This window comes from Melitaea cinxia, chromosome 13 (genome assembly GCF_905220565.1).
Source record: "Melitaea cinxia chromosome 13, ilMelCinx1.1, whole genome shotgun sequence".
Lineage (NCBI taxonomy): Eukaryota > Metazoa > Arthropoda > Insecta > Lepidoptera > Nymphalidae > Melitaea > Melitaea cinxia.
In genome coordinates this window covers 13,049,998-13,122,086 of record NC_059406.1, presented here as the reverse complement: position 1 = coordinate 13,122,086, position 72,089 = coordinate 13,049,998, and the positions used below count along the sequence as shown (strand labels likewise).

The 72,089-nt window shown below is 32.7% G+C and overlaps 3 protein-coding genes and 2 long non-coding RNA genes across 5 annotated transcripts; 3 read left to right on the top strand and 2 right to left on the bottom strand.

Moving 5' to 3' along the window:
• The first annotated feature begins 24,955 nt into the window (after positions 1–24,955).
• On the top strand, positions 24,956–26,285 carry LOC123659309. The gene is made up of 2 exons (XR_006744003.1): positions 24,956–25,808; positions 26,124–26,285. It is a non-coding gene; the product is annotated as an uncharacterized LOC123659309 (long non-coding RNA).
• A 6,948-nt stretch (positions 26,286–33,233) lies between these two features.
• On the bottom strand, positions 33,234–34,937 carry LOC123658801. Its single transcript, XM_045594103.1, has 2 exons — positions 34,648–34,937; positions 33,234–33,410 (listed from the first exon to the last, which is right to left on the bottom strand). Exons 1-2 carry the CDS (start codon positions 34,846–34,848, stop codon positions 33,270–33,272), a joined length of 342 nt encoding a protein of 113 aa, XP_045450059.1. The 5' UTR covers positions 34,849–34,937; the 3' UTR covers positions 33,234–33,269.
• On the top strand, positions 33,404–37,848 carry LOC123658802. The gene is made up of 2 exons (XR_006743936.1): positions 33,404–33,489; positions 37,401–37,848. It is a non-coding gene; the product is annotated as an uncharacterized LOC123658802 (long non-coding RNA).
• A 4,568-nt stretch (positions 37,849–42,416) lies between these two features.
• Positions 42,417–44,574, bottom strand: LOC123659177 (probable E3 ubiquitin ligase complex SCF subunit sconB). The gene is made up of 3 exons (XM_045594432.1): positions 44,471–44,574; positions 43,459–43,673; positions 42,417–42,603 (listed from the first exon to the last, which is right to left on the bottom strand). Exons 1-3 carry the CDS (start codon positions 44,572–44,574, stop codon positions 42,518–42,520), a joined length of 405 nt encoding a protein of 134 aa, XP_045450388.1. The 3' UTR covers positions 42,417–42,517.
• Positions 44,575–53,519: 8,945 nt separating this feature from the next.
• Positions 53,520–64,399, top strand: LOC123658918. Its single transcript, XM_045594209.1, has 12 exons — positions 53,520–53,613; positions 54,186–54,224; positions 54,445–54,572; positions 54,651–54,684; positions 55,072–57,193; positions 57,589–57,742; positions 58,405–58,495; positions 59,405–59,566; positions 60,363–60,562; positions 62,123–62,280; positions 63,191–63,410; positions 63,898–64,399. The coding sequence occupies exons 1-12, from the start codon at positions 53,520–53,522 to the stop codon at positions 64,228–64,230; spliced, it is 3,735 nt and encodes a 1,244-aa protein (XP_045450165.1). The 3' UTR covers positions 64,231–64,399.
• The last annotated feature ends 7,690 nt before the right edge of the window (positions 64,400–72,089 follow it).

The following is a 72,089-nucleotide window of genomic DNA, read 5'->3' as shown; positions in this document are numbered from 1 at the left end:
ATTCACAATTTAAAAAAATAAATTATAATTATAATTACAACTATGACTGAAACAAACAAATTCATTTATTATTCGTAAGCGTATATTCGTATTTCAAACGATAGAAGCGCAGTTACAAAAAGAAATACCTACTTTTAAACGGAAAAAGTCTAAATTCGTTGTTCAATCAGGATTTTCACTTGATGAGAGTACTCTGGAGACCACCAGGCCTTACTACTCAAACAACAACGAACCGAGAGATGGGTGTTAATCGACAAAATTAGGATTAATCAACTTCAAGAGTTTATGCTTCGTAAACAGTATTTTATTACTAAACTAATATGTACAAGAAAATATAAAATGTCCATATGTAGGACACCCATAAAGTGAAAATATATGTGTCAAAGCATTTACATTATAAATTATGTTTATAATAGGTAAACATCGCCAATTTAATTATGTAAAAGAATATGAAAAATAAATTTTATTATTTTCGTTTTGGTATCAAATAAACTACTTTTATTATTAATAGACAAAAAAATCGAAACCGAAACGGTACCACAAAAGTTTCTTTAAAAAAAAAAAAAAATATATATATATATATATATATATATATATATATATATATATATATATAATACAAAATACAATATATAAAAACTAAAATAGTAGATTTTCTGATCCAACGAAACCTTTTAAAGATATCTTGAATAAACAGCTTATATCACTATAATTCACGATTTTCTGCTCACGCAAAACCCATCTCATCAGACACCTCGATTTATCTAGATCTTTTGACCCAGCAAATTGTACCTTAGTCTAGCTCAAGTTTGAAGGCTTATCAGAACTATTACAAGTCTAGACAGCAGGCCTTTGATGTTATCAGACGCTTGGAGAACTTTAATCGTTAGTCAATAAATTGTTTCTTTAACGTAATAAGTGTATAATGAATTTAAAAACTTCGAACGATGAAAATTTAATCTGATAATTTTATTTAAATATTTAAATTTAATTATCTAAAAAGAAAACTCAAATAATTAATAATAATAATTATGAATATGTTATAATACTCGTTGGTAGGTTTTTTGCTTTACGAACTATAAAATGATATACCTACCTACATATGATAATTATCATATAGTGGGATATTACAGGCTGAAGCGTATACGTACATAATTATGTTTATTTTGATATAAATTCATATGTATCTTCAGTTGTGCAGCGTATTATAAATATTAAAATCTTAGTACTGCTGGTATTTAACTACGTAGCCTTCCACTTTATTAATTTGACACAGTCCAACTTTTTAATGACTACGATATTTCAAGATCACACTGCAGGGCGTAGGCCTCTTTTTCGATGGAGGAGAATAATCGGAACTTAATCCACCACCCTGCTGCATTGCGGGTTGACGGATATATCGACATTTATGTATATTTAAATAGGTTTGTTTTTACTTATGATAATTAATATTTTCTAATTAATCTATATACACTAGAAATGTAGAAAAGTTTGAAACTTATTATTCAAGTGTTTGTTTATTTTCAGACATTTTTTCTCAAAATATGAAAAATATAAAATAATGTTCGTTTTTTGCGGAACCCTACGGGAAAAAAATTATTACAGCCATGCAGTTGTTTTACACCGTAACAGCTTTCATTATGGCCGGGTATTATTGCTGACGGAGCAATAAAAATTGTTTATCGGACCAATATCGGTTTATTTGGGAAAAAAACATTACGTTCACTTATTTATCGTTGTGTTGTTATTGTAAAGATTTGTGTTGATTTAGTTCCACTTATATGTTTATGTGTTCTGGTACGTCTCGAGTGGTAAAAACAACCTTTGTTTTGACGATCTTGATTTATTTGTACTCATAAATGTATGTTCATAAACAAAAAACGCCTGGATTAAATTTCCTATAGTTATTCTTAGCGATTTTTTTAATTATTATTATTAATTCTAGTTTAAATTCTCACAATGTGCAATGGCATGGGGCTATGCTTGGAGTATCTCTCAAAGACAGGATCAGAAATGAGACTGTCGGCGAGAGAACGAAAATAACTGACACAGCCCACAGAATTAGCAATTTGAAGTGACAGCGTGCTGGTCACCTGCGTCGCGAGATCGATGGCCGCTGGAGCGGACTTGTCCTGGAGTAGAGACAGCATGTTTGCAAAAACAGTGCGGGACACTATCCGACCCGCTGGATCGACCGAACTTCCAGCAGTGGACTGCGATAGGCTGAAGAGAGATTCTTAGCGATTAATATAATAAAATTCTTTCTTTTAAGTAATTATACATGGTATCATCATTACAGCCTATACAGTCCACTGCTGGACATAGGCCTCCATAAGTTTACGCCAAAAATAACGTGAACTCATGTGTTTTGCCCATAGTCACCACGCTGGGCAGGCGGGTTGGTGACCGCAGTATTGGCTTTGTCGCACCGAAGACGCTGCTGCCCGTCTTCAGCCTGTGTATTTCAAAGCCAGCAGTTGGATAGTTATCCCGCCATCGGTCGGCTCTTAATTTCCAAGATAGTTGTGGAACCTTGTTATCCCTTAGTCGCCTCTTACGACACCCACGGGAAGAGAGGGGGTGGCTAAATTCTTTAGTGCCATAGCCACACAGCACATGGTATAACTTATATTATTGTTACGGTTTATTAATGTTAATAAAATTCAAATATAAGTAACTAGCGGCCTCTGTCTGTCCATATTTTTTTACACGATAAGTAATCACAAACATATCACATACTAAAACCTTCTCCAAAACACGCTGCATCTTATGGTATAAGTATTATTCCAATCGGTTCAGTAGTTTTCGCAGTATAACCGAAAACCAGCTCTCCATTTATTAGTAATAAATAAATATCTATTTTTTAACATTCACACACTCGGTCGTCTGCACCCATGGTAAGCAACTTAATGCCTGTATTACAGGTAACTATTTTCTTTTTATAAATATACATAAAAATAAGACACATAAACATGTATAAATAAATACAAATATTACACCCAGACTCAGGCGGGAATCGAACCCGCAACCTGCGGAACAGAAAGCAAGGTTACTACAAACTGAACCAACGGGCTATCCAAAAAGTATAAGTATAGATTTTGAGCTGAGTCGATACTTTACATAAGAATAAAATCATGTTTATATACAACCAATCAACTATACCATCTATAAGTATAATTTAAAAGTCTGACCACGATTCTATGAAAAGTTAAATACAAACAAAATAATAGCATTAAATTGAAAACTATTTTTTCTACTTGTGGATTTAAAATGACAACTTACACTCATTACCAGTTACATATTACATTTATTCAATACATACTTTCACAAAATTTTACGTAGATAAAATACGTATCTAAATATCCCTTTAGTATTTCAGACCTGGCATAAGAGATTTTAATATTTGACAACTGTAAACATTCATATACCGTGAGAACGATTTCATTAAATATTACCAGCACAATATGTGGAGCTACGAAGACGTCTCTACAGAAGTTGAAATGTTAGGAAGTACCCGAGACATGAAAATGGGGATATTCTATATTACGTTTATTCATATTACTAAATGATATATTATATCTAATTATATAATATTCTGCTCAAAATCTGAAGCAGACTGACTGGGAACGTACCTTACAGTATTCTGCAAGTAATTTTATTCTTACATACTTAGAAAAGTTTATTTTATTATTTTTAACGCAATTAAAATGAAAGCTTGATAAAAAAAAAAAGAAACAATTTATTCTCGTGTTCTTAATCATTCTAATATTATATAAAAATATTTTTTTCTAAATCTTTGTATATCCTTGTTACCTGAGTATTTGTAAGAGGAATTAATTCCGTAGCGATTTGTTAACGTCAAATACGTATGTAAACGATTTTACGTATGTGTGATTGTGAATTTAATAAGATCGCAAACTTATATTATGTAAGGTTTGGTGATGAGAGAGTTATGAAAAGTGTGATGGGGCGAGGCGAACGGTGAGTTGAGAGGGAGATATACATAAGCTAGTGAAGTGAAATAAAGAGAGTTACGTTTCGTAAGTTTTAGTTCAGTGTGGTCTAAAGCACGCTCGTTTTTTTTTCTTTGTTATATTTGTTTATACATCCCTAGCTTTATAAAAAAGTATTGTTTGGAGTATTTAACCTGTAACGTCCCACTGCTGGCCTAAGGTCTCTTTCACCATATAGATGAAGAGTCGGAACTTAATCCATGTCGAGCAACTACTGTAGGTTAATTTCCGTACCACGAGTAACGATAACTATCTATAGTAACAACCGACAGTTTTAAATGCTCTCCGAGCCGCGACGGGGAGACCCACACTATTCACTACATATAAACGTATAATAAATCGAAAAGTGGTGTTATATCTCTAACTGGATTACTATTGATTAAAAAAGTATGTAGGTGCGTATGTGTAAACTTTATTTGTTGCTTTTTTTATAATTTTCAGTAGCATGCGACAATTTGAACTTTCTACATTTAAAAAAACCTTCAAGAATAAATCACTGCACCAGCAGGTGATAAATAAGACTTTTCATTAAAAAAATACTAAACGATAAATGAAAAGCTAGGAAATTTAAATGAAAAAATAATGAAATTCATCATCCGGATAAGCCGCGAAAGAAAATTTTCTGTTTAGTCATTTTCTTATCACCCCGATTCCTAAATCACTGTGGCATTTTCACAAAGTACCAGAGATCGTTAATCCTTTAAAAACCTCATCAAGTATTACATTTACAGCGCTATTCTTTAGTATTAAAGTACCGTTTACACGATATCGTGGAAACAATAATATAAAGACGAAAATAACACACTGTTTAGTTTAATATCAAACTATTACTGAGTGCAACTAATCTGTATCTTAGTAATAACAGACGATTGAGTATTGTTATTCTTATAAGGCTATCTACAAATGAAAAATTAAGGTCTAATTGCTCTCAAATTTACAATAATCTAAATATACGAGTGAAGAAAATAAAATTGAGCATTTTAGGATTAAAAATAAAAATTCCGCTTTAATATTTATAAGCTATATATATAATTAAGGTCATTTAATTCCTATGTAGGTCAAAGTTTAATGACTAGTCTAATCCTATTAAGCACAACTAAGTAGCACCATCACGGGTTGAGACAAATTATGACTATACAATAAGTGGCGGTTTTCAAAACAGCACCTGTTCAAACGATTCTTCTCGTCAGAGTCCACATTTCAAATGTGTGGTAGCTTCAAGCTAACTAAAATTAACTTATTAAACAAAATATGCTCTATTCAATTACGACTGCAATATTTTTTAAAACCTTCAAGGAAAAGGAAAATTTAGGTTTTTAAGAAATCGTTCAGTCGCAATGTAAACGATCTCCGTGTACCAACAACCGGAAAGTGTAGTCTCCGACGCCATAACAGTTTTAATTAGGTTAAAAATTACGAAACTCTTCCGTATCTTGCCAGTCCATTACGCTTTTACTGTTATGTTCATCTCCGCGTGCGGTCTGCTTTATTATAATTATGCTATTAGCGTTAGTACGCTAATATGCAAATTTCCAGTAATATAGTCCTGAAGGTTATTGACTTAGTCTCATAGTTATATGACATTCGATCTGCACTTTGGAACTAATTCAATAATTAATAAAATTTATTACAACTAACTGCTGCTACTATTAAACGGATGATCATCCCTTTAGTAGTAGTGGAATTTTTAAATTTTTTAAGGTAAATAGTTGACGCATATACGCGTGACATATGTTCAGGACTAAGATTGTAGAAAAGAAAAAATTTAAATATTCACAAAAAAAAAATACTATCGCACGAATTTCGCCACATTCGCAGTAACTTTATATAAGTGGGAGATTCGAACTAGAGGCGAACTCACCTATCAGCTTAATGGATGAAAATTATTTTATATTTATTTTAGTATTTTAAAAAAGTAATCGCGAAAGGTTTGTCTGAAAATTTCCTGGCCAAGCTATATTTAATTCAAAATTGAAAAATGTATTATCACATTCTAAATAACGCTTTATAGAATTTTTTTAAAACATCCAAAATTAAGTATCATAATTCTTTCCATTTAAACCATCAAGGAAATTATTCCAAATACATAAAATCAGGATTGTCAAAGCCGTATTCGATCATCGGAAATTGGACAAAACTCCCCGGGGAGTTAAAGAAACAATCGACTCAGATAATCCACGAATCAGGAATCAAGTGACGTTCCGATGCGTTTTCCAATCTAATCCAATGACCAAATAACGTCAGTCGAATTGTTTTTAACGAAAAAAAAAATATTTTGCTGGAAAATTGTGCTACTGTTTTCAGATATCACATAAAACTCTTGATGAAAGAGTATATAATAATTACAATGTAACTTTCTCTTACATACTCTTTTACACACATGGACAAAATCTCAAAAATCTCATAAAAAGATGGACAAATGCAGACGAAATTGTTAACTGAGGTAGGGCACAGCAGGAATTTCCTGCTCAAAATATGGAGTAGCCCGACTGGGGTAGTACCTCGACCTTCCAGTAGACCACAGCTAAATAATACAGTTTTCAAGCAGTATTGTGTTCCTGTTGGTGAGTAAGGTGACCAAAGCTCCTGGGGGGAATTGGGGATTGGGTCGGCAACGTGCTTTCGATGCTTCTGGTATTGTAGGCGTCTATAAGCTACGATAATCTCTTACCATCGGGTGAGCCGTACGCTTGTTTGCCGACCTAGTGATATATAAAAAAAAAATGCTGGCGGTCGCGGATTCGATTCCCGCTCACGACAGACATTTGTATCGACCATATAGGTGTTAGTCGTGGACTTGGCGTTATGTTTGTGTATTGTGTGTTTCTGGACCCCCAACACAGGAGAAAACCCTAGTGGGGATCCGTTGAGTGTGAAGCGTTTATTAAGCGTTTATTTATAGATCTCATAGCCTCTCACAACTCGGTATGAGAATATTGTCTACATTAGTTCATGTTTGTAAAAGGTTTATGAGATTTTTTTCGTAGATGAATGCCTGTGTTCCAGGTACTGATGACTGATAAATACTATTAGGTGTATACTTTTTAATACACAATTCTCGGGCAACAACCCTAATACTTTGTAACTTAATAATATAATTGTAATTTCTTTGTCTTAACTACCGTTTTAATAAACATTTCAAGATTTAATTGTCATTTGGTCGAGACAAAAATCAAATCAAAATCGAAATCAGTCGATCTATTTTTTTTTTCATAATGAATTTATTCTAATAAATTTTAAAAGCACGTTGTAATTATACAAAGAATATAAACATTATTTCATTAATTAATTATTGCTATTATGAAGTTACCGTCTATTCAGAACGTGGATTCTTCTGAGAACAAAGAAAAAACAAATGTTATAATAATAGTCCTTAAATGGTTTACTCCAAATAAATTCTTGGCGTAGATTACATCTATAAATAATGTGGAAAAATTTTAGAGTTATCTTCAGCAGACGTTTCCACTCGTCCGACTTAGGTCTACTGCAACAAGTTTTAGTTAGGGATAAATGAGTTCATGGAATATCTTATTAAAAATGAAACAAGTTATAATAAGTTTTAAAGCTTTTACAGTCACATTCTTACGTAATTTGCGTTTGAAATACTAACCTTTACTACTAGCCCATTTGTCGCACTGTGCAGTAACTCTGCTTTCTTGTCCGGAGGTTGTGGTTTCAATTCCCGCTCCAAGTCTCGGTGTAATGTATGTCTTTATTTATATTTATATGTATGTATTATTTCTTAATACTTATCGAAAAACAAATGTCAGGAACCCAGTGGTCACAGCAACTGGCTGATACGCTAGCGGGAATGAATTCGATTCTCGCATGGGACTACTATTTTAGCTAAATAGATTTTGTTGGCAAACCAAGCGTTGGAAAATATTCTTGCTTTTATTATTGACCCGTATTAAATCTTGAATACGTCTTCTAACAGACAGGTCGACAGTTTCGGGATTATCACTTCTCTTGTAGATTTCCTTACTGTAGGTATATGTACATACTATGTCTAATATAGTCTAAGAATAAAATTAAATATTAACAAAATAGTTGCCATAATTACAAAAATCAATATTTTTTTTAATTTTTAATAATTTTCGATACCACACAAATAGTCTTTTTAGAATATCTTCCTTCACTGTTTTTATTCTGAAGTGTATGTGTATTCTGAAGCGTATGTCATAAAATCAATGTATTATGCTACCATCCAACCTTATCTATAATATATTTTAGCCTATTTAGTACAGGCTTTTGGGAAAGATGTTTCCATTTTGCACTAGGTCTTGTTTTCTTTTTTAATTTGTGCTATTTTCACAATTTGAAATTGAAGATTACAATTATTACGATATGAAATGATCTCAATAAATCTAATCCACGTATGCAATGTCAACAATCTTAGGTAACCACTTTCCTGCGAACCGTCAAAGAATCTTAGGTAATTTCATTTTTAATTTTACTACAGGTACTATTTAAATAATCATTTATATTTAACTAAATCCTTTATCTTAATCGGCTTATCATTAACACCACGCATTGTTTATATGATGTACATTAAAATTTGATGTCAACTTATTTATCTACAAGAGAAATTATTTCTAAGATACGAATCAATATACTTCCCCAATATTTATAGTGTAGCGTGTTTAAATAAAAATACATTATTTTAAATGTATTTTGTTTATAAAATCACCTAAGTCGCGAGACGCAGTGACTGCTTAAACAATTGTGTAAAATCAGTTGTAACGTTCCTTGTCACGTCTCCAGTGCCAAGAACATTTGACTCCGAGGCCCAGGAGAAAATTAAGTTAAAAAGTCACGAGAATTTGGCACGTGTTTAAGTGATAGCGATCTGTGCGCCCTAATGGTCTTTTAGTGGTGTTTCGGTTCGCGAACATTTTTACGTCTCAATAAAAGGTGACTGCTTATGATCCGACAAACGCACGATGAGGTAATGAGAAAATTGTCTGACTGGTAATATATTTGTCGAAAAATTAATAACATATAAAACCTTTTGTAAATAATTACATTTTTTTTTTTTTTTTTTTTATAGAAGAGGGGGCAAACGGACAGTTGTCTCACCTGATGGTAAGTGAAAAACAACATCCACAGACACCCGCTACATAAAATATTAGCAGGCGCGTTGCCGGCCTTTCAAAAAGGAATATGCTCTTCTTTTGAAGGTCCCTAGGTCGTATTGTTTCGGGAATACCGTAGGTGGCAGCTGGTTCCACAGAGGGGTCGTGCGTGGCAGAAAATGGCGCAAGAATCGAGCTGTCGTAGACTTCCAGACATCGAGGTGATGTGGGTGAAATTTTGAATTTCGACGCGATGTCCGGTGGTGGAATTCTGCTGCAGGCATAAGTCCGAACAATTCCTCAGAACACTCCCCGTGGTAAATACGGTAGAAGATGCAGAGTGACCCGACATCTCTACGCAGTGCCAAAGAATCGAGCCGATCGGAGAGAATCTTGTCGCCAACGATTCGAGCCGCTCGGCGTTGAACACGGTCAAATGGAAGAAGCTGGTACTGGGGCGCTCCAGCCCATAGGTGAGAGCAGTATTCCATGTGGGGCCGGATCTGTGCCTTATATAATTGTAGGCGGTGGCAAGGCATGAAATACTGCTTCGCCCTACTGAGCACATTAAGTTTCTTCGAGGCTAGTTTAGCCTTTCCTTCCAGATGACCACGAAATTGCACATTGCTCGATATGTCGACGCCAAGTATCCCAATACTGGCCGAGGCTGTTAAGGGAGTGCCTTCAAATTTAAGAGGAACGACGAAGGGTGATTTTTTTGCGGTAAACGCGCAAACTTGTGTCTTGTGTTGGGTTAAACTGGACTAGATTATGTCGTCCCCATTGCGAGACTTTGGCTAAAAGAGACTCGATTTCAGACACAAGTTTGTTCCGACACTCAATGACTCGTTCCCGAGAAATATTAGGACGGCCTGTGTATAAGGCGTCCCCGGTGCTGTCGTCCGCATAACAATGAATGCCACTTGTTTGTAACAGGTCATTGATGTGCAGAAGGAACAAGGTAGGTGATAGTACACAGCCTTGGGGAACGCCAGCATTGACAGACTTGAGGTCCGAGCATGCACCATCAACAACGACCTTGATGTTCCTGTCTGCCAAAAAACTGGTGATCCATTTACATAATTTCTCGGGAAGCCCATAGGATGGTAGCTTTGTTAGAAGTGCCCTATGCCACACCCGATCAAAGGCCTTCGCTATGTCCAAACTGACCGCCAGTGCTTCTCCCTTGCTCTCGACTGCCTCCGCCCATCGCTGAGTTAAGAATATTAGAAGATCACCAGCCGAGCGACTCCGTTGAAAGCCATATTGGCGATCGCTAATCAGCTGGTGATCCTCCAAATACCGCCGGAGCTGGCAGTTGATTATGGATTCCATAATCTTTGAAAACAAGGAAGTTATAGCAATTGGTCTATAATTGGACGGATCTGAGCGGTCCCCTTTCTTAGGGATCGGGTGCACCAAGGCCATCTTCCACGAACGTGGGACAACGCCTAACGAATAAGAGTGCCGGAAAAGACGCGTAAGGACGGGTGCCAACTCAGGAGCACAAGTTCGTAGCACTAACGGAGGGATGCCATCGGCCCCACTCGACTTATTGACGTCCAACGAAAAAAGGGCTTTGCGTACGGAGCTCTGTTGGAAAACTATTTCCGGCATTATAGTATCACACCGAGGGATCGTCGGTGGTATTTTTCCCCTATCATCCAAAGTCGAGTTGGAAGCAAAAAGAGAGCCTAAAAGATCGGCTTTTTCCTTCGCGGTGTGGGCCAACGAGCCGTCCCTCATGTGCAATGATGGTAGGGATGGCTTACAAAAATTCCCTTGGACAGCTTTGGCGAGTGACCAGAATGCACGAGTTCCCGAAGGAAGTCGAACCAATCTCTCCCCAATTCTGCCCACGTACTCCGCTACATTGTAACAAAATTAAGTAGTGTAAGATTGTACAATTTCTGGCGTATTAATCAGGTACTTTTAAGGATTTTTCTCAGACTTAGATTTGTGTTTTGTGTACTAACTATCCAGCCATCCTTTTCCTGACATTTTATTTTGATTTCAGCTAGGTGGATAATACAGCTGATTCATCCTTTAAGATTCTTACGCCGTTTCTTAACATTGGTTGTCAACCCATAATGCATCTTCAACATTTTTTTCAACATTTTGCGATGTACTTAATTAATACTCTTCTGAATACAGATCTGACATTCCTGGGAACTAAAATACGCGATGGAGTGTAACACTAGTACCAGTGTGACGGAGTTACCTTTCTTTTCAACTGCAGCCATTTTATACAGGGTGGGGATGACAATACGACAATAACTTTGACATCGTATATGTAATGATATTCCAAGCCCACATACAAAAAATCAATAAAATACATCCAGTAGTTTAGTCAAAAAATATGATTTTTCATTTTTTAAAATTACTACGTGTTGTATAACATTAATAAACGGTCACCCGCAGGTTAACGACCCTTTGAGCGCGATCGGTACAAACATAATATTACGCGTACGCGTTATTTAAAAACGTGCAAAATTATTATTTATTTTGGTAGGTCAGTGTTGTGTTAAGACATATTAAAAACATTTGTTAAATAGTTTTAATATTCAGTATGATTCTAATAATTTTCTTTTTATAATTTTTGTTATTTAAAAATTTATTGTTTCTTTTAATGCTTAAATTTTAAATTCTGAAAATCTAAATTCTGAATCTAACATAGTTTTTGCAAGTAGGTAATATCACGGGGAGCACACATGGCATATCAACAATATTTAATAAATTTAAGTATTTCATTGACTATAATATTTATTTCAAGATCAAAATATTCGCGAAACTTTTGCTCGAGCAGTTCAACAAATGCGATAAAGACAACAAATAACAATAACAACAATTATTAATAATAAAATACCACGTTATTACATTAAAATATTAAATCTTGCAACAGCTGAAAAAAACAATCAACGTGGCACGTGTGTTGCAATGACCCTGAGAACGTCTAACGGTGTAAAGGACAACTTGGCTGTGCCAGGGCTGCTAGAAAAATTTGTCACACTCATACAAAATTTTCTGTGGTCATATTTTTTAACAAAAGAATTTGTTGGCTTAAAATTCGTATCATTTTCGTTTCTTCTTATTAATTGCTAGGCTAATAATGTGCCCTTAAGGGTATCATTGGATAAACTGCTTCTAAGTTTTGTTCTGATTAAATTAACTTCGCTGAATTCTCGTTCACATTACAGATTGCACTGTAATGGGGAAAACATAACAAATTTAAAGCAAATGATGCAAAATGTATTTTTTTTTCAAATCGCAATTATTACCACAAGATAAATTATAAGTTTCATTAGAAAGAAAACAAATACAGCCTTTATATGATTTTTCAAAGAGTCCTCATTCATATAAAAGTGGTAGGTTCATTCAAGTAAGGGAAATTAACGAAATTCAAGCTTGCCGGTGAATGATGTTTCTTTAATTATGAAATGCTTCCAGGTAATAGGAATATAAAAATCGTACATTTTGCGTATGATTTTAGTCTAGCGATCGTAAATGAGTAAAAATTAAAAAAAAAATCGTATCAATTAAAATCGTACATCTGTCAGCCCTGGTGCGTAGGCTACCGTAAACAAAACATGTTTTAACCTGTTTTTGGTTTTTCCCTGAGTTGCCGCGTACGCGACAAGCGGCCAGTGGTCTCTGTGCCGTTTATTTAGGTACTCATGTTTCTTGATGTCATACGCGTTGATTTGTCAATTTTCTACATATTATGCGCACGAGTTTTGTTCGTTTTAATTAATTATTGGATTATCTCGAAAGACTTGGAGTGATTGTGCGATATTTTAACGCTTTATTTTTATAGTGACAAGAACATTAACGTAGAATAAATGCCTAGTTTAATAGTTATTAGGTGAATTGTGCGAAATTAGGCGCTAGTGTTAAGAGCCATTTCACAAAAATCGGTAACAATCCGCGAAATTGTAATATTTTGACGTCGTTAATCTCAGTGTTGGATGCAATAATGTAATTTATATTCTTGAAATATAATAGAGCAACCTTTGTTGTAGTTCATAGTCAGATCAAAATTTTGATTTATATTATGTGTATAAAATTATTAACCTTTTCATCAGCCTCCTCCCTGGGTAAACGGTCGCAATGTATACTTTGAAGTCCTACTTTTCAATAACCTCTACGTTGAAACCATTTTAAAAAAATATCATAATATGTGGAATATAATTTTGTTGTCCACTATCATAGATTTTTATTCCATTTGTATCTCTATTAAACGATAAAAAAATTTAAAGTTACGAATATTTTCCAAATAAGTACAATTTTAAAAGCGATATTTCTCTTAGAAAACTAAGAAATTTTAACGAACTATCTTCATCAAAGTAAACTTACATCATTAAGGAATACAAAAAAAATAATTAAAAGATGTAATTATTTTTAATACATTTTATATTAAATAATAAAAAGATAGTATATATTGCCACGCATCAAGCCCGGTAAATCAGTCGAGCGCTAGCGCTCTTAGAGGTAAGGTCCACGCCAAATTCTGCGCAGCCGTCTCTTTCGCTCACACGCGCCAAGCGCCTGTTGTTATAGCGGATAAAACGCATTTGATACTTTCATAATAAAATATAAATAAAATAAACATATTACGAAAATGACTGTAAAATAATATAATGATAATTTATGTAAACAAATGTATAATTTAATTTTCTTTTTTCACACTATCAATACAAATAGGCATTTCAATCTGTTTGTCTTGTTATTTGTTAATTAATATGTTTGTCGGTGTCGATGTCATTAAATGCTTTTTTATTCATATCGTAAATATTAGATTCATTCGTAAACTGAAAAAACTAAATCAATTTAAAAAAATTGTTTCATAAAATTGATTTTTTTAATTTTATTTTAAATTTATTGACTGTTGTTATATAACATACTTGAAATTTGTAACAAATTAATTATGTAAAAAACATTTTATACCATAGTTATAATTTTTATTATACATCAGAAAATGATCACGATGGTCTTTTGGTTGTCACACTATACGTACTAGCACAAAGATCGCGCGGCTCGTACGACTCGCGCGATGCGACCAAATTTACCTAAACTTGCAGAGCGTAAAATTGTGAAATGGCTCTTAATAGTAAGAATAGTTTTTATTTTATTTACAATGCCACGTTATAATTACACAGCTTCGGAGTACATGATTTTTGTTTACAGAGAATGCCACGGCAAGGCTAATTTAGCAATACAGAAGTACCGGGAGAGATATGGGAACATCCGTATTTGTCCAACCGATGGCCGCACTATTTCAAATGCTTTTCAGAGGATACGGGAAGATCAATGCTTAATCCCCCATTTTCTGTGAAGTTTTGTAACAAACGACTTGTACTCAACAGACGTAAATACAGTTGATGAGTTAAAACATAGAATTATTAGACCTTTTAATAAATTATAAAATATGGCCACTAATGGCGACATCATGTCAAAATTAATGAATTAAATTATAAGAAGATAATTATTTTAGATAGAATTTAAAAATTTAGTAACCTACTATGACCGACCAAACAAACCAACGTACCTAGTTGATAGTTCGTAGTAGTTCGTTGTGTCACCGCGCGTCATAACAGGTCAGTGAACCTATAGTCACACATGTTGTAGTATAATTTTATTATATTTTTCTTATTTAGTTTGTTTGAAAAAATCATTTTTTTTGATTTTGACGTTAGAACTTTTTTGATGGTTTTGAAATACTCCTATAAACTAGTATTACCTGTGTTATCAATTTTTGTCGTATTGTCATCCCCACTCTGTATATATCTTGTAAAATGAATTTGACGAGTTGTTGGTTTTATGCCTTGTGCAGATTTTCTAATAAAGTTGTTTCTAAAAGGCCTTCTACACGGTCGGGATCGACCGCCCAACATCGTGTTCTTGGTCGGGTTGATATAAAAATGGACAGTGTGGAAAACGGTTGACCCGACCAATATTTGGTTGATGTCAACGGCCTTGGTCGCGAGCGCATCTCTCGCGACAGGCTACGTTCGTGGTCGGTCCCGACCGTGTGGAACGCTGTCGGCCGACGCGAGCGCTTCAGTTTGCGCTTGTCAGTCGTCACGGGTAGCTAGTTTAAGTGTATTAACTATGGTCACGGGCGCATGTCATCACGTATTGCAATGGATTCGCAAAACGAACGCCACGAACGAGAGGTTCTGACCGAATTTATATCTTTATATATTGATTTGCCATGTCTTTGGGACATTGGATCCGATTTATACAAAGAAAAGAACCAAAAAACTTCACTTCACTTTATCATAAAAAAGTTATTGCCAAACCCACCTTCTGTTGCTTTATAATTGTGTTTGCTCGCAAACGAAAAAAAAAACGACTTCAATTACATCGACGAGTAATACAACGTAGATCGACGAAAAAATAGTCAAGTAACTACGCGTTATCAATGATTACTCATAAAGTAGTTATCAGATCTCGATAAAATTTATATGTGACCCCATGATAAATATCAGCTTTCGATTAAATTAAAAATTATCAAAATCGGTACACCCAGTAAAAAGTTATTGCAAATTTTCGAGAGTTTCCCTCGATTTCTCTAGGATTCCATCATCAGATCCTGGTTTCCTTACCATGGTACCAAACTAGGAATATCCCCTTTCCAACAAAAAAAGAATTATAAAAATCGGTACATCCAGTAGAAAGTTATATGGTATAATAATACAACGTAGGTCGACGAAAAAAGCGTCAAGTAAAAACGAATTATTAGATATAACTCGAAAAGTAGTTGTTAGATCTCAAATAAATTTAAATGGGACCAAATGACACAAACCACCTTTCGATCAAAAGAAAATTTGTCGAAATTGCTCCACCCAGTCAAAAGTTCTGAAGTAACATACATAAAAAAAATACAGTCGAATTGAGAACCTCCTCCTTTTTTGGAAGTCGGTTAAAAATGCAAGGAGCCATCGCTTCAAATACCAGAGAAGAACTAACAAGTTGAGTCAACCACCGACCGTGTAGAATGAATACAAAAATTGGTTGACCCGACCAAGGACACGACGGTCGGCGGTCGATCCCGACCGTGTAGAACGCCTTAAGACTTGATAAATCGTAGATTTTAATGCCTCTTTGTTTACCGTTTTTCGTTCTCCCATCCTAGTTCATTTTTATATATTCTTCTGAAATATTGGTATATTTATTGAAGAAAAGAAATATTTTTATTTTTTAGAATGGAAATTTTATTATTTATCAATATATTTCAGGCTACAGGTTTCGTTTTAGCTATTAACTGTCTTCGTGTTAATTGAAACAGTTATTTCAACTATTACTTTCTAAGCCATTACGTTTAATATAAACACTTGTACCAACTTATATAGGACTTACCGCGCTTGTCATTTTGAATATCCCGACATTTTAATGACATTGCAGCCGCCATGTTCACAAAGCGTGGTACGTTTGCTGTATCTTGAATGGCTCCTTTAAAACTGCAATTGCTGCCAACATTTAGAGAGGGGTAATTAATTTCATATATTTTAAAGAAGCTTTTAAGAAAATGTTTTTTGAAATTCTAGTGAAAGACTCTAGGGATTCCCGTTTATGATCACTAAAATTTTACCAGGGTAGCTATGAAACTAAATTTACTATCACAGGGACGTAAGATCTTGTAAACTGCAGAGCGGAATGAATATCTAAAAATTTATTTTAATTAGGGCGGCAAGATATTACTTCGACAAATCAATGATGTATCTATACAAATAAATAAAATTGTAGTGTCTGTTTGTAACATTAAAATAACCACTTTTTACTAAATGCATATGGATGTACACATGGAACATGTAACAAAATTACATTTTTTACAATTTTTTTTTTCTGTCTGTCTGTTTGTTCCGGCTAATCTCTAAAAAGGCTGGGCCAATTTTGACGGGACTTTCACTGGCAGATAGCTGATGTAATAAGGAGTAACTAAGGCTACTTTTATTTTAGAAATTTATTAATTTTATAGCTCTGTGAACTGAAAAACTTTTTTGTTCAATTCCACGTGAACGAAGTTGCGGACTCAGCTATTTTAGAATAAAACATAAGAATACGTTTTACTAATTATACATTGTTATAGCAGAAACTAATTAACTGTGATTGTTGATATACAATTAATTCACTATAAGGAGGTAGTCTTAAGTTAATTTAGTTTAAAACGGCAATTACACAATACGAAACGCAATCAAAAATTATCATTGTACAGATAGTTCGCAATGAGCTTTGAAAGTCTTAATATGATAATTATCATTTAGAAAAGAAATTTTACCATATTATATGTATTTAAAATTAGCTCACGACAGTCAGTCAGTTCAGCCAATTGCAGTCCACTACTGGACATAAGGAGGCCTATGATTTTGCAAAGTCTTTTAATTAATACTAGCGACTCGCCCCGGCTTCACACGGGTGCAATGCTGATACTAAATATACAGAATGCCTTTATTTATAGTGTGAAGCTAGCTTATAGGATGGTTATTAACATAATAATAACATCATGCAAATATGCGTCGTTAGATTACACGTTGTTACAGAATACGTTGAAGAAATAAAGGTTCCCTGCTCGTTCCCCGTAGGTGATAGTGTGATAATATGTAGCCTATATGTTGGCCCGACTTCTTAATAATATTCGTGCCAAATTTGAACTAAATCCATGCAGTACTTTTTAAGTTTATCCCGGACATACATACAGACAAACAGACAAACAGACAAAAATTCTAAAAACTATATACTTGGCTTCGGTATCGATTGTAGATCAAACCCCAAGTATTTTTTAAAAAAAATATTCACTGTACAGTTTTGACTTTCCTACCATTTTATTATATGTATAGATAGATAGTTTAGAAGCCGGAGGCGCGGATGTTATTAACCATTGGGTTGGTAAAAATACTGGCATAGATACGTATCCACACTAATATAATATTGGTAGATATCTATTTTTAACAAAGACGATGCTTTCTCAATACAATCCTAATATTCCATTATCCTCTCCAACTAAGCATAAAACTTGTACGAGTGGTTATTAAATTACCTCGAAATGTCAGAAGCAAAATTGTGAGTACGTATTGTGAGTTCGTTGAACAATGTACAGGTTGGTACGGAGTTTAAGATGAAATTTTTATTCAAATATACTTCAACAATCATTTTTAAATCTTTAATACTTATATCTATTTATAACTAGCTGCTGCCCGCGACGTCGTCTGCGTGAACGCTATACAACACCAAAAATACCTACGATTATACCTTTTAAAATAACATTCGTTTACCCGTTTCTTCTTTACATTTCATATCTACAGAAAGTGCAGTAACAGAGAGAGACTGTTTTGTGTAAAAATTGACCTTCAAAAAGTGCTTATTTTCAGTGATTTCTGCTTTGAATAAATGACTTTATGGTGATTCTGCTAAATTAAGTCATAAGTTGTCACTGAAGCAGATGGAGAAAATAATGAATAAGGAAGGAATACAGAATAGGGTAAAAATCAGTGGCGTGCATAAAGTTTTTTAGACAGGGTAGGCAGTTAAAAAAAACACACTGCACTTACTCGCAATGTTTTCCTAATTTATTTTAATTTTGTTGGGAATAGAGGCTTTTAGATAATTTCAAGAACAGACAAGTAAATTATTGGACACGTAAACTACTACTACGTACTAATAATGCAGGCATACAAATACACGCACAGAAACCAACTGATACCTATCAAACAAATCAGTTACTGGATAGACATAGTGACCTCATAAGACCGACACTCTGATAATTTCGTTTGTGTCAAACATAGGAAATCATTGATAACACTATTAATTAGTTACGATATTGCATTCTTAATGAAAGTACTTGTTTATTTATTATTAATAAAAAAATGAAAAATTATAACATCATTGTTATTTATGTGTTAAATCGATACGCCTGAACAATTTTTAATTTATCTGTAAAATCGAACGTGTCGAATTTCAATGCACTATTTACTTTCATCAAACACACGTCTCCGTTACATATTTCACAAGTAAACTTATTCATCACTAATATATTAATATTTTCACTAATAACAAGAACGCACAAACGAAAAATTAAAAGTGAATTATCATAATATTACTCTGTGGAATGTTGCGATTACGCGACCGTGTCAAAAATCATAATTATTAATACAAACGGTATCGAATTCAAGACAATTTAATTTGACAGGTTATTCTTAGGCAGTGCCTAATTTCGTTGTTTGTCTAATGTTAAAAACACAATACTTTAATATGTACGATTTTATTTTTGTGTTACCTACACGTTAGGAATTCTAAACATTTTTGAATATCATATCAAAATTTGACCGCTCCAGCGGGGTTCGAACCCGCTTCTCCGACCGTGTTGGCGCTCTAGCCAATTAAGCTATGGAACGATGTACCCGCTAGATTTAAATTTTTGATATGATGATTTTATTTTCGGTATAAGCGAACCGTGGCGCCGTCTATAGTGAGTTCTTTACAGAAACACGTAACTATTCAAAGTTTCATATTACGATGAAAATCTTTGACAGGAGACGACACATGCTATTTTTAATATGTACAATTTTATGTTTATGTTACCCACACATTAGGAATTCTAAACATATTTGAATATCATATTAAAAATTGACCGCTCCAGCGGAGTTCGAGCCCGCGTCTCCGACAAACTTTTGACTTTTTTTGAAGTTTTGACTTTCCTACCATATATACAATATAGAGACCTATTATATATAGATATTAATGTTTTTTTTTTAAATCTGGTTTAAATAAGTTTTTTCATCGCACCAAGACATGTGTTTATATCTTACATATTAACAAACAAAACATTCTATAAAATAAAATTAAAAAACGTGTTTATCACACATAAGTAGCTACAAGAACGGGAACAAAAGATATCATATTCATGTATACTGCAATTACGATTGTGCAAAACATAACTTTATGGCGTAAAAATCAAAACAGTTCTCTAGTTTTCCAATACTTCCCACTTTCGTCTCAATAAACAATCGCGTACCCAATACACGAACTTTAAGTTACGTTTAGTTGTCGTATAATTTAGTAAACAAGCAATAATAATTCTACCTAACATTCGAACAATGTTTATCCCATACAATACCGAAGTTTAACTTAAAGCACCTTTGAATAAATAAGGCTTCCTTACAGACTAACGAAAAAATTAATATGCATAAATTATAGAAGTAAAAAAGTATGTCAATGTAAACTGATTTTTTTTTAGTGACTATGTAGGCAATTTTCAGTCTAATCTGTGCTTCTATGTTCATTTATTTTTTTCAGTCCTTAGAGTCCAATAAAAGTACTAGTAATTGCTGTGACAAATATAAAAATTTAAAAACGGATAAAATAGCATTTAATACATCATTATAAATAAATTAAATCGCTGAAATGTATGTTCGCACATAACTTCCGAATGATTTTAACAAATTTAATAATTCTTTATTTTTTGAATTCGTTATTGTCAGGCTGTCATAAAAAGATATTTTAACAAAAAATTATATCGGAATATGATAATCTGAATCAAAAATTGTTTAGTGAAGGTATCATATCAACACTTTACCCAACCAAAGAAAAAAAAATAAGAATAAAAATACGCTATACGCGCAGTTATTATCTTGACTGTCATTTATTATTAACCTCGAAAATGACAGAGCTCCCATACAAACTTTAGTAGTTTATTTCAACCCCTTAAGTAGTTTTAGAAGTAACTTTGTTGTGTTAGTTTTATATTTTTGACTGTACGCTTGTCTCGAAATTCACAATTTTAGTCACTTCCTTAATATATTGTCACCGGTAAATTGATATAATTGATTAAAAAAAATGAATAAAGCAAAAAAAATTATTTATAATTTGATCTATTCAATAGAACATTTTAAATTTAAAACAGCAAGGTGATCAGTGTTAAAAAGTAAACTCAAAAGGAGTATTGGAACTGAAACACAGTTTTTATTAATGTCAGCACCATTTTTGACTTTAGTTAACAGTTAACTAAATGACTCACTACGAATATCAAAACTTTTTTAACAGAAACGATCGAACTAGAGGTGCAATACGTGCTACTTCCTGATAGTAAACCATACACATGCATAAAGGTGCAGTCTATGCAGACTGTTATAATGCAACTTCACACGTGCATACATGGTTACTTAAAAGAAATGTCTTTTTGTTTGTGAAAGAATGTTCTAGTAACAGCCAAATATATCGATTTTCATTCTAGATATCACAAAAGAATAAAACTTGTTTGTTTTTACTATAATTGGGCTAAAACGTAATAATAGAATGAGATCCTCGTAATTAGAGCCAGAGATCATTAAATAAATAAATATCTTTATCGTACACACACGGTCGTCTGTTCCTAACGTAAGTAACTAAATGCTTGTGTCATATGTGACTGATATACATAGCTAGATATTTTTTGATACAAATATGTACAAATAATACATAATTATATAAATAGAAATATACACAATTACACACACAATGAGACTCGGTCACTGCAAACGGCGCCACCAACGGGCTAGTCAACTATTACAAGCTTTGTTGTTTGACATTTAAAAGAAAGAAAAAGTTCAATATAGAATAGGGTATCATAAACGTCTGTATTATAAACGATAGCAACAAACTATAACTAGCCGATTGGCGCAGTTTCCAGTAACCCTGTTGTGATTTCAATTCCCGCTCCTAACTTACACTTTACTCTACACTTATTTTTATTTATACTTGCAATACTACTATGCAATATTTATAAGAAAACTAGCTGACCCAGCGAACTTCGTATCGCCTAACACAAACTCTATCGTATGGTATTAAAGTTCAAATTGACTTTTAAGTATTATCACAAATCTTTTGTATGGGAGTATAGAAAAGTGTTGTTTTTAGACTTTTTCAGGAAATTTAATTTTTTTTTTTAGAATTTTTCTCTCCGTAAGAACCATCCTCGTACTTGAAGGAATATTTTTAAAAAAAAAATTAGCGAAATCGGTCCAACCGTTCTCGAGTTTTGCGCTTAGCAACACATTCAGCGACTCATTTTTATATTATAGATTTCTTCCGAAAAAATATTTATCTACATAAATCGACTGTAATAACAAACTCTTAAGCGAAACAGTACGTATTTAAGTATTAAGAGTGTAAAAAATAAACGCTTCACACTCAACGGATGTCAGTAAGACAATCGTGTGTCCGAAAACACTCATAGTACACAAGCACAAACGCCCATACCAAGACAAACATCTATATTGCCAATACAAATGTTAAAAAGGATGGAATACAAAAATAATTATAATGTGTATGAACAACCTAAACCAGGCAAGCGATAGTGGAGTCAATTTAAGTTGGGAACTTAATTTGTACAAGTTGCTCAATACCTGTCGATGTCTAGAACACTGTGTGGCGAACCGAACTGAACAATGTTTGGTTATTATGTTCTAATTTTATTGATATGACGTTTCCTGTAACGACGTTTGAATATACTGTTGAATTAATATATATGAATATTTTACACGTAATTATGTAATACGCTTCAGCCTGTAATATCCCACAGCTGGGCATAAACCTCTTTCCTTATACCATTACTTACCTATTTGTTAATTACATGATTTATGAATTATGGGAGGGCATCCTTTTATTTACATTTTATTTTCTTAATTCTAATACATTTTACTTATTTATGCTATACTTACTATATTATATTTACTTAGTTAACTACAACAAAATTATACTTAACCCTCAGACCACGGCAAACATCTGTATGGCCAATACAAATGTTTGTCATGTGCGGGGATCGAACCAGCAACTGTCGGCGCAACAGCCGCAAAAAAAAATTGTAAATACGTATGTTACATAAACGTGAAATTGAGAATTTGTACATTAAATCTAACATGTTGGTATTTTGACGAATAGATATTATGCTATTTTACTAAATAATGGTATTTAAGTATCCCAAAAATTCATATTTATTTATTATACAAAATCAGCTAGTTACATTTTTAGTTCCAGTAGGTATGCTTATTTTAAGACTTAAAAGTTTGATTTTTAATTAATGTTTTTATATTAATATTTTAATGTCTTAATAGGTAAAAATATAATTTATTTATTGAAATATTATACATATTTACAATTAAGAACTAAATATTTACAGATAGTACAAATCATGTCCGCGTAATGGTGGCAAGAATGCTGGCAACATATTATAACAACAACGTTGAATCATGCTGATTCTCTTGGCAAAATATGCACCACTGGAGGCGATAAGGCGAGGAGTTAACTCTTTTGAAAAATAAATAAATAAACATCAATTTGTAAAAATAAAAACAAAACGTAAATAATATTAACCATAATAATATCAATTTACAAATGTAGAACAAAAATCGGAATTTCAATTAATTTGACATCGAAATCAGACCATAGCAAAGTTAGAAAAAACATGACATAAATTAACAAAACTAAAAAGTCTGAAACAAAATTACACGAAAACTGTGTAGTTTGGAAATGAAGCTATTTAATTTATCTTCCACTGGGCGGGTAAAATGCTGCGGACTTGAATTTTATAGCCGTCAAAGTTTTGAGATCAGAAACCAAAAATCCTGACTAAATTCTAATTTGAAAACACCTGCGGCGGCCGCATGACGTTTGCGTAGCTGGAGTTTGCTTAGACTGTTTCGTAACATATAGAGCAAGGACAGAAACTTTTATTTAATTATTTAATCACGCACAGAATTAGTTACAGACGTAAAAACAGAAATAGTTCATACCTTAAGATAAAGGTTAAAACACTTCTAATGTACGACATAAATCAAAACATTATATAAAAAACTGAGCTTATCTAAACCAGGTATATGTTTTTAGAGATTGCCTTTAAAGAAATAAGTTTTTCAAAAGAACGTCCATTATCTAATTTAACATAAAATCAATGATTGTCTAATGCCATGTATTAAAAAATACATTATATACACGGAGTAGTATATTATATATCTAACCAAAGAGACGTCTCGATTAGTATTAAAAATAAAAGATTTCTAGTTCTATGATTTACATAAAATTACTTAATTATAAATTATACATGTATATAACGAAGAATTCGTAAGTATTGAAATTTATAAAGAAATAGCTAGTTGAAGCGGCAGTGGGCTGGAGACCGCGTCTTGGCAAACAGTGTGGGACGTAATCCGACCCGCTGGACCGACGATCTACGTAAGATTGCCGGTGTAGGCTAGATGTCCAGCAGTGGACTGTAATAGGCTGAACTGTGTGACTGACTGATAATAATACCTATTATTATAGTTTTTTAGGAAGTATGTCAAATTCTACATTTTAGATCAGGGCAGATTTATAAAAAAATGTAACTTAATTTTCAAGTCACAATTAACTATATATATTTTGAATGACTTTTTCTCTTAAGTTTGAAGCAACTAAAAGTAGTTCGGTGTGAAACAGTCCAGACAACCGGACAGGCGGCGTACGTTACATGGAGTATCGTAACATTTTTTTCTAACTCTTTGTTTATTGACCACGAGTTGCTGTGGACCCTACTTCGTTCGAACGTGTGATAAAAACATAATGTTTTTTACTATTATAGCGATACGATTTTTATACAGATCACGTTTTACGTATCATTTACGATATCCTGAAGCATAAGAAATCGCTAAGGAAAGGAAACTTTTCTTTCGTAAACATCATTCGATATGAATTAAGTTATACGAATAAAAAGTATATAGAACAAAAAAATACAATGTTTTATGTTATAATATATTATTTTCTTTAAACAAACTATCGTCTTTTGAACTGATAAGCTAACTGATATTTTGCTATATGATTTTTCTATAAATATACATGTAAACAATATATATATATATATGTCGGCGCGAGACACTCTCCGATGTCAAAAACCGGTTTCTACGAGTTGCTTCTACTTTATTATTGTACTAAAGCCGCGTTAGGTTCATGTTTAAACGTGTTTATACGAATTGATTACGTCAGCGCGAGGCTCGCGAGCGCATTACCATATATGGTTCGAAAACGCTTTATAGGCCTAATATGAAACTATTACCATATATAGTTCGATACAGCGAGCTACGACAGTCGGGCGCTTTAAATACGGTGCGACGATCGCGCTGGCAATTATTCTTAATCGAGTTGTCAGATTAATAACATTACTAATGTTTGTAACTAAGTATTAATGTTAGAATTTCTAGTCACTGAAATATTGTTATCAAGTGTTCGTTTAAGTTCTTGATAAAGGTGTAAAATTAAAGTGATTGTTTTGTATCGAAAATAGTTTTATTATGCAACAAACTACCACGAAGTATAGCATGAACATTATTATATTGAAGATAGTTTTATTAAGAAGCCTACGTTGGAGACTCTTTTCCGATATCAGAAGTTGGATGATAAATCGGCTACCTACTATTCCGATTTGATCCACCTCCTCGTCAGCTCGAAGTTTTCCTGATGTTTTGTGTATTGAAGTCGTATTCAATTATTAAAAGATGAACTGCAGAAATTTATCTAACTGATTATGGTTGAGGCTGAAGGTCACCGCTCAATTACCGTGCCGATAAGTAATACCTACGTTTTATTTGATTTAACAGAAATTACGGAAGGGTCGTAACGCTTGTGTAGTTAATGTGAAGAATCAAAAGTGAGTTCACAATATTCTTATCCACACAATAACGTCGCAGTGATGAAATTATGTTAAAACACAGACAAGGTAATTGAAAAATACTGATTATTGTCGTTTACTCCTTAAGAAACGACATAAGTCCCGTGTTAAAATTAAAAATATGAAAAGTTTAAGAATAATAATAGTTTCACAAATAATTGACGCTCTAATTCAGTGAAACTGAGGATTGAGATTGACGTTTTACATCGCTTTTACCTATTTATGTTTGCAGACTATTAAAATGTAAAATTAAATTGATAATCGATGCCTAGATGGTTGCCGCCTCCTCATAAATCCTAATGCGTAATAACTTTTGAATTTGAATTCGAAAATATTTACATTCGTCACTTAGTTTGATTCTAGGAGCAATATTATATAAGCCGCAAGACTGCTTTGTATCTGGAATAAAATGTTAATAAATTAACAAGAACACCATGCTAGTGAGGATACAAAAAAAAAAAAAAAAAAAAAAACGAGCCACATTAAATCTCGACTAATCAACACTGTAAAACAGGTGAGATAGTTGAATACCTACTTTTCTTACTTTATAGCAACTTTTTTGAATTAACTCAACAAGTGAAAAATAGAAACAGAGTGAGCGCAATGACACAACTCTGCCTAAGATAATGTTGCTCCGTTGGTGACCGTATTTTAAGAAAGAGCTCAAATACAGCTTTATAGTGAGTTAAAATAATTGACGGCTGATAACATATCAATTTGAAATTGTTTTTACGGATACGAGAATCATTGAATAAAAAAAAGTTTTGCTATAACTCATACAAATTAGAGATAAAGAAATATTTCAGGTAGTCCTAATTGTCACAGCCTCTATGTAAGCAAATCTACATCTAGGTATACAAGACTGCGATTTATTGAAATACTGTTAAATGTAAAGAGAATATTCTTCTGACGAATTAATCGCACATGGTCGGAGTACTGCTTAGATAAGCATTTACACCATGAAGATTTTAACGATAAACATCACAAAGGAAAAATCGAAACTAAATTGAAAAGAATAGAATGGTTATTAAAAATAAAGAATAAATTGGATTATTTCTTTATGAACAGTCAGTTAAGTAACAAACCTGTAGATATATAGGAAACCTATAAACGTGAAAATTATATTGTGAAAAAGGACATACATGTCCGGGTCCTTAGTGAACCATACGTAGGGACAGTGCATTGAAATCACTATAGAACTTTATCATAGGAACAAGATTAACTACAACTACCACCGGAATCGGTTCAAAAATCACACGTATTCAACAACAGAACAAATGATCGCGAAATTCGAGCACATATTGCTGTAACTCTACTTAAAAACAGGAATCAAATTATTTTTGTTAATAAAAGAAACATGTATGCATCTTCAACGGCATCCACAATGAAATGGAATTCAACGTCTCGCTCTTACTGTTAAAATGTCTATAAACATGTTGCTTGCCTGCCACGATGCTAGCACAGTCATTATGTTTACATCAATAGGAATAAAACTTATATACGAGCAAACTATCTACTATGAAACATATATTACACCTCAGTCCAGAAGTCGGAGTCAGGTCTGTGTAAAAAGGAATAGGCCGAGCTAACAAGCAACTAGAATCCCAAGAGGAAGGACTTGAATCACTGAGTCACGCAGATCTCAGAGTCAAGAAGCAGCATTACACAAAAGGCGACTATGTTTTGATACAAATAATCTAACCAAACTTATTTGACTTCAGTTAGTAATTCATATTAAATTTTCAGAAATCTAGAAACTATAAAAGAGAGTCCACGGAAGAGTTAGGCTGCGAGAAGTGGTACATAACCAATTATGCCATGCACCGTGTCGGCGGACGAAGATGCTGAGACCCAAGTGCCTCAAAAAGCTGCCACAACTGCATCTGATCGAGCGCCATCTACGTCTCGACCTGGTCAGCCACTCCGAGTGGTCCGCAACGATGAGCACTCATCATCGCTTTAAAAGTTGAGTCAAAATTCACTTAGTTTACCTCTTAATATCTACGAAAGTTTACGTAGTAAAGTGGTACCACTGAGCTAGTGCTACCCTTGTGCTAAGACCACGAGTTTTCAGTACCATTGAGATGCCTCATGGAACCATAACTAGACTATAACTATACACCATAATCTGGAGAGTGATACCTCTGAGCTGACCACGCGTTACCCTCGTGCTAACCACGGGTCCTTGATGTATCCACATGAGAACCATGAGATACCGTTGGGACGCCTTGTGGAACCGTGGTAGACACGTATACACCACAGATCTACGAGAACCTTCAACATTAATAAATAATCTAGACATTATGACAGAGTTATGAGCGTAGTACTCATAAAATCTACCCATATTTATTTACATGACAGGTGCATGAGAGATTTCTTTGTGTCCTGCTTTTATAACACTAGTTGAAATGGCAACACGTGTTGCTTACAGATACCTGCCTTAAAGAAATAATTTTATTTTCAGATTTCGAATTGCACAGCGCAGGCAGGCGCAGAACATACCACATGTACACACACCACACATACACTCTTTCATACCAATCATTTCTCCGAGAACCTACGAGAAATCTACGAGAACCTCCGAGAATCTACGAGAACCTTCAAATACCTGTGGGTCTCCCACCGTGCCTCGTAGAGCACGTTAAAAGAGTCCCGGTTAGTATCACAGATGTGATGCAATCGTTAATCATGGCCATCAAAAACATCATTCGGCCATACATCATATTGCTAATCACAAATATAAACACACACACACACACACACAAATAAACACACACACACAAACACACACACACACAAACACACACACACACACACAAATAAACACACACACACACACACACAAACACACACACACACAAACACACACACACACACACACACACATACACAAACACACACATACACATATGCATTCAGACTGATACACACCAATACTCTTCTCCAAATACATTCACACAATCAAATTTCCCCGAAAAATCTACGAGAACCTCCGAGAATCATAGAAACTCTCCGAGACTCCAAGAACCTCCAAGAACTCCCAAGAGCCTTCGATTACGTGTGGGTCTTCCCACCATGCGACGGAAAGGACGCTTAAATTGGGTTGAAGACTACGAATACAAGACCAGGCTGGTGCAGAGCGCGCACCGCCTATCAGAATGGCCGTGTCGGCGCGAGACACTCTCCGATGTCAAAAACCGGTTTCTACGAGTTGCTTCTACTTTATTATTGTACTAAAGCCGCGTTAGGTTCATGTTTAAACGTGTTTATACGAATTGATTACGTCAGCGCGAGGCTCGCGAGCGCATTACCATATATGGTTCGAAAACGCTTTATAGGCCTAATATGAAACTATTACCATATATAGTTCGATACAGCGAGCTACGACAGTCGGGCGCTTTAAATACGGTGCGACGATCGCGCTGGCAATTATTCTTAATCGAGTTGTCAGATTAATAACATTACTAATGTTTGTAACTAAGTATTAATGTTAGAATTTCTAGTCACTGAAATATTGTTATCAAGTGTTCGTTTAAGTTCTTGATAAAGGTGTAAAATTAAAGTGATTGTTTTGTATCGAAAATAGTTTTATTATGCAACAAACTACCACGAAGTATAGCATGAACATTATTATATTGAAGATAGTTTTATTAAGAAGCCTACGTTGGAGACTCTTTTCCGATATATATATATATATATATATATATATATATATATATATATATATATATTTAAATATACAATCGAATTGAGAACCCCTCCTTTTTAAGTCGTTTATAAATAAATGCAAGTAATATAGCACAGATTCTCAGTCAAAGCAGATTTTAATTTTTTTAGCGATCCAGTTTTATTTGTCTAGATCACGATTCAGCCACTAACATCCCACTGCTGGGCAAAGGCCTCTTTCTCTCTCCGAGTAGGCGAATGATCGGAGCTTAATCCACCACGTTGCTTTGCTGCGAATTGATGGATTTATTTATACAGATTACGTTAATTAAATGTGTACAAACAGACACAATGTACACTTCTTCTACACATACAATTTCCAACCGAACTAGAGCACATCTGTTATCATAGTATATTCCGAGCCCTGTGCCACACAATCCATATATTTTTTCGGTTTTCGATTTATTACATAACATTTTGATACAGTTATCTAATCCATTAGCGTGTTGTGTTAGATTCAACACGATGTTTGTTCATTTTGTATCCTTACATACTCGTATATTTTTTTTTAAATTTAGTTTCAATATTTCTATTTGTAATATTACTTGTAATTATGTCTTTTTCAAAGTGCAATAAAGAATATATATTATTCTACGTAACTGAGGGTAGGTTGTTAATAAGTTTTGACACAAGGTGACTATACAAACTAAGCTTTTAAAGCAAGGTTGTTCAACCCCTGGCTCGCGGGCCAATCTATGGCCCGCAATTTTTAATTGGCGCGCACAACCAAGTTTTGACCAAATTAATCAATTTAATTACTCATTTAAATCAATTGATAAATGTCGCCAAACCTACAGTACCTGGTAGTATATATAACTATTCATCGATCGACTACTTCGGCTTCGTAAAGCGTCGTCGCTGTGGCACGCGGCTGAGTACGTACAAATCCGAAGCTAGCCGATGTGTAATATTTCTGTCGGGTAAATCACGAACAAAGAAAACGAAACAATGAGCATAACACACTATTGTTTTTCACAGTAAATATGACCATCAAAAAACAATAATTATTAATATAGTTTTTTAATATTGGGGTTTTATTACGCACGTCCAGAGATTAATTAAATTATACGAATTTTCAGTAGCCCGCCGTAAATACCTGTATCCTCTTTTTGGCCCTCTGGTTGAGCAGCCTTGATTTAAAGAGTAAATGAAAGATAAAAAATGTACAATTATAGAAATATAAAATATAAGCTTTTTATTATCCACAATCTATCCGTTTTCAAATAAATTCTACATTAATGTAATATTCACGGAGATAACTCTTCGATTAAAATTTTAACCGCAAATAAATTCAACTCTTGTTTACACTCGTTATTCAGTTTCGGATAAGTACTTAAAATATCGGTATGATTTATCGCACGATGACTTATTTAAGCAAACGTTAAATTGATATTGAGCATACGCGTATTTATTCATGTACTGTTGATGAGGTTTTAAAGGACTAATCGTGAATTATCCTTATATTTTAGAATAAAATAAAAACTCACGTACTTTTACTAAATTTATTAAAAGTACGTGAAAGTGTAAGTGTGTAGTATTTTTTTTATTATTATTTTTTTTAATTTTAGTTATGATATAACAGCCCGTATTAATTTAATAATATTTGGTCTGATAAAAATATGTAGTTACTTATTTTAATTATTTATTATGAATACATTTAATAATATCGCTATCGAAATAATATAATTGTTTTTGCTGGCAAACGAAAACGACTTCAATTACATCGACAAGTAATACAACGTAGGTAGACGAAAAAATAGTCTAGTAAATACGCATTATCAGGGATAACTCCAAAATTTATAATCAGATCTCGATGAAATTTAAATTTGACCAAATGATAAACATCGTTTTCGATTAAATTAAAAATTATAAAATCGGTACACCCACACCATCATAAGATCCCGGTTTCCTTATCACGGTACCACACCTGGGATATCAGCTTTGCAACAAAAAAATTATTTATCAAATTATTATCAAAATCATTTTGAAAAATTTATTAGAATGGACAGTTATTTATTATTTGTTTTACTCAGAAACTACTATATCTATTACAATAAAATTTTCTTTGTAGATAACCAAAAACTATCTATCTATCTATCATAGACTTTTTATATGTATGTATATTATTAGGTACTTGTTACTAATGTCACGGTGATGGTTCGCGATATTCTTATAAAAGGTTTTTTTAAATAGTTTTGATACGACAAACGTCATAAAAGACAATAACAAATTATGCATTATGTCTATGCCACAGATTAATTTTCTAATCGACCAAGTCGATAAACGAGCGCGCGACTGATGGTAAGCGGTTATCGTAGCTTAATATAGACGCTTGCAACACCAGAAGCATCGTAAGCTCGTTGCCGACCTACCGCCTCCACTTCATAGGAGCTCTGGCCTTACTCACCACAAGAACACAACCACTGCTTGACACCAGTATTATTTAGCTGCTATCTTTCACTGACTTTCCCAGACAGGCTGGTTCAGATTTTGAGCAGAGTATAACCAAATTTACATCAATAAAAGATTACAGAGTCAATAAAATTAGTGCCTACAGGCAAGCAAAAAAAAACTTTGTTTTCTACTTTAAGTTTGTTTTCAGACATTGACGGTCACTATGATATCGCAGTCGTCTGCTTTCCAGACGAAATACCGGAAGTTTCAAAATGATAATCGCGGTAAGATTCCGTAAAATTGTTCTTTTATTTCTGGTGTGTCTAAAAAACGTTCGCATATCGTCATTTCAACATACCCGGGTGAGATTCACGTGTCCGGGACAAATTCAGATTCATCACGTTGCTCGCATATCTCAAAACGCTGAAAAATGTATGATGCGTGTTATTTTGCATTTCAGAACCTCGAAAGTACAACAGAGATTTATTTTGCTTTTCTATTCATATACATATATTTCAGGTGAAGAGATATTGCGTAAGCCTTTCAGTAAAATTTATACTTCAGTCATATTTTAAGATGATTAATTGATGATATAGTGACTAAGATCCCACTACTGGGCATAGACCTCATCATCCATGTAGAAAAAGGGTAGTAGAAGTAATTGAGTTTTGATTCTTTCATAAAGCTATTAATTGGTACACAAACGTCTAACGAATCGTTTCGAAACAACTGTTTAAAGTGAATTGCATGCTGAGTTAGCCTTTAAGTGTGGTGTATAGTGTAACATATTCTGTTTAACTATGTACGAATGATAGAAACCACCGTATATGAAATTACCGGCATGAAATTGAAGGATAAGTCAAATCATTCTCTCTTTGTGCATGTCTCCGACTGCATGTTATGTACGACGTTGCATAAAGTTTCGAAGGACTACCGTATTAATATATTTTAAATGTACAGCACAAAATGTTTGATATTGTTTCTATTTATTTCGCTGACTTTGTGTGCATATTGAATTTTTATCTTGTTCCAGCTTTTTCAGTTGATTTTCTATTAGTTATTCTTCTCGCAGGCGGGTTTTTTGTTTATTTTTAATTATTATTTTATTATTCAAAGTTGAATAATTGAATCAATTAACGCCTGAATAACCTGCTTATTGCTTAGTTTATGCTTCAAGGATCTATGTGTAATAAATTAGATACCTTGAAAATATTATTCACAAATTCGTCTTAATGTGCAATTTTGTCAAATTATCGAAAACAATTCCAAACATTGCCTTGACGCGTTGCGACACAAATTCATACAAAATGATAAAAACATTACATGTATTTTAGTACAATAAAACGACATAAATATTACTGTATCAGTTTATTACATATAATTTGTTGATTACACGTAGACACTGATGTCGTATTTCAGTTCGAGGCCGCGCTCGCTCTTCATTCGCAGTGTTACGAATGGAAAACCGAGCCCGCCAGAAGTCACGTTGGCGGATGCGGACGACCTGGTCAGGTCGTAGGCGAGGATACCCTGAAAATAAAAATATACTTAGAATATCTGCTACATTAAGATTATACCTATTTATAAAGTGAAAAATTAATGAAATTAGGTACGTAGGCCGCAGTACGAAATATCTTGCTAATAGCATAAGGTAAGGTAACAAAATTTAACCTAATGGACCTATGTCGCTTCGTTCATAGATTATTAATATACCTAAATATATTCAGTAAGTCTAACTGTCTGTCATGTTATCACGGCTAACAGAAATGGAGAATGTTATATAAATAATAAATAAGGCTGCTAAAAGCCGTTGTACGTTTACCATGAATTGCTAATTTTTGTGCAAAACTTTCAATTTTATTGGTGTAGGAACTCATTAAAAATATATTTGAATCTATATGTTATATCCTTAGCTTTCCGCTGTGGGTTTGCCTGCATTAACAACATGATATTGACTGTTCCATTTTCATCCGTTAAAATATAGCCTATTTCCCTGAGTAATAAGACCGTAATAGAATTTTTAAAATCGGTCTAGGTGTGTTTACAAAAAAAATCAAAAACTTTTTTTTGTTATAGAAAATATAATTATATTACTATTTGTTACCCGCGACTTTGTTCGTGTACAAATTTTATTGTTATCGAATACGTTATCATATCAAAAAATCGAATTTTCCCTGATTTTGCAATATTTTTCGTTGACGCTCCACTCCTATTGGTTTCCTATAGTTTTAACGTGATATTATATAGCCTATTGCTTCTCTGATAAATGGGCTACCTAAACTAAAATTATTAAATTCAAAACAGTACTTCACCGCATATATACCGCAGTCCACTGCTGGACTTAGCCCCCCCCCCCCTCCCAAGTTCGCACCAGACTGTATGGCGCGGACTCATGTGTTTTGCCCATAGTCACCACGCTGGGCAGGCGGGTTGGTGACCGCAGTACTAGCTTTGTCGCACCGAAGACGCTGCTACCCATCTTCGGCCTGTGTATTTCAAAGCCAGCAGTTGGATGGTTATCCCGCCATCGGTCGGCTTTTTAAGTTCCAAAGTGGTTGTGGAACTTTGGTATCCCTTAGTCGCATCTTACGACACCCACTAGAAGAAATGGGTGGCTATATTCTTTACTGCCGTAACCTCACAACATACCATTTTATACTGGCGTATAAATTATGAAAATATGTTGTCTGCGATAAACCACAATCTCGTTAAAGGGAAATAGACTTATTTAATTATATAAAAAAGTAATTTAACTATAAAAATTTACCTGAATAGCACGTTGGTAGCCGAATTTAGGTGGGATCACAATAGTAATGTTTTCGACGCGTTTCCTCAAAAAGTACGAATCGTACTGTACTTTACGACTGAACACCCTTTCCCTCAGCACGTTTGTTCCCATAAAGGTATGGGAACATTCCGCTATAATGACGGCCGCGATCAAAACCGAAAAAAAGATATAAAACCTCATTTCGATTTTTTCGAATAAAGCTTGCAAGTTGCCAGTTCTCGAAATAAGAAGAAATTCGAATGTCGAAAATCGCACGAGTCAACCTTTTTATGTTACGAGATTATCGGGTAACAGTTAAAATTCCTATTATTATTATTATTACCAATTTAGTCTTGATATTAATAATTGGCAGTCATTAAAATGATATTATTATAAAATTTCGATAACGATATCGCTAATATTTTTTTTAATAATTTAACTTATAATTAGCAGTTTTTAAAAAGAATATTAATATACAAATAATACAATTCAATCAAATCATCTCAGTTCTGTTTTTATATCTCCTATTGTTAAGCAAGACTTCTTTCCGTTTTGCCTGCATTAAACATTGACGGTTAATGTCTCATAATAACTACATATTTTATTCTTCATTTCTTCTATCAAGTATTTATAAGTCCTAATCCTGAGAGGTATTATATATGTCAATAAATAAAACTAATAACAATAAATAAAAATAATAACAGACCCGAGGAACTTTGTAATGCAACTTCCTTTTCGTAAATATATGGTATTTTATTTTCTTTTTAACCGACTTCAAAAAAGGAGGAGGTTACTTAATTCGACCGTATATATATGTATTTATATATTATGTGTGTTCGCGGATATCTTCGTCGTTTAAGAACCGATTTTAATGATTCTTTGTTTAAAAGAAGATATCCCAAGGGTGGTACTATAATAAGGAAACCAGGATCTGATGATGGTATCCTAAAGAAATCAAGGGTTGAACCTTCTAAACTCTGTATGAAGTTGGTTTTTTTTTTTTCGTTTGCTAGCAAACACCATTATATTATTTTTAACCGACTTCCAAAAAAGGAAGAGGTTCTCAATTCGACTGTATTTTTTTTTTTTTTTTTTATGTATGTTACATCAGAACTTTTGACCGTGTGGACCGATTTCGACAAATTTTTCTTTAATCGAAAGGTGGTGTATGCCAATTGGTCCCATTTAAATTTATTTGAGATCTAACAACTACTTTTCGAGTTATATCTAATAATGCGTTTTTACTTGACGCTTTTTTCGTCGACCTACGTTGTATTATACCGCATAACTTTCTACTGGATGTACCGATTTTAATAATTCTTTTTTTGTTAGAAAAGAGATATCCTTAGTTTAGTACCATGATAAGGAAACCAGGATCTGATGATAGGATCCCAGAGAAATCGAGGGAAACTCTTGAAAATCCGCAATAACTTTTTACTGGGTGTACCGATTTTGATAATTTTTAATTTAATCAAAAGCTGGTGTTTATCATGTGGTCACATATAAATTTTATCGAGATCTGATAACTAATTTTTGAAGAATCTTTGATAACGCGTAGTTACTTGACTATTTTTTCGTCGATTTACGTTGTATTACTCGTCGATGTAATTGAAGTCGGTTTTTTTTCGTTTGCGAGCAAACACAATTATTTTAATTAAAGTTGTTCGAATAACGTGTGTCCTATAAACACATATAAACTTCTATGTATATTTCTATCCTGGCTTTTTTGAATGCACAAGGACAGAAATAAACATGAGTACCATTGTGTTTGGTCACAGACGAAATAAAACTGACTTCAATTACATCAACAAGTAATACAACGTAGGTAAAAGGACAAATAGTCAAGTAAATACGCGTTATCAAAGATTACTAAAAAATAGTGATCAGACCTCGATCGAATTTTAATCGAAAGCATCAAAATGGCTAGCCCTAGTAAAAAGTTATGCGTTAAATGCAACGTGGGTTAACGCAAAAATAGTCAAGTAAATACGCATTATTTTATATATCTCGAAAAGTAATTGTCAGATTTCAATTAAATGTTCGTGACATTCACCGGCTTCCGATTGAAAAAATACGTGATAACAGCCGGGACCGACGGCTTAACGTGGTCTCCGAGGTACGGTGTGGAGACCCACAAGGACTGCACAAACACCTAGATCGCGGTAAACATCTGTATGGCCAATACAAATGTTTATCATGTTCGGGGATCGAACCAGCAACCGCCAGGGCGACAGCCACAAACCAATGCTGTGACCGTTGCGCCATCGCGTCGTCATTTTCTTTTTATTTATTTTTTAATTTAATTAAACAAATATATTTGTTGTTTTTAATTTTTTTTTAAAGTATAAATTGTCAAAATATTAAAAAGAAATGTTTAAGATTTAAATGAAAAGTATTTCTATATCAATGTAAAAAGGTTTTACATCAAAATTTTCTGCCTGTTATCATTGTTTATCTGTTCAGCAATTTTTCAACTTTCGCGCCATATGCGCTGTAACATAAAAGGCGGCTTATAAATCAAAGAAAAAGACAATTTGCTTAGAATGGTTCTACAGTAGCATTTCATGGGACCATTTTTTTATTGTATCTACTTTATATGAGTATTTTTACATAAAGATGCTTATGTTTTATTCTTGGACATTTTTTACCTATCTACTTTTTTATTTTAATTTATGTTATTCTTTTTTTTTTATATCGCCCTTCTTGACACCAAGTACTTTATAAAGCCAAAACGTAACTTCAATTTTTTTCAGAAAGATAAGTGCGAAGAAAAGACGGTCACAGGAAGGATATTCGGAGTGGATATCAGAAAAGTGTAAGTGCACTTCCTGTGAAAACGACAAAGACCCCGCCGGATGTGTCAATTTAGCGCCATCTTGTAACTTGGAGATGAGGCTCGGAAAGGATTTTGATAGATGAAACTTGACCTCGATGTCTCGAGATGTTTCATCTCAGATAAACGCGACAAATGAGATATTTTTAAAATAACCACAATAAGTTAAAGACACTTTAAAAGTTTCATAAAAAAATGTCATCACTGGTAATAAAAGATTTTCTTAATTAATCCTTAGTTCGATAGTTTTCGTAGACGGACATTTTATGCTTACTAATTGCAGTTCAAACCTTAGGGTAGTTAATTATGTGTTTAACATTATTTTATAAAATATTGAGTGTAATAAAAATTTAATAGTAAACAAAAAATTATAATATTGGAAGTCCTTCCACCCGTGTATGTGTCTTGTAATCTAATATACAAAATTCTCGTGTCATGGTGTTAAACATTGAACTCCTCCGAAACGGCTCGACCGATTTTAATAAAATTTTGTGGGCATATCGGGTAGGTCTGAGAATCGGCCAACATCTATTTTTCATACCCCTAAATTATAAGTGGGGGGGGTTTAAGCGGGTTAATAACATATATGGCAAAGAAGCACGGGGAGTGTTCTGAGGAATTGTTCGGACTAATACCTACAGCAGAATTCCACCACCGGACATCGAGTCAAAATTCAAAATTTCATCCACATCACCTCGATGTCTGGAAGTCGACGACAGCTCGATTTTTGCGCCATTTTCTGCCACGCATGACCCCTCTTTGGAACCAGCTACCACCTACGGTATTTCCGAACAAATACGACCTAGGGACCTTCAAAAGAAGAGCCTATTCCTTTTTGAAAGGCCGGCAACGCGCCTGCTAATCCTTTGATGTAGCGGGTGTCTGTGGATGTTGTTTTCACTTACCATCAGGTGAGCCCACTGTTCGTTTGCCCCCTCTTCTATAAAAAAAAAAAAAGAAACGTTTGCGGGGTCGCCTAGTATATAAATACAAGATTCTCTCTTATAATAATTATTTTATCATTTACTTCTTCAAATTAGCGTAGTACTTTTAATTTAAAAAGTAGTACAAGAGAATTAATAAAATACGGCCATGTACTCGATAAAATTTATCTTCCATATATTACATCCGTAGAACAATACTGAGTATGAAACAAAAGCTAACGAGGATTCTTCAATTTTTTTTAAATTCCTTTTTTGTCTGGTTCTATAACATTTTAATTAATAGCGCATATTATACAATATTACAAGCACTAAAAATAAATACTAAAAACGGTTAAAACTTTATCGTTTATACTTCGTGCATGAATGATTTATAAAAAAACAACTTAATTAATCTATCGATTTTTTATCTTCAAGTTCACCTATCACTAATGTAATTTAAGCACATACATTAATTATGTTTTCATAATAAATTCCAATAATAGTACCATTTTAACCATGTTGCTATCCAAACTTATATTTTTAGTTAACTCCCGTAACGCACATAATTTTAATGACCAGAGCGGTACCCGGTGCGCATCGTCTGGTTTTGGTCCACGAGGGTCCGAAGGCCGCTGCCGTATACAAAAGTATTTTTTTGATTCATTTGAAAATTCAAAAGAATACAACCAGCAAAAACGACGTTAGAATCTATTTATTATTCATTATATTATATATATTATATTTATTATTTACTATTCTCTTTTTCTGTTTGTTACATACGAGTATATATAATTGTGTTTGCAGGAAAACGAAAAAAGAAACCGACTTCAATTATATCGACAAATAATACAGCGTAGGTAGACAAAAATAAAAATAGTCAAGCAAATACGCATTATCAAAGATTACTCTAAAAGTTGTAATCAGATCTCGATGAAATTTAAATGTCATGATAAACATCGGCTTTCGATTAAATTAAAAATCATCAAAATCGGTACACCCAGTAAAAAGTTATGCGGATTTTCGAGAGTTTCCCTCGATTTCTCTGGGATCCCATCATCAGATCCTGGTTTCCTTATCATGGTACCACACCAAGGATATCTCCTTTCCAACAAAAAAGAATTATCAAAATCGGTTCAAAAACGACGAAGTTATCCCCGAACATACATTAAAATATAAATATACAGCTAACTGGGCAAACGTTGTCTTACCGCTAAACGCTATTTAAAAATAGGTGTTGGTTGTAGAAGGGTGAAAATTTAGGGTTGTATGTATTTTTCAACGCCAAATCATAACAAAATAAAAAATAAATAATTTATCTAATAATTAAAAAAAATTACGGGTGGACTACCCTTAACATTTAGGGGAATGAAAAATAGATGATGTTCGATTCTCAGACCTACCCAATATGCACACAAAATTTCATGAGAATCCGTCAAGCTGTTTCGGAGGAGTTTAACTACAAAAACTGCGACACGAGAATTTTATATATGTATTAGATTTAGATTTAGATTTTTAGATATTAGATACACGGTCGAATTGAGTAACCTCCTCCTTTTTTGAAGTCGGTTAAAAAATGTTACAGCAAATCAGGTTTAATTGTCATATTAAAATTGAATTTTCATACTTTTACGTGTAAATAAATAATCATGCACTTACACACACACGAATGAAGAACGTCATCAGTCATCAGTTCAGCGTAATGAATGAAGAACGTAAGTACAGAAATATAAACTTATATGAAAACTTTCAACCCCATTTTCGACTTTGAAATTTCCTAAAGTCCTGGCGTAATTCATGTCTCCTACTTATTACTGACATCCGTGTTAAATTTCAAAATCATACTTCTCATTTATATCTTACATTATTTCTCGATTTTATAATAAGTAAGTAAATGATGAACAACCGCTCTGGTTTATCGGTGCGTGTACCATGTACGCGTACAACCTAAACACCGGCGGTTTACAGTTTCGTTTCCCGCTCGGGGATATTCGTACAAATATTTCTTTCCGTTTTTGATTTTTGTCCTCCCCACCGTGCCTCGGAGAGAACGTTAAGCTGTCGGTCCCAGTTGTTATCATAGACATAGCGATCGTTACTCCTAGTAGTGAATTAACCACCAACCTGCATTGGAGCAGCTTGGTGAATAAACTCCGATCCTTCCTCTACATGGAGAAGCACCCTGCAGTTGCATGTAAATGATTAAGTGACCTTTCTAACTATTTAACTGAGGTAAGGCACAACAGGATTTTCCTGCTCAAAATATGGAGCAGCCCGACTGGGGTAGTACCTCGACCTTACAGAAGATCACAGCAAAATAATACTGTTTTCAAGCAGTATTGTGTTCCTGATGGTGAGTAAGGTGACCAGAGCTCCTGGGGGGATTGGGGATTGGGTCGGCAACGTGCTTGCGATGCTTCTGGTGTTGCAGGTGTCTATAAGCTACGGTAATCGCTTACCATCAGGTGAGCCGAACGCTTGTTTGCCGACATAGTGATATAAAAAAGAAACTATAATGACATAATATAAAAACATACATCAAAATATATGTACATTTAATTTTATACACATCCATTCCACTACTGAAACAATTAAAAATTTGAATCATACGAGATATAAAAAACACAAAAAGATTTCGCGAACAATAAAACCGCACCCCGTGAACATTTCGCCATTTCAGTTTCCACGCGATATGCGTAGCGCCGCGTGGCTTTCATATATCATGGCGCGGTTCACACATGAAATGGTTTAAAATTTACTCGCCGTTAATGTGACATCCTATTGCCGTGAGCTTTGTTCTGTATTTTGGACTGCAGTTCGTTGATATTAGCGCTGTATTTAACTAAGTTATTCTGGTTGGTTTATTCCTAATATTGACAAAACAGCTTGTTTTAATACCTCGAAATGTTATGTTTATCATACGGTTGAATAAGCTGTAAACTAATTATTCGCAATAATTTTATATCCTTACCACCTAAATAAATAAACAAGCCAAACGCAGTGTGGGACGCCCTCCCGCCCGCTGGACCGATGATATACGTAAGATTGTCGGTGGTGACTGGCTTAGGATTGCGGAAAACCAGAATGTTTGTCGCGAACTTGGGGAGGCCTATGTCCAGCAGTGGACTACAATAGGCTGAACTGATGCCATTTAAAAAACATATATTTTTGGATTATTTTTAAATAAGAAGCAATAAGGGGCGGGGCGTAAAGAATAACTACGCCTATGTAGGTTACAATGTGTAGGCTACAATGTGAACTAGCTTCCTCCCGCGGATTAACAATAAAATGAAAATAAAATCGGTAAGATAAATATGCGTTAATCCGGGATATAGACTAATTCCATTCCGGTTTTTATTAAAATCCACTGAGACGTTACAGCTTAAAAAGTAACAAACACACGGTCACAAGCTTTACCATTCATTATATTTATTTTTCTTTGGTGTTTTTTTTTTTTTAATTTATTTATTTTATTTTTCTTCTTAATGAATACTTCTTGCACTGTTTGCCTCGCTATATGAAACACTTACTCATGACCATGGGTTGACTGGAAGAAATCTCTTTCAGAGATAAGTCCACCTTTGCCAATAAACCTTACTATTATTTTATGACTTATGTCTATTTTTAGAGTTCAATAAAGTATAGAATAATAAAAATAATATTACTGCAACAGAATATATTCTGACAAAATTTAATTCATTATATATAAGTATTAAAGTGTATCAATACCTTTTGATATCCACTACTTTTGCATGTTTAATTTTACATGCTAGACTGTATTAATTTCTTTATAAGTATTTTATTAGCAGATTAACGTTTGAAAATTCTCGAAGGTACGATTTCGGTACTTACAATAAAAAAATATTTAAGACACTAACTAATCACTTTAGTGTTCGAGAAGTTGAAGATTAGTTTCTTTTTTTTTTTATTCTTTTATTAGAAGATTATTTAATGAAGAATAAATGCTTACTGTACCAGTCCAATCCAAATTATTTGAGGATAAGCAATAAAAGGTATTTTAATTTGTAATTATTTATTGTCTTAGTTTCGAAAACTTTGTTACTTTTGACATGTCATATTTTGGTAATAAAACAGCGTATGATTTAGCATAAAAATACTAAGAAATCTTGTATCTCTTCGTACATAATACTATATCATCTCCGCTTCTTTTCAATCTACTGACAGTTTTAATCGTTGATTCAACTGAAACAAAAATATAATTGCAATTTTTCTTCTATATCTTCAAGAACTAGAGAAGAACTTCAAGAGATAGATATTGTATCCAGTTTTATCCACGTTGAATCGGTATCTCTTACATTTTATTAAAAGGGTAACTGCGAACTTTCTCGTAAATTCTTATCTGCAGAATGTCTATATTACAAATCGGTGGTAGTATCACTTTAGCCATAATTAATTTATTAAAAACAAATATAGTTTTAATTTGTAAAATAACAAATCAAATGTACTTTTGGAGGCTACTTGAATGGTCATTTTTTATTTAACTGAGGTAGTGCACAGCAGGAACTTTCCTGTTCAAAAGATGGAACAGCCCGACTGGGGTAGTACCACGACCTTACAGAAGATCACAGCTGCTGTTTTCAAGCAGTGTTGTGTTCCTGTTGGTAAGTAAGGTGACCAGAGGTGACCTTGGCAACGCGCTTACGATGCTTATGGTGTTAATGGTGCTATGGTGTCGATGCTAATGGTGTCTAGAAGCTACGGTAATCGCTTGCCATCAGGTGACCCGCACACTTGGTTGCCGACCTAGTTTTATATTTAAAAAAAATGTGATATTTAAATTTTGATAGATTATATTAAAATTAAAATTATATTAAAATTTGATAGATTTTTAATGTAATTTTATATAACATCGCGATAATTTCGAAATTTGATTTTATTTTTATTAAACATAGACTCAAAACAAGCATCTAATCTGTAACTCTCGAAGCTGAGAACAAGGTCACTGCAAACTTTATATGTGGTGGAAAAAATTCAATATAAAATATATTTTCTTATATCTTTAAAGATAAAATAAGTATTTTATAACTTTTTACTTACCGACTCTGGGACTCACAGGTAAATAATTTTTCATTCTCAATTTCTTCAGCAGTTTCTTATTCCTTTTGTGAAACCTAACCATTTTCTCTGAACCTAGCTTAAAAACCAGTTCAAACTGGTTAATACGGCTTCTTAATGTTTTGCTCCCTAAAATAATCCTTCTCCACGTTTTAAAGGCGTGGCTCGCGTTACATAGGGATGCCTCGTCTAAATATCTAAATAGTTTACAAAATTTATAGTTATTTTATTAAATGAGAAATATATAAGTAAAAAAATACTGAATGTAAAAAAATGAAATAATTGTGATATATTTTTTATCTTTTTCACTACATAGTGGTTGTTACAATACCTTTTTAACCGACTTCAAAAAATGAAGGAGGTTCAAAATTCATCAATATTATGAATATTAATGTATGTTACTTTAGAATTTTTTATTGGGTGGATGATTTTTCTGTTAATCGTAAAATAGTTCTTGTTATGTGATCCCATTTTAATTTAAACGAGATCTGACAAATGTTTTTCCGGGTGTATAATAATGCGTATTTACTTGACGATTCGTCTACCAACGTTGTATTACTTGTCGATGTAATTGAAGTCGGTTATATTTTCGTTTACGAGCAGGACATAATTATCTTATTTTTATTATTTTGTAATGCTTACTTTCCCAAATACTATATTTCGAGAAAAGGGTACATGTGTATAACGATAATGGTTCTTAAAAATAATTGTAATTTTTTTTTTTCTAAAAACCTTCAAATACGCTGTCATTATATGTATTATATAAAGTTGTGTACTATTTTACTGTCTTGGTTTATTGTAAAGTATTTAGTAAACATACCATCACCACACTAAGATATATTTACTTCGTACATAAACTAAAAACTTTCCCACATTTATCCAACTACCCTGCTTTTATATAAATAAAAAGTATTACATCTCGCTCGCTTGACTAATCGGATTACTTTATATACATACTAAAGTGTTCCTAAATTATACATGAAATGAAACTTACGAGAATATTCTCCAAGAAACCTCGAGAGGCAAGCAAGAAATGGCGTCTCGGCGCGGCACTTCGAATATCTTACTGCCAAAAACAAAAATCCCTGCGTTGTACATATTCTGTAAGCTTACGTTGTGGGTAGATAAATATTTATTTTATCCACATTACATATTCGATTTTTATTAAAATAGTATTTTAAAAATTCTATTGAATAAAAATTTAAATTTAGTGAAACGAACTCTTATTTTTAAACGCCTTCAAAAAAGGAGGTCTCGATTCAAACTGTATTTTTCTCTTTTTTTTTATGTGCCATCTCATAACTTTTTTATTGAGTGTAGCGATTTTAATGTTTATTTTTTTATATATATAAAGCTAGTGCTTGTCATGTAGTCCCATTTAAATTTAATAGAAATCGAGTTAGTATTTTTTGAGTTATTTCTAACTAGCTGGTACCCGCGACTTCATCTGCGCGAGATTAGTAAGTACTTCGAGTAGCTTATTATCTTCTCAATACATATCTATCTTTATACCCAAATTCATCATTCATTCTTTATACCAAAATTCATTATAAAAATCAATTTGTTACTACCAAATGTGTAATAGAAATATATAATCAATTTTTATTGTATTTATGGTTTACTGTTTTTGCGATAATGGCGTACCCATAAAAATAGATATATATACTGTCGCGGACTTTTTTGTAGGACTTAATTAGATAAATATTTCTTGTATATATTACATAATTCTAAACTCTACAGTTTTTGCAGCGCACTCCAGAATATCTCGCAGATGGCAGATTTTTTCCGACTTGCTTGACAATTATTATATTTTGGAATTATTATATTTTGGACAATTCACATATCTTTAAAAATTAGCCTATTTGTTATTCTAATGTATAAGCTATATTATTGTAAACTTTCATCAAAATCCATTCGGCAGTTTTTGCGTGAAACATACATACAAACTTTCGCGTTTATTATATTATTAGGATTAGGATAATGCATGTTCAACTGAATATTGATTGAACTACTTTTGTTAATGTAAATTGAAGTCCTTTTTTTCGTTGGAAAAAAAAACATGATCAGTTTTAAATTTTATTAAATAGCTTTGGGCAGTTCCAAGTTTATTAGACCTTTATTTTAATTAATAAAAAAGTTAAATTGAGTAAAAATCTAACAATCTATTGTTAGAAATAAGCGAATAAAACGTTTATTTACGTTGTTTACTGTTCCAATATAAATTAAGTGAATACTTTAATTAACTCCCGATGCTTTCAAGAAAGGAGCTTAATCCTCTTGTTAATTGTAAGAATTTATTATAGGATAGATAATGAATATGCCAATTTGTTTAGATTGCTTACTATTCTGACCGCCCGTTGGCGTAGTTTGTAGTGACCCTGCTTTCTGCTCCGGGGGTTGTGGGTTTGATTCCCACCCGAGTCTGGGTGTAATATATATATTTATTTATATACTAGCGGACCCGGCAGACGTTGTTCTGCCCGGAAAACAGCTACCAAATTTGATAGCTTACATACCACTAGCAGCGCCACCTACCGAGTCCAATTGAGATAAAAACTACCACATCTTCCAAGTTAGACAAAATTACAGATGCTTACAAAATTTGTTAAAAATTGGTTCAGTAGTTTCGGAGTTACATACCTATAGCAGCGCCACCTACCAGGTCCAATTGAGATAAAAACTACCACATCTTCCAAGTTAGACAAAATTACAGATGCTTACAAAATTTGATAAAAATTGGTTCAGTAGTTTCGGAGTTACATACCGTTAGCAGCGCCACCTACCAGGTCCGATTGAGATAAAAACTACCACATCTTCCAAGTCAGACAAAATTACAGATGCTTAGAAAATTTGATAAAAATTGGTTCAGTAGTTTCGGAGTTACATACCGATAGCAGCGCCACCTACCAGGTCCAATTGAGATAAAAACTACCACATCTTCCAAGTCAGACAAAATTACAGATGCTTACAAAATTTGATAAAAATTGATTAAGTAGTTTCGGTGTTACATACCGATAGCAGCGCCACCTACCAGGTCCGATTGAGATAAAAACTATCCTATCTCCCAAGTTGGACAAAATTATAGATGCGTACAAAATTTGATAAAAATTGGTTCAGTAGTTTCGGAGTTGCATACCGATAGCAGCGCCACCTACCAGGTCCGATTGAGATAAAAACTACCCTATCTCCCAAGTTGGACAAAATTATAGATGCGTACAAAATTTGATAAAAATTGGTTCAGTAGTTTTGGAGTTGCATACCGATAGCAGCGCCACCTACCAGGTCCGATTGAGATAAAAACTACCCTATCTCCCAAGTTGGACAAAATTATAGATGCGTATAAAATTTGATAAAAATTGGTTCAGTAGCACATACATTTAAAATTTTCATTGTTAACGCCCACCCTCGTAATCCTTATTGGGCATGAGTTATCCTAAAATCCGCTCATCGATCATTTCTACATCACATAGGTATAGGAGATTCGTATCAAATTTGGAGTCGATAGTTTAAAAACGGGAATTTTCCATTGTTAACGCCCTCACAACAATATAATAGGTAATGTGAAATAGCTGGTTAATACTATTTTTACTGTATGTAAATTAAACTAAAATGCGGTCTACGCATAAGGTCAATTTAATCATTAATAACTTACGTAAAATGCTCCCTAATATATTATTTAACATGAACTTTATTGAATAGCAATAAAGTTCAAATTCACTCTACATTTTAGTTAGAAAACATTTGTATTGGAAAAAGAACAGGGCTGTTTTTAGGGTTTTCACGGAAATTATTCGAATTTTTCTCGTCGTAAAAACGATTCTTGGACTTCAAAGAATATTTAAAAAAAAGAATTGGTAAAATTTGTCCAGGCATTGTTGAGTTATGGGCTTACGAACACATTTTACGATTCATTTTCATATATAAGATGTATTATTTATATGTATGTTTAAAAAAATATGTAGCTATACCAGTCGGCTGTTACCTATAACACAACCATTAAGTTGCTTATTTTAGGAACAGATGACCGTGTGTGTATGTTTTAAATGTTTATTTATATTTATATTTTATTTTATTTTTAGATAAAAGAAAATAAGTATATATTTTTTACCTTAATGACTCCTAATATGAGATGTGACAAATGAGTCCATACTTAGTTAAAAAACAAATATTACACTTAAAACCGTATATTTCATAAACAATACCAACCTCCATTGGAGCAGCGTGGTAGATTAAGCTCTGATACTTCTCCTACGTGGGGAAAGAGACCTATGCACAGCAGTGGGATATTAAAGGCTGAAGCGATTAACTAAGTATTAAGCTCATCATAAGTTTTTTGATCATTTATTAAGTACTTCAAATTTTTTAATAAATAATTTTTTGAAGAAAAATTAAACCTTAAAAAAATTAATTGAGATAACTATTATCCGAGCTTTATATTCCTGCTGTCAGTCCCTTTGTATGCTTAGATCTTTAAAACTACGCAACGGATTTTGATGCCGCTTTTTTTAATACATACAGTGAAAAGTTCAAGTTCAAGAAGAAAGTTTATATGTATAATATAGTAGAGAAACACTGATAATTTTAGAGGTTTCTGATGTGATGTAAAAACACATTTTTTGCTTAAATTGCAAACGCTGGCTGAACCCTATGAGATAGACCAAAATAATGTACTAGTGTTTTGTACACCTTAAAAAGGTCTACAAAAAACTTCGCAATGTTAAATGTCTATCTCTTAGGGATAAAACACAATAAATATTTTTTATCCTTTATTTTTACCAGAAATAATCGCTTATTTACGAAACGATTTTAAGCAACACAGCATTAATACTTATCCAATTAAGTGCCTTAAATACAGAGTAGTTAAATACATATACCCCCTCTCTTCCCGTGGGTGTCGTAAGAGGAGACTAACGGATAACACAGTTCCACTAACACCTTGGAACTTACAAATTCGATCGATGGCGGAATAACCACCCAACTGCTGGCTTTGAAATACACAGGCCGAAGACGGGCAGCAGGGTTTTCGGTGCGACAAAGAGACAGCCAGCTGCGCTCACTAACCCGCCTGCCCAGCGTGGTGACTATGGGCAAAACACACGAGTTCTTTGAACTTATGGAGGCCTTTGTCCAGCAGTGGACTGTGATATGAATATTTTCGAAGATATTACAGATTTAAAATGCAGGGACATAGCGGTTGCGGCGGTAACTCGTCAAAGGCCGCGCTTTGCCTATCCCTATAGCACTAGCAGCGATCGGACGCGTTTACCGAAGCTCTCTAGCGAGAAAAATTACAATTACTACTTACTTATTATAATAAAACAAGTTTTTCGGATTTCATTGCAGTTTATTAAGCTTTCTAGATGCCAAACCGCGATAAAACCCCTGCAATAAGCTCGTATAAATTTTAATTTTTAAATTGAACTGCATTAGTTGCGTAGTCGCAAAGAAAGCAATTTCGCTCACCTATATTTAGAGCAACGATTTTGTAAGAGTTTTAAAACAATCTACTGTAAAATATTGCATAATTGTTTGATCGTACGCTCTCTTAGCAACTTTTATTCATAAATAAAACCTTGTTAGTTTTACTAAATTATTAATCCTTTTATATTTTTTACTTCGTAAACGCTATTTGTTACAATAATCCTTCAAGTAACATAATTACATTACTTCGCCTACTAGAAGTGAACAGAAACAATTGAAAATAAATACGAGAAATAAAGAAAGTTACTTCGATTTAAATCAGCGGATAATTTTCCTACCTATAATATTGGTTATTATCAAAGTGTTTAATAAAACCGCGATAGACTGCATTGCCTTATATGTGAGATACGGTATGGTCCGGGAGCCAGTGACAGACTTACATGACCTATTTCCTCCCATTCGAAACTTCGTAAAATGCATTAGGGATATTATGAATATTTGCGACCGTCAGCTGCGACTCTGTAGGTGGGATTGGCAATGGCAGCCTCCCACGCATGGAGAAAAACAGTTTTTTTTTATATTAAAATTTATCGAATAATAGTTTCCTAATATCTTGAAGAAAAAATAAAGTCAACTGACCATATCATGGTAGATTATATCTCAGCTGGCTGCTAGAACACGATAAAAAAAAAATTTTTCAACGATTTCCTCTCAACTAAAAATTTACCTGGTGATAGTTTCTATGCTACTGTGAATGAAAATTAATGTTAGCTGATTGTATCTCAGTGGAAAGTTCGTCAGCTGGTTGACCTTGAAAGAGGTATCAAAAAGTTTTAGGTGTGCCAGCTGACGAACTGTAGAGAAATATTTTTCTTACAATTAGTGAACGGACAACCGCTAAGAAAAAGTATTTATTTTAAAGGTATTTTATACCTATACCTACATCAAAACAATAAAACTCATAACAGTGACAAACAAAATTTTAATCTTAAATATCATAATTATTTTGTGCTTTTGTTTTAATAAATAATAATTATCAGTTAATGGATCAAATTGTTACGCTTCAATTTTATGTCACGGAACGGTGTCAATAAAAGTAGAAGAAACGGAGTTCAGCTTAGAGCGCCATCTATATATCTCGCTCCGAAGCTCGCAGCTTTAGATAATATAATATATTAGCAACAATTTATTAAATGATGAATGATGAACATTTATTAAATGTTCTAGATAAACTAATAATTTTCTAGATCGTCAAACTTTGCTCGTTATCGTTTATGTATTATTTAATCTACTTCTATTTTCCATAATTTATAATTAATAAGAAGAGGAGAACTACACTGCTTAATAATTCAAATAATATTGCACAAGATATTAATTTATTTTAAAATGTACATATTTCCTAAGAAAAAGTTTGAACTTTCTTCTTCTTTTACTTTGGCTCCCTGAAGGATTTGCCAATTTTAATCATAACCTTGACAAGCATTTTGACTGTTCAATAATGGCGCGCAAATGTCATCCATTGAAAATGCAAAAGAAAATTACAAATTGTATTAAGATTGTTTATTTAATAATTCATTCTAATATTTTGAAAATTTTATATTAAAGAAACGTAAAAATAAAATTGTAAAACCTACTTTTATTTTTAATTCCCACTATGTATGATATTATAATGTTATAAAAGAGAACATCTTTGGCTAGGCCGTGTACGTGTTAGCTTGGCAACACAGGCCAAATCAACAAGCGGCCGTGCTTCATTCGCTTTTTTGCAAAAATCGTAAAACTAGGACTTTTTAAATTGTTTTTCAACTTTCTGATGACTTTTATTGCTATATATATCTAATATTATTCTTGTGATTGGTGACTGTAGTCTCACGTATGGAAATCCATATATTGTGTTCAAGTGACAGATGTTTCTCTACTAAAACGCGCCAGTTTTTAATCAATTAAAGTGAAATTGTTACTGAAAAATGGAGGATACCAGTGAAAAGGTCGTTGATAGTCAATCAGCAACAGGAGAACCAGGTCAGTATAATAGTTTTTTATATATTGGCTTGTAGTTTTTCGGTGTAGTTTATGTAAACCGACAAAGTTGACTAGTATGTCATGTTACATTGACATACTAAATTTTTCTTTTTTCTTCATATTTCTTAATGAAAATATTATATATAATAGTATATCTCTGTTATCCGAGTAAAATTTTTGTTGCTATTTTATTTCAACGTTAATCTTTACATATTTTTCTGATCTATCGCGTACGAAGAATAACATGTCAGATGCGTGTTAATTTTGTCGGGTTATAATCAATCCAAATATCAATAACTTCACGAAATCGACATGGAGTACAAAATGTCTATCGAACTAGTCGTAACATGTTCATAGTAAATCTATCTAATACGCATGCTTATAACCGGTTATATAATATTAGGATAGATTTTTTTTTTTACTTGGGCATTAAATGCATGCATGGCACATTGTATTACGTTCCTTATTGTCAAAGAATAAGGTGTATTGTTTTCATCATTAAATTCTAGGTTATAGTAAAGATGTTATGATTACTGTTATGGTTGTAAAAAAAATAACCATAATTCTAGTATTTTATATTCATTTAAAATAACTATCAAGCCAGATTAAAATTGATTGAAAGCTTATTGCTAAAATTTTAGAAGAAATGAAAATCACTTGTCGCTTGTGGTATTTTTTGGATGTTTATAGTTGTTGTATCTATAAACATATCCCTAAAAATGTGTATATGTAATTTTTTTTCCTGCAAAAATGTATATTTGTATTCATGTATGGATTTAATTGAAAATGTAGCTACTGCTAGCTTGCGTTAGAGCCAGTGCTCTTGGGCAGCACCGAGTATAGACTTAGCAATGTGCTTGCGATGCTTCTGATGGTGTATTCATCTATATTTCCCTCAGGTGAACTGTACCTGTTGAAACATGTCTTAGTATAATATATATTATATTTATAGCCTACAGTAAGGCATTTTATATGTTAAATCATAATAAATTAATAGAAAGTCTAAAGGACAATAGTATTAGAGGGCCTTTACTATCTTGGTGCAGAGACTACCTCACTGATAGGAAATATGCAATAAAGGCTGGAGATGTTTTGAGCAAAAATGTCAATTTTACTATAGTAACGCTACAAGCCTCATTAATAGGTTCCTTACACTATATACCTTATGTAAATAGTCTAGCCAATATCATTACGCATTCCGAAATCTACCAGTATACAGATGATATACTACAGACGATACCTGTTTATGAGCAACGGGCAAAATATCAACAAAACTGGTCGCATTTTACAAGAAGAACTTAATATAGTAACCAAATGGTCTCACGACAAATATTTGCTACAATATGATATTTCAGCTTGTAACATCCTACTGCTGAGCATAGGACTCTATCTACATGTAGAAGAAGGGTTGGAGTTTAATTCACCACACAGCTGCCATGCGGGTTGGCCAATATTAAATCTACCATCTTTTAGTTGCGTCCTCTCACAGCAGGGTCATTGAAGCCATCATCTTGTGGTAGTTTAACGAGCAACTGTTCACAGTATTTTGGCAGACAGGTTAGGTTTCCTCGGCTGCTCTGGGTCGTTAATGTCCTCAAATTTTTATTTATTTATTCTTAATGTACACTAAAATACAGACACATATAAAGAAAGATACAATACAAGATATACAAAGGCGATCTTATCGCTAAATAGCGATTTCTTCATAACATATATACAGACACAGTAGCAGCGGTTAGAAGTGTGCACAAATTAAGGAGGGAAAATCAATAATAAATAGATAAAAACATAGTAGAGATCAAAGCGTTCACTCTCTTGAATAACAACAGCATAACCATACTTCTGAATCATGAATAACTTTCCAGAGACTTTTCAAACGCAAGCCTATCATTGTATAAAAAAAAGAGGCTTTCAAAAGGAATGGTAGTCTTGCGGGATTAAAAAGTACATTCTTAACCCTAGAAAGATTATTCTTCTTCTTCTTCCGCATAGCGTCAGTGCAAAAAGAGGAAGAAGTTCTTCAACTTATTTACTGAGGTCTCAGACTCAGTGTTAGACGAATAGCAGTGATGCTGCATTTGTCAAAATGGGTTGTGTGGCAACGGGAGGGCATGCATCAGTACCATTTCCGTCGCGTGCAAGATATTCGAGAGCCAGACTATGCTGTGCGAGCCACTTTTTGGCTTACACATGGCTCAACGGCTGTGTGCGACGTCAACCGACATTTTGTAAAAAAAAAACATGTGAACCGACGAGGCGACTTTTACAAGAGCTGGTATTATAAATCATAGAAACCAGCATTTGTGGATGCAAGAAAATCCACATGCAGTAAGGCCCGGTAAATTTCAACATGTATATTCAATATATGTGTGGGCTATGATGGTGTGGGCGGCTATGATTGACGAAAAATTAATTGGACCAATTGAATTATCAAATACAATGAGTGACCCAAGATTTTTAGATTTTCTAAGGAACACATTTAGAGAAATTATGGAGGAATTACCAGTGATCAACTGAAGGCACATGTGGCTACAGTTGGACGGTGCACCAGCTCATTACGCACGTGCTGTGAGAGCTTTTCTTAATGAAAATTATTCACCATGGATAGGACGTGGTGGAACCGTAGCTTGGGTACCTCGCTCTCCGGATCCGACAACTCTGGATTATTTTTTATGAGGATGGATGAAGCAGAGGGTTTATGTCACAGTCCCAAATAGCAGACAAGAACTGCTCGACAAAATAATGACGATTGCGGATGACATAAGCCTTAATCCTCACACACCAAGTGGCTGTAAGGTCAGTGGCCTGTCTTCAGAATAGAGGCGGATATTTTTAACAGTTATTTAACTAATACTATAGTATTTAATGTTAGTAATAATTAAAAGTTTCTTAAAAGTTACATTGTATCTTTATTTAATCCATAATTATATTTTTATTTAATTGATAATTAATAGTGCTTATACATAACCCCAAAAGGGTCATATTCAAACAGCACTAACTCTCGAGTTATGCAATTAGGAACAATAATTTTTTATGTCAATTTGTAAGTAACATCCTTAAGTATTAGGACAGCATTAAAAAATTTAGTATCAATGTGCTAGTTTTTGAAGTATGTTAAGAAAAATAAACAAACTACCAATTTTTTTTACTTAAACTAGCATTGTAAATTTTTTAAGATTTTTTGTAGTGAAAACTTACATGATATTTATTTTTATTTCGCAGATGCTATTTTTAAGTTTTAAATAACATTTTTTTTACATCTCTAGGACCTTTCTGTCCAGAGAAATCTGCATCTTGTGTCAGAGGTAAGGAAGAAGAAATAGAAGAATAGAGGTAGAATTAAAAAAATAAATGGCGGCTATTCCGACAGAAGGGGGGTAAAACCCTATATGTGGTTGTTTTTGTCGATAAAATTAGGTACATTTTGTAACCTTAAATTATTGCTAAGTCGTGACCGGACAGACTGTATATCGATATATTTTTTTTAAGTATTGTATTAAATTAAGAATCTTTTTGTTTTTACAGGGATTAGTATACCAACAGCATCCAACACCAGTCCTGCAAAAATTCAGGACACATCTCAGAACCTCTTTCCGGAAAGTCCAGTTTATGAACCAGATGTGGATCTTATGGTTACTGAAGGAAACACTGAGGTTTGTTTGCTGTTATATTGAAAAATATTGCTGGTGGCTAGCATTGTAAGATATATGATATGATATTTTTGTCATCAGGTCGATAGTACTACAGTGGAAACAGAAACTAAAGGTAATTTTATTTATTTTATATATATTGAGGTAGTAGCAGTAATAATCTTGCTCAAAATTTAAAGCAGTCCGATTTGGGTACTTCCCACAGAAAGTCAGCCAACTAATGCTGCTCTTAAGTAGTGGTGTGTTTCTGTGGTCAGTAAGGTGACCAGAGATCCTGGAGAGGGTAAAGGGTTGGCAAAGCGTTTGCAATGCTCTTTGTGTTACAGGCGTTCATAGACTATGGTTTTCGATCCATCAGGTGGACGCCACCATAACAAAGTACACAAATAAAACTTTACATGTACGTGTTGTACCTTAAAACATGCAAGCGATTGTAGGTATTTTCTTAGTAACTCTAAAGGTTAAAAAAATTAGGATTTAATATATACATGATCATTTGCAGATGATCATCTAATCAGTCATGTCAAAAGAAAGCTATCCGAAGACGCCTCTGATAGTAGCGCGAAAATTCTAAAACTCAGTTCAGATAATGAAGAAGGTACGGTTTCAACTCAATCTTTGGACGATGAAGTATCCCAGATTACGAGTGTAGCGAAAAGAAAACTAGATGATGAATTGCCAGCCAAATCTCGCGTACGTACGCCTGTGCGCTCAAGTCCAAGAAAACTTACTAAAAGAAGCAATAGTGCCGAACTTACTCCAAAAACGCCAAAGACCAAATCAAGATCAGCAAGTGTTGATATAACAAAAGGGCGAAAAACGCCACGGAAAATGCAATTTGATCTAAAAAGCGAGAAGATAGTTGAAGATATCAAAAATTCGGATAGCTCAAGTCGTCCCAGTGTTGAATTTGTTGCAGAAATTCTGCCTAAAGTTCCTGATACTATTGTGGAAGAAGAAAATCCCACTGATAATCTTAATGATTCGCAAAACTTTCAGCTGGTTCTATCACCGTCTCCAGAAGAGTCTATCTGTGAAGACAAAACTAAGGACACAGAAAATAATAGTGAACCTGTAATTGTAAAAGAGAGTGCAGTAACCTCAACTGTTGATAAAATCGATGAAATTAAACCTGAAGCGTCTACTTATTCGGATGTAAGCAATTTATCCCAATCTGTTTCAAAAGAGGACATTAAAGACAAAAATACAGATCAAGAAAGCACAGACAGCGTTTGTTCTGTCGTCCTAGATAGCCCTGAGCATATACCAAGTGTTACTTCAAAGCTTATTTCTAAATTATCCAATGGAAATTCTTCAACACCATCTGAATTGATTGATACCAAACACGCTAACGAAGATAGTACTCCAGACATGACAAAGTTGAATAGTAACAAAGACAAAGGGAACAAAAATGAGTCTTTTAGAGTCAGTAACACGACAACACCTTCGACAATTTCACCTTTACAAAATGGCCATTCCCTGCCAATCAATACGCCCCAAATACCTGTTTTTGATGTTCACGTAAGCCATAATGAGGACTGCGAGTTTTTATCCCTTTACGTAGTAAGAACTGATAACGACGTTGGTATCGATATGTGCAAGGAATATCAGAGGATTTCGAAGCGTTTTACGATCGATCCATACTTAGGCGATGTGTCGGTCAATACTTCACCTTCAAGCGTGACTAGTGTTGGAATGATCAACTTACCAAACAGAACGTCATTCGTTTCAACAGTTAGCTCGACATCGACATCTAGTAACCGAACTAGTGATGGGGCGTTTGTTGTACCACAGCCTCCAAGAAAATTTGTTTCAAACCCGTCAACCACCGTAAAAGGCTATGACGCGTTAATGAAAAAACTTCAGGATATATTTTCTCATATTCGAGACGCATCAGTTTCCGATATAAATCGATCTTTGAATGATGATAAAATATCGGTCGGAATTCAGGCGTCGTTATCTGAAACAGGGCTAAGTAACGGTAACGCAAGTCCTGAAGAAGTTAATAAGTGCGATAAAGCAACACCAAAGAGCTCTCTTAAAAAGACCAGAGTGAGAGGTCGAAGACCCATCGTTGGTAAAACTAAACGTGCATTATTACCAACGCAACATGAAGAGGCAGAGTACATGCATGGAATGAATTCCCCAGAAATGATCCCCACAAACGGAGACAGTGGGAAAACTTCACCTGTAAAATCTCCAAAGGAAGAAAAACCTCTATCTGCTTTAGTTGGAACACCAAAATCAGTGACCAAATTGAAGCAAAAACGGCGTCCTACATCCCCAAGACCGGCTACGCCTGTTGAAAAAGTACTTGTTAAACCCGAATACCCAGGTTTTGCTCCGGATACAGTTGTATTAGCTAAGTGGGTCGATAAGCGTTACTATTCAGGGAAAGTTCTAGAAATAACGGAACCAAATAAGTATCTGATCAAGTTTGATGATGGTCAGAGCAAAGTTCTTTTGGATGATTTTATTATATTTGGGGATATGAAACAGTTACCGTTACAAGGTCAGTCTGTGTATGCTATGGTTGATGAGGAACAGAACTATGAACCAGGTTTAGTTCTCGGAGTGGAAGAAAACGACAATGGTACTGTGACATACCGATGCACTACGGATGGGTAAGTTTATTTCTATCTGATTTTGTAACTAAATTAGTATACATAAACAATATAATTGTAGTGCTTAGTGGTACAAAAAAAATGTGAATGTAATTCTTAAATTATTAATTCCAGACTCACTTCAATCTATTTTACAATAAAAAATAGTTACTTTTTCAGTGTTAGACCTTGAACAATAAATAATTATTTTTACCACTATTTCACTTCAAACTGTACATCTTAATTTCTGCTTTGAAATGTAAAGCTTATCCTTGATGTTTCCTTATTGAACAGAAACACTTGTTACTCCGATGATTTGCTTTACTAACACTAACCAAAATTATAAATTTAGATACTGCTCACATACTTTTTTTAATTAATATAAACACACTAATAATATATTAAAATATCCACAGAGATACAATAGTGATGGTGACGGCCAGTGAGTTGTACCTGACGGAAGACCAAGCGAGGTCCCTCAAGGAGTCAGGTCGCTCCCGATCCCCATCAGCCCCCACTACTCCCAGACGACGACACAACAGGGAGTTAGACCTCGATAATATTATACAGGTTGGAATATATAATAGGGTATTTCACCATGTTCGAAAAAGTACTTCAAAATGTTGATTTTCTAATAAAAAGCCACAAAAAAAATATATTTCGGCAAAATAAACACCCTTTCATGCCATAAAATTAAATTACATTTTAAACCTTTTTTGTTTCCGCGAAAACGCTATCAACCCTTTGGTGACGTAATATTGTTAGCAACAAAAGTCGTGTATGACGTATGTAAGACCGAACTCGTTCAATACGTCAAAAGTTCAATACCTTATACATATATATAACCTGTGTCGTTCAACGTTAACAGCTACAAATATTTGGTGTTTTTGTGTAAAATAATGAATTACAGTAGCACAGTAGTCCTTGGTGTGTAGTGTCTAGCTGTACAAATACTAGCATTAAAAAAACTATTAAGTCTTAATTTGGCAGTAACATAAGGAATAAAACATAACCTAACACTTTCTAACATTATTTTTCAAATTAAGTATACCTAGATTTAAAAAAAAAAAAAAAAAAACAGTATAATATAACAAGTAATACTTACAAAGATGTTTTAACTCGGTTAATAAACTCAATCACACAAACACACTCGAACAAAAAAGTTGAAATTGATATTTAAAGAAAGTTTTAGAATTTTTCATTAAATTTTTTTTTTTTAAATATAATTTCAGGGTCCTCGCAGTGCACGTAGTCGAGATAAGGGCAACTCGAGCGCTAGGAAACGATTAGCTTCGCCAAAGAGTCCTAAAGCATCCACCTCAGGTTTGTATAACTTTGTTAAACTTGTTATTTGTAAATGTAAAGCTTAGTATATTTGTTTGGAAAATAATTTAATTTTAACTGAGGTACTATGGAGCAGCCCGACTGGGGTAGTACCTCGACCTTACAGAAGATCACAGCAAAATAATGCTGTTTTCAAGCAGTATTGTGTTCCTGTTGGTGAGTAAGGTGACCAGAGCTCCTGGGGGGATTGGGGATTGGGTCGGCAACGCGCTTACGATGCTTCTAGTGTTGCAGGTGTCTATAAGCTATGGTAATCGCTTACCATCAGGTGAGCCGTACGCTTGTTTGCGCCTTGTTTGCCGACCTAGTGACAAAAAAAAAACAGTTTACAGCCTTCAGTTTGGATCTAGAAATACAACAATACTATCATATGACACCTAATCTGTATGGTTTATACAAAAGTTTATCTGAAAACAACAGTCAATTGCTCTGACCACTATCATTAAAATGTACTAAACGTTTCGTTTAAGATGTTTATTACTGTTTAAAGAAACAGTAATAAACATCTTAAAGGAAAATTTTCCAAATACCTAATAGGGCCATCCTTAAATTATGTCACACGTTAAGGAAGGGTAGGGGGACGACGAAGTGTGACAAGGGGTGGGGGGGAGGTCAAAAATTTTGTGACATCATATTTCAAAATATGATATACATATAAAATTGTTAGTAAAATGGAAATAAAAATGATATCAAAACAGATGTATTTTTTATAATTTAATAAATAAGAATTTATGCATGTTAAATTTCAAAATATGCGACATCACACTAGGTAAGTCTCATAAATGTGACCATCTATGTCAAGCACAGGGATCCAATAATCTTCAAATTCGTGTGACGTTATTTATGGATTACCGCATATTAGATGAATTAATATTGTATTGATTCCAGGTCTGAAGACGAAAAGCACACCAGTCAGTCGTAAACGTCTAGCAAGTGAGAGCAGTGAATTGAGTGAAAGCAGTAACTCTGCTCCTCCAGTTAGATTGGAAGAGGTAGCCGGAGTCGAGCCTGAAGTTCAGAGGACACCGAGAAAGATTGATGGGGTTAAAGGTACCGTTTAATATACTTTTATAGGAATTTACTTGAATTTTAGGATCTGTTTCACTAGCTGTCGATAAGGTTTATCCTGCACATAAGTTACGAATAGACTTTAACAGCAAGCTGTAAAATAAGACATAATGGCCTTTTCACTTTAATTAATAAACTATAACTGTTAGATTTACAATTGCAATTGAAATATGCTATAAAGATAGTAGAATTATATGTTTAAATAATATATTAAAAACCTTTATCTGTTGAATACTGTCATCTATCAAACTGCGTTATCCATAAACAATGAAAAGGGCCCCAAGTCTATTTTTGTTAAGAAAATAGTGATTCATTTGGCCAATTAAAACATACTAAATGAGAATGCAATGAAACTAAATGAGAGAGATTAGAATGGAATAGGTTGGAGGAGGCCTTTGTCGATTGGCAAACGGACTTACAGAAAATTAAAAAACGTCATATGTGTGAATAATTTTAACATAATTGTAAATTTAATGTCCGAATAAAGGCTTTTTTATTTTTATTTTTATTTTAAATGAGAATGCCTGTCTGAATTGCTGTTAACAGTAAATTTGAACACAGCATTCTCATTTACTAAGATTCAATTGGTCAAGAGACAGCTAAATTATGTAAATTGGAATACCTCTATGTGTGGTTCACTTCAACTAGTTATTTTAAACACAACGTTCCAACTACAGTTTAATTAGTCAAAGGACTGAGCAACGTAATAATATTAAATTGTATAGTAGCGATCTAAAAGTTAATTAATATGAGATAAAAAAAAAATTTTTTCTTACAGCTGGTCCCTTACAACTTAAAGGTGCTGCTAAACAAAATATAGGCAAGAAAAACTCAAAACTGACTAAATTTGAGAATGACGAAGACACAGTATCAACATTGGGACCGATACCTAATCCGGATAGTAAATTGTTTGCGGGACTCTGTTTCTTACTGACTTGCACTGAACCACCAAAGCCATCTCAATCACAATCCGAGAAGGTAAAATAAAAACAATAAATATACTTTTACTACTACTCGGTTTTTACTTTTACTAGGTTTTATGATACAACAATATGAGATGATATAATTAAAAATGATCTTGTTTCTAGTCATCAATTTTTATACTTAAGGGGATCCCAGAAAAATTCGGCCGTTTTCATGTGCTATAAAGTATACGTTAAAGTTACGTTAAAAATATCAAATAAATATATGTTGTAACTCGGATTCAGTTTATTAATGTGACTGTAAGATAATTGTATAAAATTCTCTAAATAAAGAGAAATAATTGTTTACCTGGACCTCCTTTCGCGTACAAAAATCGTATAGGCTTTCTAATTTTACTACTTACAATAGTGAATATTTTTTTTATTAATTAAGAATCCTGTACTTAATATTTCTACAGAAGGGTTTTTTATTAAGTGCAGTATTTTATTAGAAAATCGTAAAAATATAATTTTTGGTTATTTGCCGGGCGACAGGCGGCCCGCGGCAGACGTCCAGAGGCCTTTGTACGGGGAACTTGTGTCGCTCGTCATCGCACGCTGCTCTTGCTTACGCGCAAATCTATTTACTTTTTTTAATCCAAGATAGGCATCAAAATGTAACAGGTAGACAGACTTACTGTTGAATTTTGCAATTGTATTTACTTCAAATAAAAAAATAATTTAAATTAATAATTTTGAGCTGTGTAAATGTAAAGCTGCTTAGTTTGTGGTCTAAGATCCGAACCTAAAGTCGATCTTCACCGAGCCGATAATAGAATAAAATATAAATTTAGTATGTCTATACAAATAAAATTGGAGCGGCTGTTTTTAATATTAAAATAACCGCTTTTTACTAAATTCATATGGATGTATACACGATACATACACAAAAATAGCATTTTGAGAATTTTTGTCTGTCTGTATGTCTGTTTGTTCCACCTAATCTCAGAAACGGCTAGATCGATTCTGACGGGACTTTCACTGGCAGATAGCTGATAGAGTAAGGAGTAACTTAGGCTACTTTTATTTTAGAAATTTATTTAATAACTGCGAACTGAACAACAAGTAACAACTAGTAATTAATATAATGTTATAGCCTAAATGATCGACACGACAAGACGACATTAAATAATAATTATGGATGATCACAACTTGTACGCAAGCTCTTGGTCTAGGAAACGGATCAATCGCATGTCCTAAGTAGTACAAGCTAGAGCCGGTAGATGGCCGAGTTTAATAACCTTTACGTAATACTGATCAGGTGAAGTGCGGGTGGGTGGGGTGTGGCAAAGTCTAAATGCTCAAGGTCATTGAGAAGGGGGAGCCTCTTAAATATTTGTTATATACACATTATTCAAAATTTATTAAAGATTATACTTATGTATAAAAATAATCATAAATAATCGACGTGTAAGTACGTGTATCCACACACCAAATCGATTTTTTTTTGTTAGTTTTTGTCAGGAAAGTACAAACATATACAATAAATTATAAAAAAAATAAACTAAGTATTGAGTAGTTTGAGTAATGATTAAATAAAATATTTCTATTTCTTTAAATAAATAACAAATTACAGCAATGTCAAGAAACACGTCATTATTCATCGGAGGAAGATGGAGAGACAACGTCAACGATGGTCGGTACTGATACTGAGGATTTGGAGTTTTGTGACAGACCGTTTAATAAGGAAAGACTCAAGGAACAATTAGAGGCGGGTGGTGGTACTGTGTATAGGTATGGATTATATAAATATTTATAACTGTTATATATTAGTTATAAGCTAAATTGGTTCCATAATAAATGTATTATTTTTTCAATATATTTTTAAAAAAGCTTCAATTGATACCAGACTTGACTGACAGCTCAAATGCTGAATTTGTGTATAAAACTTAATTTAGTGTTTGGTGGTAAATAAAAAACTTGCTAAGACAGTGTAGGCTGTATAATATATACATATGAGAAATGCTGAGATAAATATTATATACTAGGTGAACTAGGTTAAGTGGTTCACCTTTTATGAATACCTACAGCAGGCAGTGTAGCATGAATGATTGACTGTCATTCTCATCTTTGTAGGTGAAAAGGTGATGATGTCCTAGTGCGAAGTTTTTCCATACTATCACAGTACTTAACAATATTCAATATAAATAAATTCTCTCTTAACCTTAAATACTTAAGTATATTATATTAAATACTTAAATACTTAAGTTTATTATACTTCAATTTACATTGACGAGTATAGAACAATACACACTATTGGAGATAACTCAAAAACTAATTCTTAGATCGCACTCTAATTTCTTCTTCTTCTTTTAAATTCTAGCTTCCTCTAGAATTTGCCAACATCAGAGTGATTGAATTTGTTTGTTATTATAAAATTGACTCTACTAAATATGATGGTTTTGTGAGATTAGAAAATTTATGTCAGCGAAAGAGATTAGTTTAAAAATAATAAGATCTAATTTAAAAAGTACCATATGACAAGCACTAGGTTTTATATAAAAAAAGAATAATTAAAATTGGTACGCAATAAAATAATCAGCTAAATGGAAAACCTCCCTTATTTCTAGTCGGGTAATACTGATTCATGCAATCAACTGATGATGCAATATTAATATAATAAAATATAAAATTATCTTTTCAGTCATTTCGATGACCTACCCAAGAACAAATATAGCGTTTGTAAGCTCATAGCTCCCAGGCCGTGTCTAACAGCAAAATACATACAATGCTTAGCCAGCGATATTAAGGCAGTATCTCACGCTTGGATTATAATGAGCTGTATTAAAAACCGATTACTTGATGTGGACGCTTTCATTCTACCCTCGGGTTGGTCGATAATGAAAAAGTGTTTTGTCAATTGGGTATGTATTATTTGTTTTATTTATAAATTTGTATGGGTAGTATCATTTTTGCATAAGCGCTTATTATATTAAAGCTCTTGACTTCTTTACCTATAATAAAATTTTAACTGCTGTATGTACCTGTACATAGGAGATATTTGAGAAAAAAAATGTATGAAAGGTCTTCGTGGGGCAAAAAGAACTAAATTATTTTTAGAATTTTTATCTGTGAATTTCCATACATTATGGAAAAACTACTGAATAAAATTGTATACTTCTAAACTATAAAATGTGTGTAGTTGAAATAATCTTTAACCTTTTCTAAGTTTTTAAAATTATTTCTTAAGTTCATTAAATTTTTATTCTTAAAAACTTTCTACATAGTATATAAAACTTAAAAAAAAACTCTGCTACTATTCGTTTAGCCGTTCTTGAATTTATCGCTTAACAAATCATAATTTTTATATTGAAAATAACATGAAATTAATTATGCAACAATTGATTACAGATCCCACCATCAGGCAAACGTAACGCAACGTTCTTTAAAGATAAAACAATACTACTATGCGGTGATCAAGATACATTTGTAAAATTTTGGGAGCGAGTTTGTACCCTTGCCGGAGCCAACACAAGAGTGGTCAATGAAGAAAATCTAAACATGTCTGGAGCTGTTTGTTTAGTAACTGAATGGGATTGTCCACACGAAATACAAAATAAAGCAAATCAAGATAATATACCACTGGTTTCGACGACTTGGGTCGTCCAATGCTTGATTGAAGCTAAAGTTATCCCACCGACCAGCCACGATAAGTTTTCATTTATGTATGCGGAGCCAGAATGATCCTGGGACTTCAAAAAAGTGCTCATTATACGTGAATTTTGACACATAGTGAGTGTTGCGATAGAACGCTGTGTAGTGTTAAGTGATAAAACTCTTGTTATAGCTTAGTTGAAACTATTTTTGTTATCACTGGCAGAAAGAATTAGGTTACCATTCCTAAATTACATCACACATGGGGGTAGAGGGTCGACGAAGTATGAAATTGTGTGAAAAGGGGTACAAAAATTTTTTAACCTCAAATTTCCAAATAGAATATGACTGATTGTAAGTATTAATACACGTAATTATCTCTATATCTGGTAACAATTAACTTAAAAAATTAAAGTTTAAAATGGTTTTTGTTGGCAAGTTGACACTCACTGTACTAGTGTTAGGAGCCGACCTTTTATTTCAATGTTCATACATCTGTTCAATTGACGTTGATTTTATTGAATAATAATTTAAATGGAAATTTAAATATTGGTCGAAACTGATGTAATTATGGATAAAATTAAAAAATATGTGATGTCACACTAGTGGTCTCATAAATGTGACTAACTGTGACAAGAAAGGAGAAAAGGTCAAAGATTGTGAAATAATTTATGGATGGCACCTTAGTGTTTTTGTGACAGAAGTTGTGTTTTGTTACAATTATTAGTGATTCTGTTGGTTTTTTTTTTTTTATTTCAATTTAACGTTTAATATATTTTTGTTTTTTTTTAATGTAATTATGGTGTTTATAAGTATTGATTGTGAAAGATGGACTACTGAAAAAAATGTAAAATTGTGTCTGCTATAGCAACAAATACGGCTAGACTAAGATAATTATGACTTAATATAAAAAACAACTCTACTATTTATCTTTCTTTAAAATTTACAAGACTTGTAACTATATTATTAGTAAAAATGTTATTCTTCTAAAATATTTTGTCTCTTTCAAAAATCAATAAATAAATATGATAGAATGAGACAAAAATATGCCTAATTCTTAATGTTAATTAGAATTGAAAACTTTGTATGTGTGTAATTTATGTGTTGTTAAGACAAAAGTTTTCTTATATCAAAGAATTTAATGTGCGAATTAGTATATTAAAATGTAGTATGTGACAAAGACGGTATTTAGGTGTTATAGTATAAGAGTCTTTACTTGGCTGTAAATGGAAGAATTAACGCTTTCAAAACATACAATAAACAAAACCATGTCATTTAAGGAGTAAAAGTGTATATATTCAATTTTTTTGTTACTCTCTTAAATATTTATACAAGAAAATGGAAGAAAAATGAATATAATACAAATGAAGTAATCTACAAAAAGATTATATCGAAATATTCTTTAATTCATTACACATAAAATTACACATAGTATTTGCAGCTAATTATAAAAAAAAAAGGTATTAAACAATTTATTTGACAAATATAAATGTTTGTATGGTAACTAAATTTGTAAATGGTCTCATTTAGGTGTAAATAGACATAGTGGAAATTAGATTAAGGAATAGAATTACAGATCGGTTCAGACTTTTTTTATACATTTTATTTGATATTCTTTTTATGAAATAGCTTTTTATACTTTGCCATACTTTAGTAGGATGAAAAAATATGAATATTGAAGGACACAGATTTTTCTATATATAATGCTTACATAAGTCAGGCTAAGTGTTTTTTACTTTTTAAATATCTGTTCTAAAAAATTTCTCAATGATTTTTTTTTTCTCTTATTATAATGTAATATGCAAAAAATTGTTTTGATTACTGCTACGTTAGAAAAACATGAAAAAAGGCTGATTTTTTTTTTTTTTTTTTTTTTTTGTAGCTCGATCTAAAAAATATTATCAATTAATTTTTGTATGTGAATATTGACTTTTTTCCAGCAATTAAAGTTAACTAATCACTTAATAAAACTATTGTTTTGTACAAACGGATTAACTTTGTTTTTAAACGATAGGTTTGAAATTGAAATGAAGCTAGGTTTTTGTTCACATAAAGGACTGATCGTTATCTGATTTCAAAATACGAATGTTTTTGCATGTTTTCGTTTTGTGTCTATATTATTTGACGTTTCTGGACTGACTTCAATAAAAAAATTCTTTTTTTTTTTAAGTGGTTAAATTTTTAATTAGATATAATATAAATATTGTGACCTAATGACAATTGTCTGTATATTAGTATTGGGTAAGGGTTTTATTCAAGAAAAAATTCTTACATTGTTGACTGATAGATAACAACAAATATTGTATGTTTTACTGAAAAGGTTATATGGACCTGTTAGGTAAAACAATACTGCTAGTCAATGCATTCTAAACCTAAATAAAATGACCTAAGTGTGTTCCATATTATATTCCAAAACTTAAAATTAATCTAGTGATTTTCAAAATTAACTTAAAGTGATACATATTTTTATTAATTGTCAGTATTCGTTTCTCGATGCTTATATAATAATGCAAGTAAGTTTTGATATATCAATGGTATAATAAAAATCTGTGTCTCCTGTGACAAATGGTAAATATAGTCGAAGAAAAATCATTTTACAGGAGAGAAAACACGCTTTCAAAAAATTCTTGTTTGTAAACTAAGTGGGCTAGGTTCAAATCTTCTTTTGTAGAATAAAACATTCTCTTTCAATGTACATTAATTTATTTTTTTTTTTTTTTTTTTGGTAAATATTTAATTTTAAAGGTAGTTTCCAAAGAAAAAGTTGTATCTTTTTTCACAATTATTAAGTTAAATATTTAGTTAATTAGACCAAAAACTTTGTCATTTTTTTTTTCTAACATTACCAACTTAAAATCACAAAAAGTGTATAACTCAAGTTACATAACTCAGCACAGGAGGCACAGAATTATAATTAACAAATATGTGGTTTTTCTCAAATTTCTACCATTGTCGGGTTGTTTGATTGAAATGGAAAATTAATTGTGATTTCAGAGCTAAATATGGTACATCAATTTTTAGCAATATTAAGTTAAATAATTATTTATCGATCTGACAATGAACAAAGCCGCTTATAGAATTATAGTTTCTTGAAATGTATTTTTAAGTGTCTTTTTCAATATTGCAGTTTCTAATTTTTCTTTTTTCTTAATGTAAGTAATCTAAAAGTAAGTATTTTTGGTTAGGTACTTGAGTCAGACTTTCTAAGTTAGCTAAAGAATAAACAAAGACTGGCTTTAAATAATTATTATTTACCTACACACAATGATATGTACCGATAGCTTTTAAATAAACATGTAAAAAAAGGTGTATGTTGTTTAAAAATGTATTCATACTTTCTGGGAATAATTACTGCGAAGTATTATTAAATATCTTATAATTAAATAAATATTGTTGTAAACGATACCATTGATGTTAATGATAAGTACATTACTGTAAATTGATGTATTATGAAAATTAAAGAAAAACTAGCTGACCCCGCAAACGTTTCTTTGCCATATATGTTATTAACCTGCTTAATCCCCCCCCCCCTTATAACTTAGGGGTATGAAAAATAGATTTTTGCCGATTCTCAGACCTACTTGATATGCCCACAAAATTTTATGAAAATCGGTGGAGCCGTTTCAGAGGAGTTTAATGTTTAACACCATGACACGAGAATTTTATATATTAGATTATGTAACAAATACAGTATACATTTTTTAATTCAATTTTTAAATGGATTCTTGAAAAAATAAGCAGCTATACTCTGTTGTATATATATATATGATGATAAAACATACTAAATTTAGAGTAAGTTAATGGTTATCGTAATTAATTAGAAATGACTGTCGTAGTATTGAATGTTCAATTTTCTCTGTGACATGCGAGTATTGCTGTGAAGTTACGGCTATAAAATCATAAATTAATCAATATTCCTCCTGACTGTAAACAAAAATGTCCGTATTTGCGAAACTATTGTATTTCAGCGCTATCTGTCTAATGTACTCGCTCATACAGCTTTTTTAAAAGTTGCCGTATTGCAAATGTGTTCTTTTCAGGACTAAATTATTTCATTTTAGATAATTTTTTGTATATATTTTTGTGTTTTATCATAAGTATCTTTAAGAAACCAGGTAGACATTGACCTATGTAAAATATTTAATAAATTATGGAAAATATGTTGTCTTTTATTTGTTTAAATTTCATATAACAGCGCCATCTGTTTTTGAATACAGGTTATACTGTCTTCTCAGGCAATATAAATTAGCTTGTTATTAACGAGCAAAGTCAGAAGATGGCATAAATAAATATCTATTAAAGATTTCAGTCAGTCAGTTCTGCCTATTGCAGTCCACTTTGTATAAGCAAGTTACTTTACTCTTTGAGTCCACTGCTGGACATAGGCCTCCCCAAGTTCGCGCCAGGCATTTCTGCAATCCTCATAAGATTTACTAATGTTATTATGCCATTAAATTATTTTCATTTGGGTTTAAACATTCACTCAGTCACAAAAAAAAGCGAAAGTGATTGAATTTTCATTTAATCATTTTCATCGGATAATGAGCCAAAATCGTCAGATAAGCTATCGTCACCTGGATATATAATCATTTCATTTTCAATTATATTATCAATCTCTATCACGTCTCTGTCAACACTGTCTCTGTAACATTTTTTGAGTTATTTTGTTGCGTATTTAGGAGACGTTGCATACTTTTTCGCAACGCCATCAGATATCCAGAAACTACTTCGGTGAATATCGATCAAATGTTATATGGCCATATCTACTATAACGTAGTGAGCTGTGCACCTAGAGTAGCAGTTTATTCTTTATAAATAATTTTGACGATTCTAATTTTAATTGAAACCTAATGCTTGTCTTGTGGTCCTGTTTAAAATTGATCGAAATCTGACGTCCAATTTTTGAGTAATCATTGCTAACCCGTATTTATTTGACTATTTTTTTGTCTACCTGCGTCATGTTACTTGTCGATGTAATTGAAGTGGGTTTCTTTAAGTTTGCGAGCAAACACAATTATTTTCAGTAGAAATCACCACAGAATATTTAATTACTATTAAAATCGACTGATGCTAGTGAAATTTAGTAATTAGTTACAACACTATTTAAAAAAAATTGCGTGCGTACAAAGTACACATGTCAGAAATGAAACTTCTTTGGCAAACTAATTCAAAAAAAAACTAATTAAAAAAAAATTGTACGAACTATTTACTTTACATCTATCGTTAATTACATTTCGTATCTCAAATTTATTAATATGCTTTACTCTAAGTATCTATTATAATAAAAATTGAGTTTCATATGTAATGTAATCTATATATATTTTTTTTATGTTAAGGTAAATTACAAAAAACTTGCATTGAGAAAAAGTTATATTGTCAAAATTCTTTTAACAACATTTTATAAATATTTAATTTTAGCGTCATCTAGTTAAATTGCAATGTAATACTATCGATATAATGTAACTAACTACTTCTGTAGTTTTTATAGTACGCGCTAGGTGGCTCTACCTACCAAAAACAACATAGATTTTTTTTATTGTAATTAAAAGAAATTCAAAATATCACTATAGTTTCCGTAAACAGTTCAAAGTAGAGCGTCCTATTTATTTTTAAATTTAGAAATATAAAAACAAACAAAAACTAGTTGAAACACGCGGTGTTTCCAGGCGGTCACACATCCAAGTATGTAGCCATAGATTATATACACTTATATACTTGTAGTATGTAGCTACTGACCACCTACCCCACCCCAGCCTGCAAAATAATGATATTTGTAATAAAAAAAATACTAATTGATAGATTTTGAATTACTCAATTCAACTACGTTGCCCTTTTAAATTGCTCACCTCACATTATATAATTAAAAATCAAAATTAAAAAAAAAAATCAAATATTTTCAAACTCCTATATCTTTTGATGTATACAATATTTTAAATTGCTCAACGTGTTAAAACCCTGCTGAAGTTGCATTTATAATTGCTCAAGTACGGATTTGAACAGCTCCACTTTCCTTAATTTTTAAATATATATAAATTGTTTGAACAAATAAAATAATGATATTTGTAAAAAAAAAAATACTAATCGATACATTTTCAATAGCTCAATTCAACTACGTTATCCTTTTAAATTGCTCACCTCAAATTATTTAATTATAAATCAAAAAATCCTTGAAAAAATTAATTTATCAATATTTTCAAACTCCTATATCTTTTGATGTATACAATATTTTAAATTGCTCAACGTGTTAAAACCCTGCTCAAGTTGCATTTATATCAAGTTGCAGTTTTTTTTTTTACAAATATCATTATTTTATTTGTTCAAACTATTTATATTTATTTAAAAATTAAGGGAAGTGGATCTGTTCAAAACTGTACTTGAGCAATTATAAATGCAACTTGAGCAATTATTTAACACGTTGAGCAATTTAAAATATTGTATACATCAAAAGATATAGGAGTTTGAAAATATTGATAAAAGAATATTTTTCAACGACTTTTTTGATTTGTAATTAAATAATTAAAGGTGAGCAATTTAAAAGGACAACGTAGTTGAATTGAGCTATTGAAAATCTATCGATTAGTATCTTTTTTATTACGAATATCCGCAATTTTTTGGCTTCGCATCATTGTCTATGCGCATGCGCAGCGTACACCTGTCTTATGATATAAACGATAAATTTGTTCAAACAATTTATATTTATTTAAAAATTAAGGAAAGCGGAGCTGTTTAAAACTGTATTTGAGCAATTATAAATGTAACTTGAGCAGGGTTTTAACACGTTGAGCAATTTAAAATATTGTATACATCAAAAGATATAGGAGTTTGAAAATATTGATAAATGAATTTTTTCAACGACTTTTTTGATTTGTAATTAAATAATTAAAGGTGAGCAATTTAAAAGGACAACGTAGTTGAATTGAGCTATTGAAAATCTATCGATTAGTATCTTTTTTATTACAAATATCATTATTTTATTTGTTCAAACTATTTATATTTATTTAAAAATTAAGGGAAGTGGATCTGTTCCAAACTATACTTGAGCAATTATAAATGCAACTTGAGCAGTTTTTTAACGCTTTGAGCAATTTAAAATATTGTACACATCCAAAGATATAGGAGTTTGAAAATATTTGATTTTTTTTTTAAATTTTGATTTTTAATTATATAATTTGAGGTGAGCAATTTAAAAGGACAACGTAGTTGAATTGAGCAATTCAAAATCTATCAATTAGTATTTTTTTTATTACAAATATCATTATTTTGCAGGCTGGGGTGGGGTAGGTCTACTGACCGCGCGATCAGACGAGAACCAGTATATTCAACGTGCTATGGACGTTTAAAATTTGTGATGCCCACAAAAATTTTACCCCTCATGCGCCTAAAGAAGGTTCCCTTTAAAAAAAGACTTAAAACGTAACTGTTTATGAGACGTTTTGTAATAATTAGAAATTGCATGCTGCTATAAAGTAAGCACGAAAAGAATACTCTCTCAATAGGTATATTTTATCATATTATATAACGCGCCAAAATTTTTTTTTAAAATAATTCTATTGTTTCTTATAGTTTCGTACCAAGTTACGTTCTAGTAGGTAGGTAGGTATTTGTCAACAAAACGGGCCTATTATTTTGTGATGACTATAACTTAAACATTTTAATTTTACGAAATGTGAATGTTTTCATTACTTTTTGCTCGACAAAAATGTAAATACCGTCGTTTAGCACATTGAGTATTCACATATTAATACATATTACCATACAATCACATGAACGAAACACCTACCTACTAAATAATTTATCGTTGAAACAATACGCTGTGACCTAGGGGTGAGAATGATGACTTCTTACGAAAGTGTATCATTTAACCCTAGTTAAACGTAGGGCTGCTAAAGGTTACATATATAAAAGCAAATAATTTTCATTTGAAACACCAGTTATTAAGACTTTGCTGG

What these genes read in the sequence shown, in the direction of transcription:
- LOC123658801 (XM_045594103.1), bottom strand. Translation starts at nt 34,848, where the DNA reads ATGAGGTTTTATATCTTTTTTTCGGTTTTGATCGCGGCCGTCATTATA. An exon ending in GCTACCAACGTGCTATTCAG is followed by an intron (nt 33,411 to 34,647) that starts GTAAATTTTTAT and finishes TTTTATTTTCAG; the next exon opens with GGTATCCTCGCCTACGACCT.
- LOC123659177 (XM_045594432.1), bottom strand. Translation starts at nt 44,574, where the DNA reads ATGTACAACGCAGGGATTTTTGTTTTTGGCAGTAAGATATTCGAAGTG. An exon ending in GTTTCTTGGAGAATATTCTC is followed by an intron (nt 43,674 to 44,470) that starts GTAAGTTTCATT and finishes TAAACTATTTAG; the next exon opens with ATATTTAGACGAGGCATCCC. An exon ending in ACCTGTGAGTCCCAGAGTCG is followed by an intron (nt 42,604 to 43,458) that starts GTAAGTAAAAAG and finishes TTTTTGTTTCAG; the next exon opens with TTGAATCAACGATTAAAACT.
- LOC123658918 (XM_045594209.1), top strand. Translation starts at nt 53,520, where the DNA reads ATGGATAGGACGTGGTGGAACCGTAGCTTGGGTACCTCGCTCTCCGGA. An exon ending in ATCTGCATCTTGTGTCAGAG is followed by an intron (nt 54,225 to 54,444) that starts GTAAGGAAGAAG and finishes TTGTTTTTACAG; the next exon opens with GGATTAGTATACCAACAGCA. An exon ending in TTACTGAAGGAAACACTGAG is followed by an intron (nt 54,573 to 54,650) that starts GTTTGTTTGCTG and finishes TTTTGTCATCAG; the next exon opens with GTCGATAGTACTACAGTGGA.